Raw genomic sequence first — 71441 nt, 5'->3', positions numbered from 1 at the left:
CCCAATCTAACAGGGCTACAGTTACTTTACCATTTTCTTCGATTCCATCTGTAATGATTCCTCTTTTCCATTTTTGTCCTTCTCGTGTAACTACTGGTTCTCCGCTTATTGCGTAATCAATTATAGGTTGTAACAACTGTGCCTTTCGGCTCGTCTTTTTATTTAAGTCTCTTTGCATTTTTTTAAAATCCTTCCGCATGTCCTTCAGATATATCCAGAATCGAGTGGGTGAGTCTACCTTTACCACTTCGACCGCTTGTGGGTTCTCAGTCAGCAGTCTTGGGTTAGTGCGTTCGATTTGCATATCTATAAGAGAATGGTAGCAGACCTTTTAGCCTTAAGAATGCACATATTAATTGCAAGATATGTATATACGTGTATATATTTTTATTATGTGAGTAAATATTGGTGAGTATTTTATAAGATAGTTACTTGATTATTATTAGATTATTGGTTTTCTACCTAACCAACTTTATTATTATTACATCTATGCTTTAGATCGAGGGGTATACTTTTTCCAAAATATTCTCGGTGTCCCGAGCATGCCCTAATTTCAAAAGAATGTCTTTGACGTCGAGCATTTCGCTCCCGCAGTCGTTTCTTGTTTCTAGTTTTACAAGCGCTGCTTCTTCTTCCACATCGCCCATGATGCTGATCCAACCTTCTCTTTGTTCAACTAGGAACTTTAAGAGCTCTCTGGCTCGTCGGGGCCATATCCTTTTTATTGGACAGGGCCCTACGTGAGCTATTGCGCAAGGAATTGCCCGCCATTCAAAGTCGCGAAATCTGTCCTCAAGCTGGTAAATGTCGCAGAAGAGCCGTTCGACGACGCGAGCCCAATCCCTGAGAAGAATAGTGGCTGTCCCATCTTCGTGGGTGTCAAGAATAATTCCGCGCTGCAATCTGTGCCTATCGTGGACAGCAACAATTTCGTCTGGTTTAATGTCTTCGGGTGGGTAGTGCAAAAATCGACTTCGCCGTGCCATTCTGCGGAGTTCCTCTAGTAGCTCTTCGAAGTCGTCAGCAGAGTTTTGCAGATGTACCCAGATTAGAGTGGGCGCGTCTGCTTTTATTATTTTCACTCTCAATGGGCTCCTTGTCAGAAGTCTTATGTTCGTGTGGCCAATATCCATAGTCATCTATAACAATAGAATGGGAACTGGGAAGTAAAGGATTGGTTTAGTTTTTTAATTCAAGGGTGTAGGTAGTGGCTTCCCGCGGGGGAAGCAAGGGATAGGTATGTCTTTCTTGCGTAGGATCGTCTTGTAGTTCAGAAAGTCTTACTTCTTGTAGTTCGGACTCAGCAGGAGCTGAGGGTGATGATTTTTTTAATTTGTATTTTTCCTTTCCTAAATGTAGCAGGAGTTGGGTGATAGAATCCCATATTGCTCCCACTAAATATACTGACCATCCGTACACGGTATGTAAGGCGTACCCGTGTACAAAGGTATCTATTATTAGTTTAACGACTCTTGCCGACATATAGATTCCAATTATGCCGGCGCTGACATTTCCAAAAATTAAGAACCGATTCCAAAAATTTTCCCATGCTGTCGCGGCTATTTTTTGTATGGAGGCTTCGTCCAAGAGGTTAGAAATAGATCCCCCATTTATAGAGCTTGATTGGCCCATCATTCCTCGAGCCACCGTATTGAGTAACGCGGGTCGTTCAGCAGGAAACATTATGTGATCTCGAAGTGTTTCGAGGTCATTATCTGTATATATTCCGCTCGTGGCGAGTGAGCCGGGACTAATATACTTCCATGTCGATTTTGTCATGGGTTTCATAATTATTGGAGGAAGTGATTCGACTGGTCTAGGTGTAAACTTATACCATGAATCTTCGAGAAGGTACATGGCAGGTGCAAGTGAGTTGCACGTAACTTCTGTTCCTTGGCGTAACAAAATGTGAGTTTTCGGAGTTAAAAACAGACTTTCATTATTTCGTAATACCGGCAGTTGATCGTAACATTTCTCAGTACGAGCGATCTTTACTTCAACGGGTACGCATTTCACTATGTGTATCACTTCTCCAGCTAGCAGGGCCATATATCCTGGCCCTTGCATTATGTGATAAGCGAAAGCGTCTGGGGCGTGAGTGGCGAGAGCCAATGCATTTTTTAATACTTTCTGTTCGAGAATACATTGTTGCTGGAGAACATCTCGATATAACTGGTTTACTTGGGTGCGCACATGTTTTTCTACGTACAAAAATTTAGAGTTTATATAGGTAAAAATATCGAGGTTTTGTGGGCGGTATTGTTTACCAAATATCGAATTTCCGAAGGTTGTTTCGTAAATCAATAGTTTCGGAAGTTCGGTTCTTATGAGTGTATACCCACAATGTGTATACTTTCCCCTCATTGTTAATGCGAAAATTGTTTCGTGAGATTTTACAGTGTAGACTATCTGGGATTCCTTCCCGGTATCATCTATTAACACGTCTGCGAATCCGTCATAGAGGGATGCGTAATTGGAGAGTGCACATTGATCCGCAGGAAGCGGGTCCCAGAATGTGTTTCCTCCTTCTAAATCTATACAATGAGTAGCCTTGAAATCGCAAGTCACTCCTGAGCGGAGCATTAAGCGATTAGAGTTTAGTTGGACTGTTGCTTCGTAATCTTGAAGTGTGATTTTAACAGTGGCGAGCACGATCACGTTAGGCCAACTCCCGAAAGTATCGGAATAACTACCTCCGTGACACCCTCCTTCATCTATGTGTCCTGCTAAAATCAACGGCCGGGAGATTGATTGATTAGCCTTTAATTCGGATATAACAGTGTTTCCATGTCGATAGACTCCGATCCATTGCATTCGCATACAGGATTCACGAGATGTTTCCTCTATGTACGAATATTTGCCATTAAGTACATCGCTGGTGTGGGAAAACATTCCGCATGTTTTCACTATTCTATCGATCTCGACCTTGCATTGCCTGACTCTTACGGTTTTAAATTCATTAATCTGTATGAGTTGTATGTAGGTTTTGGTTTGGTTCACGCGTTGAGGGGGTATATCGCATTCTTCGGTATTGAGTAGAGACATTGTAGTTATATTAGCCATTGGTGATCCACAATCGTAGCCTATTATTCCATTTGTTTTGCGCGTCCATGCTATTATCAACATTATAGCAATAAGCCGGGAATCCATCTGAAATTTGGATTATTGTTGTTACTATTTATTTAAATTGTTAGAGGCAGGTTTTATATAGGAAATTCTCAATCGGTTTGGATGCACAATTCGGCTATTTTTCTTTATTTTGATTTTTACATTATTTTTGTTCAGTATTTCTAAGACTTCGTGTGGCCCAGTGTAATGATCCCCAAATTTACCGGGTTTAGGCCCTTTTAATAAGAACACTTGATCCCCAGGCCTAAATGTTTGCGGATTGATTTTTTTATCATAATGTTTTTTGGATTTAATTTTTGCCTCAACTACATTTTCTCGGGCATTAGTTTGGATAGCATGGAGCTGAGTGGCTAAGTTTATTAAGTAATCGTCGTAGCTTGTTAGTTTATCCTCAGGCCCGAATAATTCGCCTGAGGGAATTCTTGTTATTTTACCAAAAACTAACTCATAAGGTGTATGCTTGGTGGCTTCATGGACACCAGTATTATAATTGAACATTGCCAATCCGATCCATCGATCCCATTCTTTTTGATTATTTGCGTACTGTTTCAAATATTCACCTAACGCGTGATGTGATCTTTCTAGAGATCCGTTGGATTGCGGGTGAAAGGCAGTTGTCCGAAACTTACGAATTCTGAACAGCTTTGCGATCTTTTTCATTAGTTCGCTAATAAAATTTCGTCCTTGATCTGTTAGTATCGCCTTAGGCGCTCCCAACACACAAATAAATCTATCAACAAAGGCTTCTGCGATTGTCTCAGATGTTTGATCTGGAAGGGGTATTCCCATGCAAAATTTAGTTAATTGATCTTGCAATGTTAAAATATATTCACTTCCTCTTTTAGTTCTTGGCAAAGGTCCTACAATATCCATAGCTACTTTATCGAAAGATGAACCAGGCGTGTCAGTAATTATCATGGGTTGTTTTGTTTTGACTCGCACCAACTTTTTTAATTGACATTGTAAGCATTGTTGTATGTATTGTTGGATATCGGACTTCAAATTTTCCCAATAATAATGGTGTTTTATTCTACTATACGTTTTCGTAACTCCACGGTGTCCGCCTGTGGGTGAGCAATGTATCTCCCCGATTATAATTGGCCGAAGATCCTTGGGGGGGTATTTAATTAACCCATTACATATTATTAATTTTGAAGTTGAGTTTATAAAGATTGATTGTAGTAAAGGCTTAATGCTACTCCATGGGACGTTGTTCACAAAGTCTGATTTTGCAATGCTTACTGTTTCCAGTTTTAAATTTTCAGTAATATTGCGTAGGTCTCTGATGACTGTTGTGATTTGAATTAAAGTCATAGTTGGTCCTTCGCGCTGTCTTTCGCTAATAGGCAAAGCTATATGATAATGTTTCTTATATTTTACTGCCTTAGCTTCACCCAGGGTTAGAGCTCCTAAATTTGGTATTTCATTTCGCTCGAATAATTTTTGCGAGCCCGTATCTAGTGGACTTCCATCAGTGTTGACAAAATATGCAATATTATCTTTTCGTAAAAATAATAATTCGCGAGAATCGATTGTGTTAGCCTTAATTATTCGATGTTCGATAATAATGGATTTTGATTTATGTTTCTTTCTCCTTACTTCCTTTTCTCTTTCTTCTTCTTGGCTCTCCTCTTCGTCATCCCTGTCGTTGTTACCTTTGTCCGGCGGATCGTTTCTTTCTTCTATTTGCTCTATTTCATCTATATGTTCATGCGAATCTTGAAGTGATATTTTCTGTTGGATATCTTTATTTTTGGTCTGGCTTCGAGTTTGCATTCCAGTAGAGCGAGGTGGTTCATGATTTAATACCTCCTCTGTGGTTTGTAATTGTTGCGATTCATTTTGTTCCTTGCACATGGAAGGTGTCAGATCGGAGTTTTCTTCAGGTAAATTCTCGTCGGGTATTAGATCTTCAATTTCCTCATTGTCCGAAAGGTAAAGTTTGAAATCGTCATCTTCTTCTCCTTCTTCATCTTCGTACTCTTCTAATATTTTAGAAATGATTTTCGCGTCTTCTGGGTCATCGGGGTTAAGAATTTTATTCCGAGTGATAACGTTGCAATCATCTTCTTCCATACTTACAGGGTTTCGAGACAAGGCATCCGCGTTTACATTGGTTTTTCCTGCTTTATATACAACGTCGTATTCGTATTCCGATAATTTTAATCTCCAGCGAAGTATCCTCATATTTGCATCTTGGGCGTTTTTAAACCAAAGCAGAGGTTTATGATCGGTTACCAATGTAAATTTTCGTCCGTATAAATAAGGTCGAAAATGTTTTACACAATATACGATAGCTAAAGCTTCTTTTTCGTAAGTGTCATATTTAACTTCGTTATCCGTTAGAGTTCTCGAAGCGTATGCTATTGGTCTATCTTTATTCACTTCACCCTGTGATAAGATACCTCCTACTGCTATACCAGATGCATCGGTGGTTAAAATGAATGGTTTGGAGAAGTCGGGATATTGAAGCACCGGTTCTTTGCATAAATTCTCTTTTAATGTTTCGAAGGAGTTTTCTTGATCCGATGTCCATTCAAAACGAACATCATTCTTTAATAGATTTGTTAATGGCTTGGCCAATTTTGAAAAATTTGATATGAATCGCCTATAATACCCTGCCAATCCTAGAAATTGTTTAATATTCTTCGGTGTCTTGGGTCTGGGGAACTGTCGGACGGCTTCCAGTTTCTTGGGATCAGGTTTAATGCCATTTCGGCTTATTATGTGCCCCAGATAGGTTACCTGTGTTTTTAAAAATTCGCATTTATCGGGTTGTAGTTTTAAGTTGGCTTTTCGGAGTCGATCTATTAACAGCTTGTATTTTCTTTCGTGTTCTTCCAATGAGGTAGCGTAAATAACAATGTCGTCCATATAAACAAACAATTCCTTGCCTTGTAATCCAGATAACACTAAATCCATGAGGCGTTGAAAGGTGGCTGGAGCGTTTTTTAAACCGAAGGGCATTCGTTCAAATTGTGGCCAAAGGGTGTCGTGAATGCAGTCTTGTGGCTATCAACAGGATCCATTTTAATCTGGTGAAATCCTGAGGCTAAATCACACACTGAAAAATATTGCGCTCCACCTAACTGATCAATGATATCAACAATATTGGGTAATGGGTAAGCGTCGCCAATGGTTTTTTCATTCAAAGCTCGGAAATCTAAAACCATTCTCCAACGTTTATTTCCCTTTGAGTCTTCCTCCTTGGGTACTATCCATATGGGTGTGTTGTAAGGTGACTGAGATAATTTTACTATGCCTCCTTCTAACAATTCCTGGACCTGTTTGTTTATTTCTTCTTTATGGATTTGTGGGAACCGATACTGCCTAGTATTAATGGGTCGATCATCTGTTGTCGGTATCTGATGTTGCAACACATGAGTTGCCGTTAAATTTTCTCCGGGAATGTAAAATCTATCTTGACTATAAGATATAAGATTCGTTACGCTCTTTCTTTCTTGCGTATTTAAGTGCTCTAATCGCAATAATTCTATAATTTCTGCGAGTCTGGTTTGTTCATTTGTTTTGGAGATTTTTAAGCATTCGTGAGATATTTCTTTTTGCATTCTTTGTTTCTCTGTGCTTGTCGGAGTTTGGTTATCCTCGGGTTTTCCAATTATTTGTTGAAATGAGGCCATATTTTCCGAGGATGATTCGCTTTCTTTAGAACAGCATAAACTATTTAATTCTTTTGCTGGTTTCTTGATGATAGAACGAGAGAGGTCATCACTTCTTTTAAGTGTTTCCCTTTTTGGAACATTTATTTTTTCAGGGAGAGTAAAAGAGCTCTTTTCTTCTGGCTCTCTTGGAATAGAAACCGCATCGCTCGAGGTTTGGTAACTTCCCTTTTCACGATCGGCAGGAGTGGGGAGCATTGGGGGAGGGGTTTGGAAATTTTCCCCTCTAATAAATTTGAGATCCTTGGACAAATCAAGGGAGGTTTGGTAACTTCCCTCCTCATGAATTTTTGGATCGAAAGGTATTTTGGAAGAGGTTTGGAAACTTCCCTCTCCATAATTTCGAGAATTAGAATTCTCACTTAATGTTTTGTTCTCCCTTTGAATCTTATGTTCGTTTTTCCTTTTAGTTTTTGTTGATCGTTTTTAGATTGATTATCTCTATTTTTTATTTCTTTATTTTTATTTTTACCATGCTCTCTCGTTTTTATTTTTGAGATTTCACTTTTATCATCAATCAATTTTATATCTCCGTAATGCGTATTATTTCTTCTTCCGTCATTAGTTTTCTCTTCTGCTTCTCCTTTATTAATTTCATCCTTTAAGTCGACAGTTTTTTCTGGTTTGTTCTCATCTTCTAACTTATAATCGTCGAATATATCATTCAAGGGTTTAAGATGCAATGTAGGTACTGAACGTCTACCTCTTCGTCCAAGGTACTTATAATGCTAAGGTATGCTTTGCCGTCGATATTTTCTGCTATGGTCTCTCTCGAATAAATCCCGTGAGCGATTTTTTGTTTAGGGATATACCCGATTTTTACTTCAGGGTTTTCTATTCTTACATAAAACAGTGACTCAGACCGGGGAGCTGCGGTAATAATTTCTGGAGAAAAGAAAGGAACATTAGTGCCTGATACATTTAAATAGCCTTTAGCATAGTCTATTTTCGAAAAGGTTTGTTTAAAGAAATCGTTGCCTAAAATACCGGACTGTGATATCGGAAAATTGCTTGACACAATGTGGAAGGTTATGTCCTTCTCAAAAAGGGGCAGAATAATTTCTCCGATAGTATAAACAGGGTACTCATTTATTCCGCTTAATTTCAAAATATTGTTATAATTGATAATTTTATTTTCGGGTACAAAGCGTTCTTTAATTATATTGGGTCCACTGCCTGTGTCTAATAAAAAGGTAGTCTGCGGAATTGACTCACAAAGTTTTACCTGGATGGTAGGTACACGACTATGCTTGTCGAGATTTATGGTTACCTGACGGGCGGTCAATGCATGGTTACTCGCCTGGTCTCTTGGGCTTCCGGCGGGTGTGAGATCCTTCCGGACCCCTGCTGCACACCCGACGTCGAGGGCCCGTTCGCATTTCCCGAACCGTTAGCTTTCCTTCGATTATTACTTGCAATTCGCAGTTCGCAATTCTCAAGGAGATGCCCCTGCTCTTTGCAATAACGGCACGTTACTGTATCCTTAGGCGCCACATTTGCCCTCGAGTTAGATCGACAATCTCTCGCGATATGCCCAAAATTATTGCAATTTTGACAGGTTGGTCTGGGTTTATTTTCTGTGTTACGCTGTTCATTCTGTTTTTTCCAGCAGTTATCAGCCGTATGCCCTAATCTATCGCACCATTGACAAATTACCGAAGGCTTATTTTGACTACCGGTTCTATTAGTTCGACAAGATTTGGCGTTATGACCGGGTTTGGTACACAATTGGCAAATAATATTAGTTTGTTGTATTAATTTGATGGATTGTCGATTCTGAGGATCGCGGAATCGACATTTGTCAGCAGAATGTCCGCGTTTTTTACAAATTTGGCAGATTAGAATTTCAGTTCCTAGATTAATTTTATCGAGATTCTGAACAGTTTGAGTCAACTTCCTACACTTAGAGGCAGAGTGTCCCTCTTTGTAGCAGATTTGACAGGTTTCGCGCGATTGATTGATAACTGATAGTTGCCCTGAGGTGTTGTTTTTACCCTGTCGTAAATCGGTTATTGAACGTAATTCTCTTTCTATTCGTAACGCGTCGGATACTGTCTCCTGAACACTTAAATTTCTCGCGATTCTTTGTTCGATTTCGGGTTTTAATCCTCTAATAAAGCATTTGCTCATATCCCTCTCTAATGACGCTTTAATATTTTGATCGGGGGGAGCATTTCCCCAAGACTTATACGCTTCCAATATCTGTTTGCCCAATAATTTCACTCTATTCGCGTAAGTAACTACATCTTCTTCATTTTTTTGATATATGCAACCTAATTCTCCTTGCAACTGGTATAAAGTTTTAGATGGGCCGTAAACTTGTTTCAAAAACGCGGTTAATTGAGCAATGCTATCAAAATTTTGGTCTTGAATCGTCCGACGAGCTTCGCCTACAATTCGCGTATAATACGCGCGAATTGAGATTCGGCCTCGCCGGGTAACATAGATTTTGCTTCTTCGCATCCTTCAATAAAATATGATAGCGGGATGTTTTGCCCATCGAAAAACGGGACGGCTTCTACAGCGTATTTTAAAGTATTTAAAGTTAGAGGATGTGTCATTTTTTTACGCTTTAGTTTACGCTTAAGGGTAAGTTCGGCGTCGCGCTCTTTCACGGTATTGTCTCCGGAATCGCCGGAACCGTCGGAATCGCCAGAATCGTCGGAATCACCGGAACCAGGTACAAGAGTCCTGTCGTTATCTTTTAATGAAGCTTCTGAATCGTAATAAGTAAAATTAATTGATTTAGGAATGATTCGAGGGGGTAGGGCAGGGGTTGATGTGTGTATTATCGTGTTCTTTGAACGTCCAGGAATACCCTGATTCTCGATAGCACCTTTGTAAGTACTTTCAACTTCTTCTTTATTCGATCCGGACCTCGTATTCATCCCTGCTTTTTAAGATTGCACTTGTCATCCCGGACGAGCCCCCAAAAATTCCTCATATGTTACGTCCAGGGTTAAAGAAGGGTAGATGAGATATAGAGGGAGAAGGGAGGGACGTAACAATTCGAGAATGTGCACGTGCGGCACGGGAGAGCGCGTCGACAACCCGGGATATAGGTCAGTGGGGCCCGCAGCGGGGGGCCCCAATGGCAAGATATCCGGGATGCTCCGCGTCCCTTGGTCCTATTTTGAGGCAACAAACTTAATTGCTTTACCTCGGGATTGGACCTAGTGCTTATCTTGTAAGAGCAAGGGATGGTGGTCGTGGTTATGAAATTAGCACCAATTAATTATTGTACCTGGTTTATTTTAATCAGTAGTAAATGAGAATACAAATTTGTTTATTTTGAAAAATGATTTATATTCATAAAAAAACAACGGTTTAAACTAAAGGCTCTATAATTTTTAAGTTAACAATTACAATGTCGAATACAACTGGACTTGTGATATAATTATAATGTTAAACTAAGAGAAGGCTAAAATCAAATATGCTTCACGGCTGCTCGGGACTTGTACTTGTGGATTTTAGGGGTTTTATTGTTATTCACTAAAAAAAAGCAAAACTCCGTTTCTCTCTGTGTTTATTGAAAGGTTAGATTTTAAACCCTCCTTCGGGTTAACTCGAACAGCGTTCGAGTGAAACTAGAGAAAGAGATTGAAGTTTAAAAAGGTTCGAGTGAGTCTAGGAAGAAAGAAATTCTTACGAGTGAAACAGAAGTAATAAGGAGATTCTTCCGGATCTCCTCTTGTGAGTAAATCCCAAGAGGAAGGAAAAGTTAGTAATAAAAAGATTCTTCCGGATCTCCTCTTGTGAGTAAATCCCAAGAAGAAGGAAAATTAGTAAAAAAAGATTCTTCCGGATCTCCTCTTGTGAGTAAATCCCAAGAAGAAGGAAAAATTAGTAATAAAAAGATTCTTCCGGATCTCCTCTTGTGAGTAAATCCCAAGAAGAAGGAAAAATTAGTAATAAAAAGATTCTTCCGGATCTCCTCTTGTGAGTAAATCCCAAGAGGAAGGAAAAATTAGTAATAAAAAGATTCTTCCGGATCTCCTCTTGTGAGTAAATCCCAAGAGGAAGGAAAAGTTAGTAATAAAAAGATTCTTCCGGATCTCCTCTTGTGAGTAAATCCCAAGAAGAAGGAAAATTAGTAAAAAAAGATTCTTCCGGATCTCCTCTTGTGAGTAAATCCCAAGAAGAAGGAAAAATTAGTAATAAAAAGATTCTTCCGGATCTCCTCTTGTGAGTAAATCCCAAGAAGGAGGAAAATTAGTAATAAAAGATTCTTCCGGATCTCCTCTTGTGAGTAAATCCCAAGAAGAAGGAAAAAATTAGTAATAAAAAGATTCTTCCGGATCTCCTCTTGTGAGTAAATCCCAAGAAGAAGGAAAAATTAGTAATAAAAAGATTCTTCCGGATCTCCTCTTGTGAGTAAATCCCAAGAAGAAGGAAAAATTAGTAATAAAAAGATTCTTCCGGATCTCCTCTTGTGAGTAAATCCCAAGAAGAAGGAAAAATTAGTAATAAAAAGATTCTTCCGGATCTCCTCTTGTGAGTAAATCCCAAGAAGAAGGAAAATTAGTAAAAAAAAAAGATTCTTCCGGATCTCCTCTTGTGAGTAAATCCCAAGAAGAAGGAAAATTAGTAAAAAAAAAAGATTCTTCCGGATCTCCTCTTGTGAGTAAATCCCAAGAAGAAGGAAAATGTTGCAAAGAGAAAAGAAGAGAGAGAGAGAGAGAGAGAGAGAGAGAGAGAGAGAGAGAGAGAGAGAGAGAGAGAGAGAGAGAGAGAGAGAGAGAGAGAGAGAGAGAGAGAGAGAGAGAGAGAGAGTATGAGAGGGGAGAGTAATAAGTTTAATGAATATATTATATTTATTACAAAAATCCTTCGCAAAGAGAGAAAAGGTGTTCAAAAAAAAAAAATCAAGAGCGGAAATAAACTAGGTGATTAATTCTGGAATTACTACTTGCTGAATGTGTGAGTGTCGGTGATAGTGAATGGAATACTCTCGGAGCCGCAGGCCTCCAAACTGGGCCGCACTCAGCGGGAGATGACAGGTCCGGTCGGAGGGATTGCGCGTGCGATGGACAGTGGTCTGCAGGTCCCAACCAGGGACGTTTCGAATGGCACTTTTTTCTTTCGACCGAGACTTGCACTCCGTACGTGTTTAAAGGCCGCGATCCGAGAGTCAGAGAACTCGAGCATACAAGATGCCACGGAACTGCGACTCGGAATGATCAAGACTAGACTGCGCGCTTCGCTGGAAAACGCGCCTATTTATACAAATTTTCGTCTATGATTCCCTTTGTCCCATCGAGGGCCGTGTGCACCACTTTATTCATTAATACACCCACGTGCAATATTTACTTTTACGACTTTTTAATATTCCTCGGTAATTGTTATCCGAGGAAGCGGCAGGTTTGACAATTGAACTCTCAGAAGCATTAAATGTCAAAAAATTCTTTGATTTGTTGCTATGCGGGTGTCGGGCATCAGAACTCAAAGGGATGCACACGTGCGTCTTCCAGATCCCTGATTTTACTATCTTGAGTGTTTCCGGTATCGAGCAACGGTGTCACCTCAGATCTCCTCAATTGATGAATTTATAACTACTTAATTTCCGACATCCGGTTATTGCCGTGAGAGTCACCGAATTCTTAGAATCGGGGTGAGATCACCGTCGCTCGCCCGTTAATTAGAATATCCGGTGGTTGCGAAGGAAAGAATCGTTACTCCGCAGGACGTAACACTTACTAAAGATAATCAACTTGGAGGTCAAAAACGTATGTCAAATGTATAATTGAACTTTGTTTATGTAAATTGACGTGTATTTGTATAATTAATATCAGCACAATTTTTTTATAAAAATTTACGTATTTAATCCGTATACAAAATCTAAGATTTAAGTTTAGATTTTACGTGTTAATTATGTCTATGTCAAAAGAAGTGAGAAATTACAAAGATTTTTTTATCAAAATAATAGCACTATTATGTTTATTGAGTATTAATAATTATTTAAATTATACTTACAGGGCCGTCCATTACAAACTCGAAATATTTTACACGTGCACATCGGCACACACCAGTGTGATTCCGTTGGATTCCACTTTTCCACTTAAACACGCGGAAAGAAACGACGAAACGCGGAATCTAGTTATTTCCGTGTTTCCGCGTTTCCGCGCTTCATGTAAAATTACCTTTATATTTAAGATCATCTTAAGCATCATCTTAAGATGCCATCAACCAATCAGAGAGTCTTATTAGCATCTTAAGACGTTACTTAAGACAATCTTGAAATAAGAATCGATTATGTATACCGGCCTAAGGATCTTGCACATGAAATGCATAACATAAGCACAACACAAGACCGATGCACCAATAAGCATCTAACATAAAGTCGCCATATTGATTTTTATAAGATTCCCATTGGTCCAGAAGCCTTATGCTACGTTTATGCTCTGTTATGCATTTTATGTGCAAGACTCTTTATAGGTTTTTTACAATAAGCTATTAAAGTTGGTTTATAATAGCCGTAGCTGTAAGAAATTGGCCAATTATAGTTGATTTATAGAAGAATATAATAGTCAACTATGATTGGTAAATTTCTTAGGGTTGGTTTATAATAGCCGTTACTGTAAGAAATTCACCAATCACAGTCGACTATTCTTCTATAAATCGACTATAATTACCCAATTTCTTACGGTTACGGCTATTATAAACCAACTTTAAGTTGGTATCATAAGTTATAAGCCATAAAAATTGACTAATCATAGTCAAATGTGAAGAGAATATTCGATTCTGATTGATCAATTTTTATGGCTTATGACTTATGATATGGACAAATAGCTTATTGTAGAAAGCCTATAGCCTGTTCTACAATAGCAGTAAACACAAGACCGTAAGGTTGTAACGTAAGAAATGAAAATTTTTCATTCGCTTACGAGCTCTTAAAACCATGCCTTACAACCTTACGGTCTTGTGTTTATGCTATTGTAGAACAGGCTTAAGTTGGTTTATGCAGGCAATAACTGCTAACTTAAGCTGGAACCGGTAAGAAATTAGCCAATCATAATCGATTTATAAAAGAGTATTCAACTATGATTGGTCAATTTCTTACTGAATCCGGCATAAGTTAGCGGTTATTGTCTACATAAACTAATCTTTATAGTTTTTCTACATTAAGCTATTAGTCGGTATCATAAGTCATAAGCTATAAAAATTGACCAATCACAGTCTAATATGAAGATAATATGCGACTGTGATTGATCAATTTTTATGGCTTATGACTTATGATACCAACTAATAATAGCTTAATGTAGAAAGCCTATTAGGCCTGTTGCACATGAAATGCATAATAGAGTATAAGCGTAGCATAAGATCTCTGGACCAATGGGAATCTTATGTAAATCAATATGGCGACTTTATGCTGGATACTCAAGGGCCTCGCACATGAAATGCATAACAGAGCATAAGCGTAACATAAGACCTCTGGACCAATGGGAATCTTATATCAATATGGCAACTTTATGTTGGATGCTCATTGGTGCATCGGTCTTATGTTGTGCTTGTGTTATGTTATGCATTTTATGTGCGAGGTTCTTCATTGGTCCATCGGTTTTATGTTGTATGTACAATCGTGAGCTAAAAGGTTGCAACACATTTTCTTCGATGGTTTTTGAAATGTAAACTTGTTCATTGAACGGCGAACGTAATTGAGTCTTACCTATGGATCCAACCAATTACGTTCGCCAATCGATAAGCAAGTCTACATTCCAAAAATCATCGAAGAAAATGTGTTGCAACCTTTTAGCTCATGACTGTACTTATGTTTTGCATTTCATGTGCGAGGCCCTATAACACACCTTCCATAACCGTAACCATAAGACGTATCGTAAGAATTAGCCAATTACAGTCGAGAATTCAGAAATAAGAATTTGAATTCTCGACTGTAATTGGCTAATTCTTACGGTACATCTTATGATTACGGTTATGGAAGGTGTGCGTTATAGACTTAAGGGTCTCGCACATGAAATGCATAACATAAAATAAACACAACATAAGACCGATGTACCAATGAACATCCAACATAAAGTCGCCATATTGATTTACATAAGATTCCCATTGGTCCAGAGGCCTTATGCTACGCTTATACTCTGTTATGCATTTCATGTGCGAGGCCCTTTAAGGGTGGTTTATGCAGACCATAACCGTTAACTTATGCCGGAATCTATAAGAAATTGACCAATCATAATCGATTATTCTTTTATAAGTCGATTATAATTGGTCAATTTTTTACAGATTCCGGCATAAGTTACCGGTTACGGCCTGTATAAACTAACCTTTAAGGTTGGTTTATGCAGAACATAACCACTAACTTATGCCGTAATCTGTAACAAATTGACCAATCATAGTCGATTATTCTTCTATAAACTAATTATGATTGGTCAATTTTTTATAGATTCCGGCATAAAGGTGCAATTTCACGCAGCGAGTAAAAGCTGGCGTTTTACCCCCACTCAATCGCAACGCAAAGCAACGTTAAAAAGCTAAACGCTATCCCTTTCATGTAGCGAATAAAAGCTGGCGTTTTACCCTTACTCCACCCAACGACCCAACTCCACCGCAACGCAAAGCAGCGTTAAAAGCGGCAATTGCTAAGTACATAATCTGACATAACCGCGAAAATGGAGTTGGAATATTATAATCAATATATCGAGTATGTAAAATATTATAAACGCACAGTAGCGGTTATAGTTGAAATTAGAAGACGTATAATTGCTGCAATTACTGCAATGTATTTGTTAAAAAAAGAAAAAGAAATAGATATAAAAAAAAAGTTTTGGGTAGCTCCGATTTTTGTAAATCGTAATGAGCACAGTTTTTTTTGCATCGAGCCGAAATTGTTACTAATGTATTTGCCGCTTTTAGTATAAAAATAATATGAATTTTTATCTATGTAACATTCATCCCTCCATACAAGAATGCCGATATATTTCTTCACTTTCTTGTATGGTACAAACAATTGTTTTGCACACACCACAAGTATATATGCTTGTTTTCTATTCCTGCACTAGACTGTACTGGAACGTTCCTTCTTGCTTTCGCTAACTTTGAAACATCTATCTATTTCATTTTAAGTGTACACTTATTTAGAGAGTTCAGGAACAGAAAACAAACGGTATGAGGGTATAACAGAAGTATAACAGAATTTCCTACAATATAAAAAATACAGTTATTAACACAATATAACAAATAAAGCTAACATAAATAAAAAACAAAAAGCAACCTAGCCTGAAAGTATGCTTACTATATGTATATAATATATATTAACTTCGTTTGTATTTTTAGATGATGTCGATTGATTTAACCTTTCAGTCATAATTTTTTTCTTATATATTCACTTTTGGAAAGTAATTAATTTGGAATGTAATATTTAAATTTCAGTCGTTTTGCTAAAAGTTGGACTGTGTCGAACTTTGAGCGTTTATCCTCTGAATTTGCCAAATTGATGAAAATTGGTGGAGAAGGGGTAAACGTCAGCGTTTAGTCGCTAAAAGTTGAACTGTGTCTAACTTTAAGCGTTTATTCGCTGGATTCGCCAAATTGATGGAGAGGGGGTAAAACGCCAGCTTTTATTCGCTGCGTGAACTTGCGCCTTTAAGTTAGCGGTTATAGCCTGCATAAACCAACCTTTAAGGGCCTCGCACATAAAATGCATAACATAACATAGGCTGTGTTCCGTTTTTACTGGCAGTACTGAAAATTTATAGTTCACGTCACATATACTATACATTTTCAGTACTGGCAGTTAATATCGGAACACAGCCATAAGCACAACATAAGACCGATGGGCCAATGAGCATTCAGCATAAAGTCGCCATATTAATTTACATAACATTTTCATTGGTCCGTCGGTTTTATGTTGTGCTTATGTTATGTTATGCATTTCATGTGCGAGGCTCTTTACTGAGGAAGTCGTGCGTCTGTTTTGTTTAGTCTATTTATTGTCCATTCGTGGAATGCAATGACCGGTGTGTATAAGTTTATACATACTATGAATTTATGAAGCTGTAAAACAGACCAGCAAGGCCAGATTTCGTTAAAAGTGATCGTAAGAGCAAATGAGACAAGCAAGGAAGTTAAAAATATTGTAAGAAGTGTTAAGTACTGCACTGAACTCTTAAGAGCAAAGAGAAATCGAAAGAAGAGACGAAGAATCTCGTGATTTTAGAATCTGGACGACGAAATGATGACAGGTATGGGCCGACGAATAGGCAATGTTGATTGCGAGTTTGTGCCTTTGACTCTACGCATAACAGAAGAATATTAAATATAATGCATAGGAATTAAAATTTTAGAATCAGTTTTTTCCTAGTTTACATCCAGCTGTCCAATCCTGATTCATTCGAGAGTGAAATAAAATTTGGATGTAAACAGGTTAATTATAATTTACTTTAATCCTTTTTTTTTAGCAGATTAGAGTGAACTATGATTGTACACATGAAAAAGTGTAGTAAATGCTTTGGATCGAAACATAATGAGTATTATCAACATATGGTCAACTAACAGTAACAAGATCAAAGTATAATATATAAGTTAATATATTTTTAGTAAACTATAAAAACAACCAAAATAAATAATATAACAGACAAGTTTGTTTATGTTAACAACAAATTGATGTAGAATAATAGGCTAAAATAATGAGCAATATTACAATTATAAAGAATCGTAAGTTTAATTTTAAATCAATGTTAACAAATATCAATCTCGAAACTTGTTTTGATTAAACTTGATCTTCCCCAACCAACACATACAAACGAGATAAATATTGAGGTACACATAAATCATTAACAGTGATCACATTTATTTGGAACATCTACCAGAATAAGTAGACTATAATTACACAGATACAAAGTTAATGGTATTATCCAGCTTGTCGTTGTTTTGGGTTAGAAACAACTGAGCTGAATAATATCATTAACTTTGTACCTGTGTAATTATTTAGTGTACTTATTTAGAATAACTAATAGCCATTTTAAATCAATGCGATTATTGCTAATGATTCTTGCATCTAATATGTGTATCTCAATATTTATCTTGTTAGTAGGCATTGATTGGGGAAGATTGAATTAGATCAGAACATGTTCTGAGATTGATATTTGTTAACAATGATTTAAAGTTAAATTTACGATTGTTTAAAATTGTAATATTGCTTGTTCTTTTGGCCTATTTTATATTAAAATAAATGATAATTATTATTTTTGAATAAAAGTAATACTATTTATTGTATAAATTTTTAAATCATGTTTATGATTTACTAGTTTAGCAACTTTGACATTTTGTTTTACTCTTGTTAAGATCAATCTAGTGTAAACATTTCTATAATTTAAATCACTTTAGATTGAATTGGGACTGAATGGCCAATGAACACTAAATAAATAATTATGTTGTATCTTATATGATTATTTTATATAACATTTATGTTTATAGCCATTTAATCCTGATTTATTTGTATTCATTGTACTTTTTATTTAAAAAAACTGATTCTAAAAGTTTAATTTCTATTTTTAATATAATACTCCTCTATTATTGTGCGAACAAGTTAATGTGCACACTTCTACATTCTACATTCACTTTTTTTATTTCTTTAACACATGAATTAACACTAGAGAGTCCAAGATAATCAATTTGGTTCTTCATAAAATTCAAACTGCTATTGAATTTTATGTCAAATGTCAAACTTTTCAAATTTGCTTTTATATGATATCCTTTTGTAACTTTTTATTATTTCTTATGTTTTTGATTGGTAACAAAATTTTTTAATTATATATTATAGTTTAATTTTTATTTAATTGTTTACTTAGAAGTCTTAGAAGAACCATTAGAGCTAATTTGGGTTTCTTATATTTGATGTTATATTCGCATATATTTTACTTTTCTATTTATAAGTTTTATGAATTTAAATGAATATCTTAATATGTATCTATCTATTTGTTTGCTTGAAAAACAATTTTGTATTCAGAGTATTTCATGTAGTACGTAACGTTGTATTTTATATTTTTTTTATTGCAAACTAAAAAAATTTTCGTAAATATACAGCAGAAAAGATTGTCACTTTTACCTTTATTTTTTGTATCTTAGCATATCTAAAGGACAATAAAATTGGTGAAATGTGATCTAAAATGCATATTTAATACTATCCATCACATATAAGGTATTATAAAAATAATGAAATTTCAAAAATGACGTTTGTTTAAACAGATTTTGAAAACTATACGAGACCCCCAATTATTTTATAAGAAAAAGTTGATCAGTGCCCCCACTTCTATAACATGTATCAAGATTAATGAAATCAATAAGGTGTAACATTTTCTCCATATTTATCAAATATTTAATCTAATGTAACAATAACAGTTTTTTTATTTAATAAATTAATTGCGTTATTAATATTAAAACATTAATTGTATTATTAATATTATACATTAATATCTGTTTAATTTTTTTCTATTTATCATTTATGAAAAAAATGTATTTGCAGCTAAATTGGCTCTTACAGTCCTTCTAGGTAAGATTAAATCTGATTCTTTTAATGTTAAGAAATATGTCTAATATGGCAAGTACAAAAAATATTGTATAGAAGATTAATGCATCATTTTCTAGAAGTCTGAACTAGGAAGACTTCTTAACTGTTAATTGCTAATTCCGACAAGTAATATATTATTGGAAAGCACGCACCGGGAGATAATCACAGATATATAAGTCTCCCGTTATCTCTCGATCGAACGTTGGTACAGTATTTACAAAGTGTAACAAAAAAGTTGGAACAGGATTATCTCGGAAAATATAAGTTTTATGAAAAAAATGTTTTAAATAACAGTTATAGAGTTTAAAAAGTTATATTTATTTATCTTATAAGTTTGACCTTGGATGGCAAATTAAAAAGTCAAAGTCAGATTACTTTTCTTTTTTAATGGAACACCTTATTTTTAATTCAACAATCTAATAGCTGTTGTCCAAAGCTTTTCAAAACACTATTGATGTTTATTTTTATTAGATTTTTTGAGGCGTGAAAGTTATATTATTGTCACTGGGGAGTTTCGTAAATATTATACCGAGGTGTTAACGACCTATATATCTGTGATCCTCTCCATGCGTGTTTTTGAATGATGTATTACTTGTCGGGATTGGCGACTAGCAGTTGGAAAGTTTTTCTAATAGCCGAAAATTACATTGCTTATCTCTTTTCTTTTTTATTAAAGCTTATGCAATATACTTTCTTACGTTTTTATTTTTCTTTTTAAAATTTGTATACATTTATTTCCATAGAATTATAAAAAAAAATAGTAAAGTATTTTGATGATGATATTTTTATCGGCGAAATTGTAGGCGGAAATTTACGTATATATTTAAAATTAAATAATAACTAATAATTAAATACTTTTTTGCAATAAATTTGTTACAGATTTTTTAGGGGGGTGGGGGGTTTAATATAGGTTCTAGTGAGCATCGAGTATTATTAAATTAACTTTAATTTAATAAAAGTGATATTACTAACTCTTCTTTGATTATAACTGTGTTATATGATCGAAAGTAACGGCGCGCAGTTTGGCTGAGTCTGAGAAAGTATATAAAATCATACGAATACATAAAAGCACTAAGGGAACCTCTCGAAGTGTCACACCTCGATTTTAATGAAACTTTACACACTTTTAGGTAACATAATTAGATGATTGTAGAAACTATCAGTTGCGGCGCATATTCGGTTTCAAGGGGCGAAATCATCCCTTATGTGTATAGCGGTTTTCAGCTTTTTTTGTTATCTCTCGGAAACTATTCGAGATATCAAAAAATGTTTTACACAAAAGATTTATAATAAAATTACCTCTTTATTCACGTTAATAATATTTTTTTAAAAATAATTATTTAAACAATTTTTTTAAAATAATTGTTTAAAGAATTATTCTAAAAAAATATTATTGACAAGAATAAATGGAGGTAATTTTATTGTGAAACTTTTGTATGAAACATTTTTTTATATTTTGAATGGTTTTCGAGATATAGCGGGAAAAGCTAAATCGCTTTACACATGAGGACTGATTTCACCCCTTAAAACCTATATTGGCAGCAACTCATATTTTCTAAAATCATCTAATTATGTATGTAAAGTTTTATTAAAATCAAGGTGTGACACTTCGTTTCTTGGCAATAAAGTTTTTAGAACTTTTTAAGAAAAGTATTAATTATTAAGAAAATGATAAAGTGCTATCATTTCCACACCATCTGCCATGAGGTAGATAAGCATGGCGCGCTTTTTTTATAGTGGTTTCCCCCGTAGGCCTAATCCACTCTGTATTCTATTCTCTATTTTTTAATGCACAAATTCTAAATACCATCCTCATTCTCTTGAAAGATATATTATTATTACATAAAAATTCACCCAACTTTTATATGACAAAATATCTTTTATGTTATAATGCTACAAAATAATAAATTTTTATTTTAAATATGCACGAATTTTGATATTTTCATGATATCAAGATGACTTATCGTGCCATATATTTCCTGCAATGTATGAGAACATTTTTTATTATAAACAGCGATGAATGCATTTATTATATTGATTATTTTATAACTAATTGTAAATCTCCATGCACAGTTATATAATTATGCCCATAATTTCTGCAATCGGACAATTGAAATTGCCTCTCTACATGCCCGTGGTATTGAAAGAAGCGAATGGAAGTTTCTGATCACATGTAGAAGAAACTTTGTTTAGACATGCAAATGTTTTTGTTGCAGCATCAAAATCTGGCAAATTAACTACACTACACTTTCAGTCTTGGTTTACAAATGTGTTTATATCCGTTACTGGAAGTTTTAGTGTGCTGTTGTTAGATTCTTGGAGCAGACATTGTCTTACCAATCTGCAAGAATTTATGCTAAAAAAAAGATAAAGATATACGGATTTTAACTATACCAAAGAAAACTACGGGAATGATTCAACCTCTTGATGTTTATGGATTTAGAATATGGAAAAACTTTGTGAGAACGTTCAGTGATCGCATTATGTTATTAATTTATGATATTAATTTACATTTGAGAAATAATATTATTAAATTGCAATCTTTAACGCATATACGAGGTGTGATCAAAAAGTAAGGTGACTTTTCATTTTTATAAAAAAATATTCATTTATTCATCCAAAATTATGTTATCCCCTTCAAAATAATCCCCCTCTAATACAATGCATTTGTGCCAGCGCTTTTTCCAGTTGTCAAAACATTTCTGAAATGCACTTTTGGGTATTGCTCCTTGAGCTCCTCCAGCGATGCAGCCTTAATCTCCTTAATCGTCGCAAATCTTCGTCCTTTCATAGGCCTTTTCAATTTTGGGAAGAGGAAAAAGTTGCAGAGGGCCAAGTCTGGTGAATACGGTGGTTGAGGCATGATGATAGTAATGTTTTTGGCCACAAAAGTACTCACTAGTAACGACGTGTGCGCAGGTGCATTATCATGGTGCAGAATCCATGAATTTTCTTTCCACACTTCCGGACGTTTTTTTCTTATTGATTCACGCAAACGCCGCATAACCTCAAGGTAATACTCCTTGTTTATCGTACGACCTTGTGGTAGGAATTCTTGATGCACAACGCCATGGTAATCAAAGAAAACTGTGAGCAAAACCTTCACATTCGAACGAACTTGGCGTGCTTTTTTCGGTCTTGGCTCTCCTGGGCTCTTCCACTGGGATGATTGGGCTTTGGTTTCAACGTCATAACCATATACCCATGTTTCGTCACCAGTTATAACCCTTTGCAGATCAGGATCATCATTGACGTCGTTCAACATGTCTTGGGCGATATTCATGCGACGCTGCTTCTGATCAAAATTAAGCAGTTTTGGAATGAATTTCGCTGACACGTGTCATACCCAAAACATCCGTTAAAATTGATTGGCATGAGCCGAACGATATGTTAAGATCATCAGCTATTTCTCTAATCGTGATTCGATGATTTTTCAACAAAATTTCTTTTACTTTCTGAACATTTTCGTCGGTTTTTGACGTGCTGGGGCGTCCAGAGCGAGGTTCATCGTTAACATTTTCTCGGCCCTCTTGGAATAACTTATACCATTTATAAACATTTTTTTTGCTTAAAGTTGACTCACCGTACGCCACTGTCAACATTTCAAGAGTTTTTGAACACTTAATACCATTTTTTACACAAAAATTAATACAAACTCTCTGCTCCATTATTTTCAACAGCAAAAAATCGCCGAGCACGCAAACACGAGTCTAACCTTTATGCCTCTTACATAAAAACAACACATACTATATAGTCAAAACTGTGAACATATGATCGTGACGAGTGTACCAACACAAAAAAAAAATTTTGAAATTAGAGTGTACAGAGCGCGCAAAATTCAAAAAGTCACCTTACTTTTTGATTACACCTCGTACAGCTATCTTCTCTGCGATTTTATAATCTTTGTAAATATGCTTGGTTTAAAAGTGGATACATCGAGGAACGGTTGTTACATTTCGAAAATCTAGTCGATTTTTGTTTCTTTGGAAAGGATATTCAAGAAATACCACTGTGCTCTATATGGGGTGCACCTGCTATAATACGACGTTTCTGATGCAAGAAATATTTTGTATGGAGCATTTTTTTGAAGAATATAATTGCCAACACTTTGTCATATAATCATCACGTTAGTATTAATAGCAAGATTTACAATTCGTTATAAAATAATATAACAAATGCATTCATCGCTGTTTATAATAAAAATGTTTTCATACATTACAAGAAATATATGGCATGATAAGTCATCTTGATAAAAATATCAAAATTCGTGCATATTTAAAATAAAAATTTATTATTTTGTAGCATTATAACATAAAAGATATTTTGTCATATAAAAGTTGAGTGAATTTTTGTAATAATAATATATCTTTCAAGAGTGTGAGGACGGCATTTGGAATTTATACATGAAAAAATGGAGTGCATTAAGCTTATGAGGGAAATCACTATAAAAAACGCTCTATGCTAATCTACCTCATGATAGATGATGTGAAAATAATAACACTTCATCATTTCTTTTATAATTGTTTTTTTAAAAACTTCTAAAAATTTTATTGCCAAGAAACGGTTTTAAGAGGTGAAATCAGTTCTCATGTGTAGAACGAGTTTTAGCTTTTTCGGCTATATCTCGAAAACCATTTAAAATCCAAAAGAATATTTTATATAAAAGATTCACAATAAAACTACTTTTATTTATTCAAGTCAATGATATTTTTTTTAAATAATTCTTTAAACAATTATTTTTTTAGGGGTACAATTATAGGCATGGTGGGCAGGGCAATCTTATTATCATATCCCACATTCCAATGGGATAATCTAAAAATGATCATTCAGATATTTCTGAATAATGATTACTGCATCGATTTTATTTTTAACGCCATAAATTCTAGATTTGACTACCTATTCAGGAAACAAAAGCGAGATAAAAGAATTTTCAACAACGAAAATTTGAGTAAATGTACTGACAGAAAGAAATGGTTTACAATCCCGTACATTTATTCAATTTCTAATAAATTTAAAAATATCACTGAGGATTTTGATACTAAAATTTTGTATTTTAGTCTAAATAAATTGGGGTCAATCATTAGAGGATACAAAGATAGTCTTCTTAAAAAGTCTCAAAACAACGTGGTCTATACGATTCTATGCAAAAATTTTGACGCTTTATATGTGGGGCAAACATGCATACAATTAAAAACTAGAATATCAGAGCATAAGAATCATATAAGATGGAAAACTAATACACAATCAGTCATCACAGAACACAGAATTAATAGTGAACACGATTTTGACTAGAAGAATGTTTAATCCTAGACGAAGAGCGCTTCTTGGGGAAACGTTAGATTTTAGAAATGTTATATATAAAGTGCCAATGGCAAACGGACACAGAGTACCTACATCATGCCTATACTTGTACCCTTGAAAGATTTTAATTTTTGACCCATTATTTGTAAACTTTTTTATCCCCGCTCAATTTTGTTTTCTGAGTTACTGTTGAGTAACTAACGCCAGAGAACAGTACAGCTCTGACCGTGATGTTGACAAGTAACACTGTTACAACGCTCTAATATATAATATGTAAATATTTTAAACAACTGTACTATTGTTAATTTAATTTATATCACTGTCAACGTTTTTAATCTACACTATTGAGTAAGTTTGTGTAGTTTTGTGAACCCTTTGCCTTGTTTCACATGGTGAGTGAGTAAAAATACTGCGTAATGCGAATTTACATCGAAAGCATATTGACCTGTTCATTACATCTTAGAAACCCAAGATATTTTTATACGGACTATCACTTGTTAGTGACGGACAGAAACAGAACACCTGATTACGCCATGTGACAGAGAAAAGTTTCACTTATTGTATTATCGCTGAGGATGACCTAAACTCACTTGAAACGTACGAAATCGAAAGTTAGTGGAAACTTAATAAATATTGGATTTTTTATACGCACTAATAACAACGTCTGACTTGTATTAGCCTTTTTTCTTTAATTTTTATACCTCGTGAGTTGTTTGTAATTTCTTTTTTTCAATTATTTTTTTATTTTAAAAAATAATTTTTTTTAAATGTTATTAACGAATGAATAGAGGTAATTGTAAATCTTTTGTATGAAACATTTATTGATATCTTGAATAGTTTTCAAGATATAACGGAAAAAGCTGAAAACCGCTATACACATGAAGGATGATTTTACTCCTTGAAACCATACATTGGCCGCAACTGATATTTTCTAAAATCATTTAATTACCTGAATGTATGTAAAGTTTTATCAAAATCAGGGTAACACTTTGAAAAGTTCTTTTGTTAGTGACATAGCATCAATAAGATATAATTGAAACGTTTGATATTATCTTGCTATTTAGAATGTTATATTGCAACTGTAATGTTTCAATATTATTTATTAACTTGTAATATATCAGTAATATTTCTGTAATATTTTACAGTAATATGTAATATTATTTCTAGTATATTGCAATATCATTGCAATATTGCAATAATATTTTGTGCTATGTGGATTATTAAATGACTCTTACATATCTTTAATATTTTTAGAAAATAGTTATAATATTTTTATTTATTTAAAAATATTATATAAATGTTATAACTAATTACAATCGAGATATTTTAAAGAAGAGAATCGCACAAGATATGGATCTTGTAAGATGTGCGTTAAATTACTAAAAGGTATAGATAAAAAATTTGTAATGCATTTTATTAAAATGAACTTATTACAGAATTTGTCTCGCCTAAATCATTTCAAGGAAGAAACTTAACGGGAACAGTACGTCTCGTACGTGATTTAGCTGCAGATATTTATGCAAATATACAACAGTGGAACAATCTTCATATTGAAGGACTTACTTACTTAAAAGATATAACACGGGAAAGCCATAATCAAAATTATTATGAAAATCTGCAAACTTTCTGTGATAAATTGGAAAATATTTGTGATAATCTGGTAATTTTTTCTTTTACTATACTATATTTAAATATTGTTCTTTCATTATTTCATATTTTTACAGCGTAACAGATGTAAGTTAACATTATTTTTGTTAGCTTTTTATACTGAGTACAGAAAATCAGCGCCTTTCTAGCACTTTTAAAATCCACTAGTGGAAACGTTTTATAAATGTATAAAACCAACGCAAGAAAAATGAAGTTTTATAGCGCGCAAAACTTATTAAAGCGCCTTTTACACATTAAAGCAAGTATTTTTAATTGTTTTTTAAAGCTAATTAAGTGTTTAAGCAATTTTCTAGTCTTAGAAATTGTTTTTAAAATACTGTGAATTGAAATCCATCAAAATATTTACATGTCAAAGAAGTGCCTAATTGACAGCGGTTTTAGGAGGTGTTCAACAGAGCTCTCAAAGCGCTTTGCACGTGCTAATGTACTAGGTGGGTTAACAGAACATTTAACACGTTGTAACTCATCAGTAAATAGTTGTTTATCCGCTAAGTTCTGCGGAAATTTTATTTACGTAATATTCTTGTATTGTTTTATAGAAACTCAACACGCCACGAGCTAACTTAAAAAATTTTTGCTTGTAGGTTAACATATTGTAATGGAAAATTTGCCTAATTTTAATTTAAGTCTAATTTAAAAATTTACTATATGTGATAAATTTTAGAAACATTTCTATTGTAACATTTAATATGTATCACAAAATTCTAGAAATATTTTTGTTACAATATTTTATATAACATTTTGCAGAATCCTTTCAGAAGTGTTGCGCTTAAAATATGAAAAGTTGAAAGCTTTTTAAAAGTTTTTTGTAACAATCCATGCTTCAAGTACTTATTAATATAAATAACTGGAAGTAACTTTATTTACAGGATGGCATAGTTAGAAATTTTGATCAAATTAAGCATCAGCTAATAGCTATATCGATCTTACAAAAAACTACAGATAAATTGTTTGTAACATGGCCGACAATAAAGTTTGGTAAGGAATAATCTAAATAGCCTTTGTCGAAAATATATTTTGTAAGTGTTTTTATAATAAATTTTGTATAAAAATATTTTCTAATAAAATATAATAATAGATTAACTACAGAAACCGAACAGAGAATCTGCTATTTGTGACTATTTTGTCCTCTAAAAAGTTTCGATGAAATTTCTATGAATTTGATGTTTCAGTAAAAAATCCCGCACATTTTATTTGAGAAAAAAAAACGCACGCACTTGTATCACGATTTTGTCACGAAAGGATCTTTACGCCGCCAATTATTCTCGGTGACCAGGAGTCACCTCGAATATGTTTTATATTAAAATTAAACTGATTGCCAAACTAAACAGTCTCTTTGTTTCCACACGAAGTATATAATCCGTTATCGAGCAGAATTCCTCTTTTTCGTAGTCTTACTTGTGCGTGAAATTACCAATCGGTGCTAAAAGAAACTAATATAAATTTAACTGTGATAATTAAGAGAAATAAAAATTAGTTGTAATTGTAAGAGAAATTAAAAGACTCAATCCTTTTTATTTTCCGCGTGAATTTCACTCTCCGAACACTCTTTGACAAATATAAAAGTATTAAAATTAAAAAGTAGTAGTTCTTTTTTTGCTGCACGCGATGGTGTTTTGTTTGCTACGCTAGACCGCTACCGGCGTAGTCGGTCTTGCTTTTTACGATGCGCGACACTCAGAGTGGAGGAAAACGTCACCGAGATTTGGACTCTAATAATCGAGCGACTATTGATTTACGTATCGATCGTCTACAGTATTTATACGATCTTTGCGGGGGGTTGATACCTCTCCACGTCTCTGTCCGCTAATCAGTTTGAGTAATACATGACGGTATTGGTGTATTTGGACACTGTATAATTAGACACCGTGCAAATAGATACAGTGCAAATAGGCACGAGTGCAATTAGACATCGTTCAGTTGCGCACCGCTCACTTGCACACCGCTCACTTGCGCATCGCTCAGTTAGACACAGAAAGATGCGCATCGTTCACTTGCACACTGTTCAATTACGCACCGAACAGTTAGACACAGAAAGATGTCTCCACATGGTACTGTACACATGGATTTTTCAACTTCCACGCAAAACAATTTTTTATTTAAAACTTACAAGGAGATGCTTTTAATTGCGAAATACGAAATCAGATGAGCCTTAGTTCATTTGAAAGGGGGAGGGGGGTCAAAGTTATGTGTCAGAGCGTTTGAGTTCATGGGCCTTTGTTTCAGAGAAATTTGCATGTGAAGTTTGGCATTTACCGCGCGGTCCGTTAAGTACTATTGTGCGCTAGGTTAAAGCGTGAAGCGCTGAGAAGACTAAAGTGCTTTAACCTAGCACGCAATAGTACTTAATGAACCGCACAGCGAATGCCAAACTTCACATGCAAATTTCTCTGAAACGAAGACCCATGAACTCAAACGCTCTAACATTTTTGATACTCTCAACTATGTAAGAGTCTAGGGTAATGACCGTTCCGTAACAGCGTATTTAGAGGGCGTTGTAGAGGGATTATAATTAGAGCAGAGTCTACCATCTTTTCGATTGATTGATTATGTATCCTTGTGTGAACTACCACGTTCCTTTATGTATTCTTGTGCTATTAACTTTAACCAAATATAAGTGTGGCTTTTATATGCATATCCTGTCTCTCACTTTCGACACATACCATCCTCACATGACGACGTTTCCCGTCAGATACAGCGGATAGCGGATAAGTACTTTATATATACTTTATGCCCAATAAACTATGCTTATCTGATTTCGTATTTTGCAATTGAAAACATCTTGTTAGATTCGGGTTGGGTTGAGTTAGGAAAGGAGAGGGGGGGAGGGGAAAAGCCTTTCCACCTTTCAAGCATTTACTTTTGGCACGATAATTTAATAAATATATTCATTTATCACTGAAATCACAAATATTGCTTGATATGTGTTTTAAATTTGTACAATTTTTGTATATATATGTGGCCACGGCGCATTTTTACGTTGCTACATCTCTATATGATAGGTATCCTAACCTCAATTGTCAACTTTAACGCTCGATATCTCGGTTTGCGGGGCAATCCAACACTTTTTTGCCAAATTTGTTTATTTTATGCAAAAACGCGTTGAATGAGCTTAATTTCGGGCACATTTTTTATGCGCAAATGAACAGTGTGTAAATGAACGGTGCACAACTGAACGGAGCGCAAGTGAGCGCTGCGCAACTAAACGGCGTGCAAGTGTACGGTGCGCAACTGAACGGTGTTTAATGGAATTGTGTCCAAAATATCGTGTCTATTTGCACCGTGTCTAATTGTACGGTGTCCAAGTATAATTCTCATACATAACACATGTTTCAATTAAGAACTTTTTAAAGCATTGTAAGGAAGTTATTTTTTATCAAGTACTTTCTAAGTTATGAGATGTGAAAGTTACAGTATAATGTAGATTAGATTAGATGAATCAGATTTGGGTCAGGTCGAGGCTCTTGAACAACCTAACGACCCGCCGGGGTTTTATTTCCCTGATTTGATCTGAGGTGATAATCACTTTTCTTAAGAATTTTTGTGTGAGATGGCCGATGGCCGGTTGCACGACAGTTGCACAAAATGTGCTCAGCTGTTTCGGATATCTTTATACAGAATCAACAGCCATTATCCTCAGCCTTGCCAATTATTGGTTGAGGTGATATCTAAATTGGCAGTAACCTTAGTTCCAGTATTTATGTTTCGTTATATTATATCCGCCATCTTGATTTTTTTAAATTAAGATTTCTAAAATCTGATATCAGATTTGTAATCAGCAATTTAAAGATCCCAGATACTGATTTTTAAAAAGATTCTACGAAAATTTGTGTTATAAAGCGGTTAATGTCATACTTTTTTAGTTGGTAGGTTGTTAATGTTACTTTCTTAGTTGCTAAGTGATTACTTGGATCTTCTATATCTCTGAAACCTGAAACTAATTGTATGCTCAACGTAAAATTTCTTTGTGATTAATGTCTCATAAGTTATTTAACATTAAATTAAATTTAAAAATTGAGAACTAAAAATGGGTATTTGTGCGGATTTTTTTTTTAATCAACATCCTAAAAGCAACCACATATAAAAAATTTAGCCAAATTGACAAAAACCGGTTTTTTTTTCCATACAAAATGTGCGAGGTTCTTTGATAAAATTTTAATGAATATTTAAAAAAATTTTAATTATATTTTGCTGAAAAGTTTTCTGTCTGTAATGAAAAAAAATCGTAATATTTTAATGAGAATTTATTTAAAATAAAAATTTTGTTGAAATGTCATTAAATAATTTCAAAGAAAAATTATTAACTATTTAATGAAAAAGTAAAGAAATTTTAGAGAAGCACAAATATTTATTATTAGGCACTAAGAGCTCTAACCTCCATCGTAATTGGCGCTTTTCTATTTATTCGTGTGACTTGTTTAATCTATAACAGTTTAGTAATTTAAAAAATTATTATTTAAGGAAATTTTATTGAAATTACAATAAATTTTTAATGAAATTTAGAATTATTTGGTTAATTAAAATTAAAATGTTTTAAAATAAACATAAAATTTAACATAATGTTACTGAAATTTTATCAAAACTTTATGAAAAAGTTTTCACCAAAAAAAGACTAAATTTGGCCTATTTCTTGGATCTCGAATTTCAAACTTTTTTTATGCCAAATAGTACGATATAATGGAACATTAATTCCAGAGAAATTTTAAGATGAGCATAAGCGCGGTTCCAGAAGTATAAAGGATTGAAAGTGATGGTTTCTCATAACACAGAGCGCCGTTTTTAGACTTCTTTTCTGTTGCTTGAATAAAAGTTATCATTTCTCATGTATTTTTGCGCTCTGAACATGAATCTGGTAAGCAAATTGCTTTATCACGTCAGATTTCTTAGAAAAGTATCAAAAATGATCATTTTTACCTCACCATGGCGTTGAAAAAGTCTATTTCTAATCTATCTAAAAATTTATCACTCACATTAAAAAAACACCCCAATCTGTGAGAGGCAAGGGGATACTTTCTAAGTATGAAAGCATCTTGATCCGTGAAAGGCGGTGTCACGTGTCACTTCAACTCCATCTGTCTCGGTGAATTCTCATACTAGACGAAAATTAAGATCATATTTCAATCAGGGATAAAAATCAATAAGAAACAATGATTTACTTTGTTATACACACACACGAACACACCCGCGCGCGCACGCACACACACACACACACACACACACACACACACACACACACACACACACACACACACAATACACGCGCGCGCGCGTGCGTGCGTGCGTGCGTGCGTGCGTATATTAGATAGATTTTTAGATAGAAAGAAAGATTTTTTTTTAACACCACGGTGAAGTAAAAACGATCATTTTTGAGACTTCTAAGAAATCTGACGTGGAGCAATAAGCTTACCGGAGCAATTTGCTTATCAGATTCGTGTTTAGCGCGCAAAAATACATAGGTAATGGTAACTTTTATTCAAGCAACAGAAAACAAGTCTAAATACAACGCTCTGTGTTATGAGAAACCATCATTTTTAACCTTTTATATCTCCAAAATTGCGCGTATGCTTATCTTAAAATTTTTCTGGGATTATATTTTATTATATAGTACTATTTGGCATAAAAAATAGTTTAAAATTTAAAGTCCAAGAAATGGGCCAAAAAACAGGTCTTTTTGATGTTACTTTTTAAGTAATATATTTTGTTATATTTAAATCATTAGCAAATGATGGATTTTGCTTTGATATTGGTAATTTGCTGTCAATTTATGTTTACTAATGTAATAAAACAATAACAGTATCGAGATAATGTCAATCTTTTGTAACATTCGGTTCGAATCTGTTGACGAACTATTATATTAGAACATTGATGACATTTTGATAACATTTAGTTATTAAAACTTATTTATATATAAAGTATCTTTTGCAACAAATGGGAGAAAATTTAAGAAGTAATAATAGATAATAAACCAAGATATAAAATCAGGTATATTAAAATTGCGATTAAGACTTTATTTTTAATCCTGAAATAAATTTTAGTTTTGGGAAGGTTCGGACCAAGACATAAAAAAAGTTTGAAATCTCCTCTTTCGATTGATATGGTTGATCAATTTTTTTGGTCAACTAGAATTTGGACGGCACGGTAGTAAAGTTTTATTAGGGTTAATGGGACCTATATAGTGTGTGAGTGAAACTTTTTTGTGAATAATCTTATGTAAAAAAAAAACTGAACAAAACACGTTCAAACAGATCCGTACGCATATGTTACTTTGTTTAAAGTTAAAATACTATAGTGTCGAAAAAGAGGATTTTGCGTAGAGTTTGAAATATATTATGAAACACATCAATTTTCAACTTTAGACACTTTGAGTTAATCAAAAATACCTCATATTCCCCTTGTTACGGAAGTATATCTTTCAATAGAAATGGCAGTGACATAATTTTTTTTTTTTTTTTTTTGAAAGTGTGATTCTTTAGCTTAAAAACGCTGCATTGTAAAGTTTTTAACAATTTTTTGTCGTAAAGATATAATTTTTTTAAAAAAAGTTTTTAGACACTCAAAAATACCTCATATTCTCCTTGTTTTATAATTATACTTTTTAAAAGGAATGACAATACCATAATTTTTTTTTTTAAGTATAACTCTTTAGCTTTAAAATGCTATATTTCAAAGTTCTTAAAAGTTTTTTTGTTGCGGAGATATGATTTTTTGAAGGAAAAGTGGATTTTTGACCAATTTCTCATTTTTGCTTAATGGTTTTTCTTTTACAACTTAACAACAAATCATTTTTTGGTAAAGCCGATTATGCAGTTATATTTATGAGATTTTAAATTTTTATATAAAAAAAAGTTTGTGGAAAAATGCTAATTAGAACAAAAGTTATAACTTCTTAAAGTTGAAAAAGTCTCCCAGACTCAAAAATGTGTTTACATATTTTACAGGATTGGTGTGTTTAAAGGTTAAAATAAAAGATTTATCATAAGGTAAAATTTTTTATTTTATTGGGATGCATTACTTTTGAAGAATGGTGTTCTATTTAAGAAATGGGAAGTCCTTAATTTGAATTCGGAAATTTTTTAAATTGTTTTTTTCCGTACTCGCATTAAATCGATTTTAGAAGATGTTCACGACTCTCCTTTTGGTGGGCATTTTGGAATTAATAAAACTTTAGATAAAATTTGTAAATGATTTTACTGGGCAACTTGTAAACAAGATGTAGAAAATTGGCATCGTTCTTGTAAAGTTTGTAATGAAAGGAGTAGGTCTTCTGGTAAAGGGAAATCATCTTTACAAGTTTATAATGTTGATTATCTCTTCGAGAGGATTTAAATGGACGTGCATAGTTCTTTTCTTACTTCTTTTGTTGGAAATCGATATCTGTTAGTTATTGTTGATTGTTTTACAAAATGGGTAAAAGCTTTTCTTTTAAAAAATTCTAGGGCTAAAACTGTAGGTGAAGTTTTGTCAACCAGATAATTTCTTGTCATAGAGTTTCTGTTGAATTGCATACCGATCAAGGAAGAAATTTTGATTCAAGAATTTTTTAGTTGACACATTTGTTAGGAATTAGGAAGACTAGGACTACTGCTTTGTACTCGCAGTCTGATGGGCAGGTTGAACGTCAGCAATAATTCTTAATTATTTGGCAAAATTTATTTTTGCGAATCAAAAAGATTGGGATAATTGGATTCCTATGTATTTGTTAGCTTATTATTCGGCAAGACATGAAGTGTTTCACTGGTGTTTCTCCTGTGGAATTGTATTTTCCTCGAGATCTTTGCCTACTTATCGATCTATTACGAGGGAGTCCTCCAAGGGAAAGTAACGGAAATTTTAATGAGGGATACGTACAGAAATTGAAAGAAAAATTACACGAAATTCATTGTGATGTAGACGGCGTATGAATTTGCAGTCTTCACGAATTAAATATTGTTGTGATCAAAAAGCTAGGCTGATTAATTTTGACATGGCCAGGATGTCTGATTCTTTAATCCTCGGAGAGAGAGGAAAAACTCCAAAATTGCAAAATAATTTGGAAGGTCTATTTAGAATAGTGAAGAAATTAAGTAAAATTTTTTTTTAAATTCGTACATTAGATAGGCATAGATGTAAAGTGATACATGCGGATAGGTTAACTTCTTTCGTAGAGAAAAATATAACTTAAATTATTAGGAAAAGAATACGGAGCATTTGTTCTGTTTGTAGAGGAAAGAGAAAGAAGCAGATTATCAGCAGAATTTTTGGGAGAGAAGGCCGCGAATGTAGAAATATTTTAAGGATTTTGTTTAGAAGACCGCTTTGCCTCGGTTTTTGTGATTCGAGGTTTTCCCGTGGGCCTTAGGGCAAATACCAAGACACTTGAGGTTCTTTTTAGGCGTTGGTCCTCCAAAGTTATTTCCCCACCCTTGTCCGAATATTCCAAATAAGAATCAACAGAGCATTCTTCGGGAAGAAAGAAGCCGTTTTTCACTAGATTGTCGGAACGACAATCGACAATCAACGATAATCTGAAGAAGCAGGGGGTTAATGTTACGCTCGATGTAGTCAGTCCGGCGCGTGAATGGCTGGAAGAATTGATGTGGGACGATTGATGATTGTTTTTTGTTGATATGTAGATATGTTCACGTCTTAATTCTGATTTTTTACTTTCATGTTCTGATGAATAAAGCCGTTACTTTTTATTCAACGAGTTGTTTAATTTCTCGCGCGTGAATGCTTCTAGATGTACGCGCACGCGCGCGTGCGTGTGCGTGTGTGTGTGTCAACTCGGTCTCGCACGCGCGCGAGAGACCGAGTTGACCTTTTCGGACATTACATTTTGAAGTTCAATCTTGCAGGAAGTTGTATTGTCGAGGTTGCTGAGCGAAATGATTACGGTATGTATACAGGGTGTTCAAAAAGTTCTGGGACGGCCAAATATTTCGAAAACTGAGGATTTTAGGAAAAAGTGTTTCAGATAAAAGTTGTAGGGTTTCAAAAGATCTATTTACTGATATTAGTTTGACCTTGGATGACGTCGCCAAGGTCAGATCATACAGTACACTGTAGCTTTCAAACCTCACAACTCGGAAAGTACTTAATGAAAAATAACTTCTTTACAGTGTTTTGAAAAGTTCTCAAAATTGACTACAAGAAAATGCAATAAAAGATATAGAATATTTGGGAAATACCGATACCCCTTAATTAGGGAACTACTGATACTCTAACATTCTATATCTTTTATTGCATTTCTTTGTAGTCGATTTTGAAAACTTTTTAAGACATTATAAAGCAATTATTTTTAATTAAGTACTTTTCAAATTACGCGGCTTGAATGTGTACTGTAACTTTCAAACCTCCTAACTGGGAAAGTACTTAACGAAAATGAACTTATTTATAGCGTTTTGGAAAGCTCTTGAAACCAGCTATTAGATTCTGTAATCAAAAATAAGATGTTTCATTTAAAAAAGTGATGTACGGATAGCGTACGAAATACAGCCTAGGTCCGATGGATGCCGGGAAGGGATGAGGACCCACGAAATTGTTGGCCAAAGGCCAAATAAATGTTCGGTATCGATATAGAGAAGTTTGATTCCGTTCGCGCGGTCACTTTTGCAAAAAGGAATTTGAATCGATCGCGTTTCTCTCGCTTCTGAGGCGTCGGGCTCTCGAACGATAGCACGAACCCCGGAAAAACGGTGCTCCGCGAAAGAGAGTCGGGAGGAGCGAATTGTTCCCGAATTGAAGATTATTGGCCAAGCGGCCCTCCTGATGGGAGTTACCGAGTTGAACGAACGAGCGCGTACCGTTCAAATCGATGTTTGGAAAATATCGATGTTCGTTGACTCTCCTTCGCGCGTGCCTTGGCGCGAAATTTGTTTGCTTCGGAGATGAGTAAATTAACGGGCAGAGATGCTCGTGAAAAGAATAACAGAATCCTCGGATTTGACCGTGACGATGACGGGAGACAAATAGAGATGAAAGACAACTTCAAAGATATTTACAAGTATCAGTGTCAATATTGCCTTAATAATTATTGCGAGGAACAGAAATATAATTTTCAATCAAACAGTTATCACTTTTGAAAATTTATGCGATACATGCTAAAATACAATATATATAATAAAATCTACGATTGAATACATTTGGTTCTGAACAGGTACAAACGTTTTATATAAGCGTATATTAACAAACGTTGATAATGCTTACGAGCGGCGCACAGTGGTGCATTATATATACAAATGCGGAGAAAACCACAAATCCTCAAAATTTTTTCTTATGCTCATTTTCTTCGTTTTTCTTTTATTTTAAATTTATATTGAATCTATATTAAGACATCTGGAATTTTCAAAAATTAATTTTTTTTTATTTATATCATAAATGCATGTTCGTATTAAAAAAATTAAGAATATATTTATTACATAAATGTGTTAAATATATTTTTAAATATACAATATATAAACGTAAATTATACATAACTTAAGAAATGTATTTTACTACTGTTACTACTTACTACTTTCCAATAATGTTTTTGCTTTTTTACTAACAAGCAGATGACATGAATTGCGAAACACGGAATTAGATAAGCCATAGTTTATTTGAAAGGGGGGAAGGGGATTGAAGGTATAAAAAGTATCAGAGCGTTTGAGTGCATGGACTTTTGTTTCAGAGAAATTTGCATATGAAGTTTGGCATTTGTCGCGCGATGCGTTAAGTATTATTGAGCGGTAGGTAGATTAAAACATGAAGCGTTGTGGTTGAGGAGATTAACAAGGAAGATTTGCGAACCTGGAAATTCAAAAAATTCTGAAATTTTGTGTACATATAGAGGAGTTTATCTATAACACAAAAATATTTTTTGTTCATGCCCAATCTCAGTTTAAAGGGGTGAAACATTCTTTTGAGGAAAATCGGGTTTTTTTTTCGAAGCATGTATTGTCGAAACTATAAGAGATAGAGAAAAATGTTCTAAACAAAAGTTGAATGGTTCGAAGAGTACTTTATAACAACGAAAAAAAATTTTTTTTTAATTTTTATATATTTTTCCCCATTATTTATTTATTTTTAAAAAATTTTTATTTTTTTTATAAGCAAAATAAATCCTATTTTATTACGAATTCAACGGTATATGATAAAGTTATAATGCGACATTTCTATTTTTCAAAAATAATTAAAAACCACCCTATATGCATGGTACGCGCACCCGTCCGTGTACCATGGAAGTGTGGTGTACTATGGAAGATTTCTTTTGATTTTGAGGAGTGTTTAATACGTTGTAGTTCAGATCAAAATAAGGGACACATATTTTTTTATACATGCTCAATCTCACTTTTAGGGAATAAAACACTCTTTTGAAAAGTCAGTTTTTTTTCTTTTGAAGCGTGTATTGTTCAAACTATAACAGATAATAAAAATGTTTTGAATAAAAGTTGAATGGATCGAAGAGTACTTTACAACAATAATTACAAAAAAATTGTTTTTAAATTATTTTTTATATTTCTCCCACCACTTCACAATTGTTTTTAAAAATTTTTAAATGTTTTAATGACAGAATTAAAGCTTATTTTTATACGAATCCATATATAACAAAGTGTTCTCCGATTCTTGAAAAATAATAAGAAACTCCTTATGTATGCACGCTATCTGTACCTGTTTGGGCGCTCGATTTTTCCGCGCTGAAACGGATTTGTCTTATACGTATCGCTAATATTTAATTTTTCCCGGGTAATCAATATTTTTACTTTCTATTTATTTATTTGTATTATACCCTTCTAGAGTTGTCTAGTATAAAATTAATTAAATATCTCTTTGAATGGTTTGAAACCATTTGAATAATGAAGCTGCTAAATGGACTTTAAATATTCGATGAATTATGATTTATTTTTTATTTATAAAAGATATCACAAAACATGAGTATGGAAAGAGACGTGGAGATTTTCATATAAATTGACGAAGAATAAAAATTTAATTTTAAAGATTGGTAACAAGGGTAACTTGAACAACATGAATATTTTCAAGCTTATCTATACGCAGTTGCGTAGAGCAAAAAAACACGAGATGCAACTTACGTTTAAATATTTTTTTATACGTGTCACCATTCTTGGTAGTTATTTCGCCGAAAAGAAAATGTACATTTTCTTTAAGGAGTGATTTTATCTCGTAAAGCTATAATTTGGTACAAGCAAGAAATAATTTTGTGAACTATTCTACTTGCACATACTTTTAAATTTACTGAATTTTCGGGTTGCCCAACATTCGTTAATAAAATATATTGACCATTGCAATTAACTGTTCTACAATCAAAATGACATAAACGATTTTGCAAAAATAATGATTTATTTATTCATAACTCGTTTTTAATTTTACAAAGTATTAGGTACATACTTTGACATTGCCAACATATTTGACTGATTTTAGTAATCAAGTTCAATAAACTCATTATTTTATTATTTTAATTATTACTATTATTATTATTATTAAAAAGCTCTTATTTTAATATTTACTATATTATACTGATTTGTCTTTAACGCTTTTTTGCATAATACGTGATTAGCAATACATGAGACGAATCCGTTCCAGCGCGGAAAAATCAAGTATTCAAACAGGTACTGATAGCGTGCATACATAAGGAGTTTATTTTTCAAGAATAGTATATTGGAAAGACACTTTGTTATATATGAATTTGTATAAAAATAAGCTTTAATTCTGTCATTAAAATATTTGAAAATTTTTAAAAACAAATGTAAAGTGGTGAGAAAAATATAAAAAATAATTTAAAAAAAATTTTTTTTAAATTGTTGTAAAGTACTCTTTGAACCATTCAACTTTTATTCAGAACATTTTTCTTTATCTGTTACAGTTTTAACAATACACGTTTCAAAAGAAAAAAAACCGACTTTTTTCAAAAGTGTTTTATTCTCTAAAAGTGAGATTGAGCACGTATAAAAAAATACGTGTCTCTTATTTTGATGTGTACTATAACGTATTAAATGCTCAAAATCGAAAGGGGACACTTCCATAGTACACGGACGGATGCGCATACAATGCGTGGTTTTTAATTATTTTTGAAAAATGGAAATGTTGCATCATAACTTTATCATATACCGTTGAATTCGTAATAAAATAGGATTTATTTTACTTATAAGAAGAAATAAAAATTTTAAAAATAATAGGTAAGTAGTGGGGGAAAGTATAAAAAAAATTTAAAAAAAACTTTTGCTGTTACAAAGTACTTCTCGAAGAATTCAACTTTTGTTTAGAACATTTTTCTTTATCTCTTATAGTTTCGACGATATACGCTTCAAAGAAAAAAAACCGATTTTCTTTAAAGAGGTGTTTTACCCCCTGAAATTAGGCACGAACAAAAAATATTTTTGTGTTATGGATGAACTCCTCTATGTGTACATAAAATTTCAGAATTTTTTGAATTTTCTGGTTTGCAAACTTTCTTTGTAAAGCACGCGTTTTCTATTTTGTCTTCGACGGCCGCGTGAAGGGTGGTATTTGAAACCTCGCAGTGCCAATTTTTTGTGTTAATAATAGCTACATTTATTAATTTATTCTTAGCAAGATATTAATCGTTATATATTATTTGTTATATTTAAAATATAGAGGAGAGGGTAAATCGGACCGTGTTCCAAATCGGACCTTTTTAATTTAAATGAATACGCTTAAGTCGATTTGCTTGCCATTTATAATGTAAAGTCCTTATAAGACACCGAACATGTGACAGCAGTTTGATAGTTCTCTGTTATATCATTCACAGAATAGACGCGAATATGTATTTTCAGCCATCGTGCGAAAATTTTTTTAAAAAAGAAAATCCTTGTAAATCATTATTTAAAAGGTGTTAAAAATTTGAAAGATAATTGATTTAAGATAATTAAAGAGTGTAGAATTAAAAAATATAAATTATTTTGTGATCTCTTTTGCAGTTTATTGTAAAGATTGTTCCAAAATTTGAAAAGACCTTTGTTTAAATCGGATTTTGACGTCGGATTGCAACCTGATCGTAGCACTGGTAATCGGCCGACCAAATCTGGTCTTAGAAATGTTAAATTAGTAAAATATCATGAGTCATCAGACTCAGAATAATTGTATTTTATTGATTTCAACTTTAATTATATAATAACAATATCATAACATGACCGAGAAAAGTCTAACTATATAAACTGTCACTAATTTGTTTTTTTGTAAATAAAATTTTTATTTTTTACTGTCAAATTGTTCGTTTTTATTAAATAGTAAAAAAATACATTATAATCTTTTAAAATTTTATTTAAAAGCTGATAAAAATGGAAGTGTCCGATTTGGACCAGGTGGTGGTCCGATTTGAAACCAATAGTTCCAAATCGGACCGGAGAAAGCGTTTTTACATTTTCCGTTATAATTCAACACAGATGAGAGATACGTCAAAATGGTCTGAAGCAAAAATGAAGGAAATTAAATTATCTTTTTATTGGCACCTTCAGTTTTACAATCGGATTTTATTTGCGTCTTATAGAGAGCAAAAACTGCAGCTAGGTCCGATTTACCCCACTCTCCCCTAATAATCTGAAAGTTTATATATTTATTCAAGTTTATTTTTATTCATTATATAATTCTGACATTGCTGTACAATGTTGTGGGTGAAACTTTACGTAAAAGCATTGAAAATATTTGTGTATATATATCGTTTCGAGGCATGAAACCCAAATAAAATGAATCTTTTGTATCTGCATTAGAAAAGATTTTGGATCAGGTATCTGTTCTCATGTCAGCACATGTGCAAAGATTACAACTTGAAATATCTGCTAGAACTACATAGCGTTCTCTTTGTGAGTATGCTCACGTGTATCGGTCAGGAAAGAAGTCTCTATTTATTCTCTTTATTATTCTTTACAGTGATTTTATACATTGTAAAAGAATAAAACATGTAATATATATATACATACCAGTCTTGAGGCTTTCGTGGCCATTGCTATTGTTAACCGAGAGGGTTTCCGGATAGATGCTACGTGCGTGTTGGGCACTTTGCCATATATATATATATATATATATATATATATATATATATATATATATATATATATATATATATCAATCAGAATTGAATTGTTACCCTACTATTTATCATCTGCTTCGAAATTTAAAAATATACTACAATTTTTCTGGTGCGCGTCAAAGTTAGCACATAAACGCGAAATTTTCAGTAATGTGAATCAATTATGTTTTCTTGTAAACTTACATAATATTAAATGATCTTATAAAACACGTTATTTTTTTATGGTATACAGTCAATTTGTGTTTCTAATGTTTTTACGTAAATGTTCACCTTCAACATTGTACAGCAATTATATAATGAATAAAAATAAGTAAATAAATTTGAATAAATATGCAAATTTTTTGATTATTACATTTTGTTACATGTAACGAATAATATATAATGATTAATATTTTGCTAAGAATAATAAAAATTATTTACAATTGATAAATGTAATTATTTAAAAAAAAAATGGCATTGCGAGGTTTCGAACACCTCTCTTCACGCGGCCGTCGAGGACAAAATAGAAAGCGTGCACCTTAGTCTTCTCAGGCACCGCACTTCATGCTTCAACCTACCGCGCAATAGTACTTAACGCACCGCGCGGCAAATGCCAAACTTCACATGCAAATTTCTTCGAAACAAAGGCTTATGCTATCAAACGCTCTGACACTTTTTATACCTTTGATCCCCCCTTTTGAATAAACTAAGGCTCATCTGATTTCGTGTTTTACAATTCGAAGCATCTCCTTGTGAGTCTTCTTGTGTAGCTCTTTTGTAGGTGTATATGACGTCTTAACGGAAGAAGTGCTTCGTATTGTTTAAGTATTTTGCCGCTTGAACGGCAGTTTATATAGATTGCAATTGCGATGTTCTGTATTTCTGCATGTGTCAGCATTGTCGCAACTTATTCGGGCAATCACCGTTGGATTTTAGGGTTCCCGAGTTTGCCCGCGTTGCGACAGCGCTTTAGACAATAAGTTTAATTTCTTTCCGGTGCATGATAACCCGAGATCAGTTGCTATGCGTCGAGTCGTTATCGCTTGGCTATAACAAAAGTTAATATGATTTTGATCTGACTTTGGCAACGCCATCCAAAGTCAAACTGATAAGATCAGTAAATTGATCTTTTGAAACCTTACAACTTTTATCTGAAACGCTTTTTTTCCTAAAATGCTCAGCTTTTGAGATAATTCGTCGTTCCGACTTTTTGAACACCCTGAATATCGTGCGTGTGTGAGAGAGAAAGAGAAAGAGAATGTGTGCGTGTGTATGTGTCAAGACCGCATAGCAAAAATATATAAAATATGCTTTTTCAACATAAATTAATAAAATATATCATGAAACACATCAATTTTTAATTTTAGACGTCTTGAGTCAATCAAAAGTACCTTTATTCTCCTTGTTACATAATTTATATTTTTTTAAATAGACCGACAATGCCATATATTTTTGGAAGTATGACCTTTAGCTTTAAAACGCTGTAATGTAAAATTTTTAAAACTGTTTTGTTGTAAAGATATTAAAGAAAACGAATTTTTGAATTTGTAAAACTATTTTTTATTTTCTTTTAATGGTTGTCCCTTTACAACTTTATATTAAATTATTTTTTAGCAATACCAATTGTGCAGTTACATTCCTAAAAATTTAAACTTTTATTTGGAAAAAATTGTAAAATATTTATATCAAATTATAACTTTTAATGTTTAGTGAGTCTCCTAAACCGGGGAAACAATGTATTAACGTAATTTTCCGGATTTGGTGTATTTAAGAGTTAATTATAAATCTTCATAAATAACATTCTTTATAAATATATATGTAAAAAATGCTTGAAGTACGTAAATATTTATTATTTATTATAATTAAAATAAACATAAAAATGCCTAAAACTTGTAAATATTTAAACATTTATAATGAAAAAACAAAGCATTAATTGTAATTTTGTTATTTTTGATTTTTGTTTTATTTTATCATCTAGAATTATTTTTTAAATTTTCTGTCATTTATTACAAAGAACAACACCTTGTATATGTTAATAATTATAATATTTTGATTATAATTAAATTATTTAATAAAATTTTTTACTTGTAGTATAATTATATGCTTCAAAAATGTTTAGGTGAGGTAGCAGAAACAATATACAAAGCGTATTATATGGAAGCTAAATCGAAACGCAAATTACTGGAAAACGTTGCACATAATTATACGGAGCCTTGGAAGATGCTTCATCTTGCGGCATGGGTGTGCGAGCCTTTATTAACTGAAGATTTAACGATTTTATTAGATTCGTTGCTTATTGAAACTGGTTATAGGTAATAAAAACTTTTAATGCAACATTTTATATAAATTTTATTTTTACTTTAATTAAATAAAATAACTTGAGGTTTTTTTACATAATGCAGTCAGATTGATTTTGAATATGATGTCATTCCTTTACAAGTAACAGATTGCATAGTTTTATTTATTTATATCAACTTCAAATTGAAACTTTAGTTAGTTTCGTTAGTTATACTGTATTAAGTTTTGATGGGAAAACAAATAGTAGTTTTAAATCGTAATTAGCGATTCTTTTAGAACGTATAACGAAGAAACTATTGTTATTTGTCAGTTTCCCGACGAGATCTTTCTAGAAGAATTTCTGCTTTTATAAGACGCGAGAGTGCGCTTTGCAGTTACACTGTCGCTCACTCGTTACTCGTCCTCTCGCGAACAAAATCAAATCTACGTAATTGTTAATCAGCAAACTATTTTTGTTATACTTTTATACTTTATAAATAAAAAGCAAGAATAAATAACTATTGTATTCAGTACAACTACGCTAATAACGCACATAGCAACAGGAAATTAAGATTTCTATTGCTATGCATATGCGCAACGGATTCAAATGCCGCATATGCAAAAGAATCGAAAAACGCTCCGGGCTTCCGCCCAAAAGACTATCGTGCTACGCCAGCTATTGCTGAGTCGCTTTCCGGTACTCGTATTTTGGCTAACCGCGAGAGCTGCATTTTGCAGGAACACGATTGGTCGAACCAAGTGACAAATTTGTATATAAATAGAGCGACCAAATTGGAAAGCGACGGAGAGTCAAACGAACAGCTGTCCGGTATGTTACTCGCCGTGCGTGACTTACACGTCGAGTCGGTAATATAATCTGGAGATAACACGCTGACTTTTATATACCGGGCCGTTCGGGAAAGCAAGTGTACGTATGACACATAGTCAAACAACAAATGTAACGAGGGAAAAACTGAAGAAATATACATTTATATTAATATTGGGAGTCCTGGGCGTGTGTGTGCGTGTGACGAGCGTTCTAGGTTTAAGGTAGTTTTAAGGTAGTCGTTAAGTATAGGTTAAGTGTTATTTTGTATTTGAAAGATTGTAGCCCTAAGGGGAACAATAAATATATATTAATTAATTAATATTGGGAATTCAAGAGTGTCTAATTTCTAATCTGTCAACGCGGCCTTCCTTGAATCCTAATTTTTTGGGCGCTATAATGATCCCGAATTACCTATCGACGTGCCTGGACCGGGCACAACAGAAAATTTGGTGGTAGCGGTGGGATCACACTCAAGAAGACGGTACGTCCGTAAATCGTGATGACAACAGTGCTGAAGCGCCAGGAAGCGACACGCCTTGCAACAGAGACGACACCTGCGTGGCCACAACGAGAATTAAGCTGAGCCAGCTGGAAAGAAGCAGATAAGTAGCGCAACTCGACAAAATGCGAGCGATCACTGTGATTCTACTGTAATTTAGAAAATTTTATGTAAATGCCTAGAAGGAGACGCACTCCTAAAGGTGCACATAGCGACAGACATACAAATGACGTTAGGTCAGACTCCTTATTGTTCTTAATAGAAATCGCGGCAACCGCATTAGAAGCTATTTGCGACGCAGTAAATAGAGTATTAAGTGAAACGGCGAGCGAGACGAATGACACAGACTTTGTCATAACAAATAGAGAATTCCCGATAGACTTGCACGATTTTAGTCCATTAAACATGGACGGACAAGCCGGTACCTCAACGCAACAGACCGACGCCCCAACGGCACATTCTCCCGTCGGAATGTCGATGAATATAACTGCCAACGCAGCAAAAAGTGGAACGCAAAACCTACAAAATACAACTCAGCCACTGAACCTGAAGTAAATCAAAGAACAAATTACAATTTGCCCTTAACGGAAAATTAATAATAATAATAATAATAATAAATGATTAGGGCCATAGCGGGCAAACGCCAGTACGTCACTGCGACCTGAAGGGATCTGTTGTGACCAAATCTTAGCTTAGGTTAGCTCCAGGTCGAGGTTCTTGAAGAACCCAACGACCTGTCGGGGATCTGTCTCCCTAATCTGATTGGGGGTGATAAACACCCCCAAGGAATTTCTGTCTAAGGTAGCCGACAGCCGGACAAGCACACATAATGTGCTCAGCTGTTTCGGCTGTTTTCATGCAGAAGCGGCAGCCGTCATCCTCAGTCTTGCCAATTAAGCTGAGATGGTATCTAAATTGGCAGTGTCCAGAGAGAAGACCTATCAGGGTGGTTAGGTTCCCTTTGTCCAGGGATAATACAGCTCTTATTCTTTGCGGCGAGTATGTGATGAACTTCTTGGCCTGGACCAGTCCCGTCATGCCGCTCCAGTATGAGGATTTAATACCATCTTCCCAGTGTCTTATGAGTCCTTTGATGTGGTTGGCAGTGACTCCGCACCTGGGCACCGGTCCCGTCGGGGGTGCACGCACCTCTTTCTTTGTGAACTCATCTGCCACCTCATTACCTCGGATGCCCTTGTGTCCCGGGACCCACCAAAGAGTAACATGGTTGTCCCTGGCCAAAAGCTGGAGGTTGGAGATGCATTCTCAGACCAGCGCAGAGTTGCATATATAGGCTGTAAGAGCAGCGGTAAGCCCTTACCGCTGCTCGGCTGTCTGTTAGAATGTCAATGGTTGCGCCCTTTATACCTTTTTTTCGGTTGATTAAGCTATCGGCGCATAGGTTTATCGCAAACACTTCTGTTTGAAGTATGGAGGGCGCTACGTCCATGGGGATCGATATGTGGCAGTTAGGACCATAGATGCCAGCTTCCGCGACGCCTATTGTCATTTTGGAGCCGTCGATATACCACTGTAGGGCGCCCCTGCTAAAGCCCCCTCCCCCCCGTGCCCACGTCTCTCTGTCTATGTAGACAGCCTTGTAATTGTGTGCAAAGACATATTCTGTTTTCATCGCATTCATGGGAAGGTGAGCTACATTGCTTAGGCCGTCCGTTGAGAGGATTTTCATGTTTCCAGTCCGACCGATCGATATAGCTTTGTAAAAGTTTAATATTTGGAATGCCGAACTGAAAGCTGTTTTACGAACCTGCAGGTAGAGGGGCAGCAGGTCAAGAAGGGCCTCCATAGCTGCTGTGAGGCAGGTTTTCATTGCTGAGGCATGCAAGCCTTTGAATCCTTTGCAGCTGTTGTTGCGCCGCTCTGTTCAGTTTTTAGTCATCATATAGCGGCTGCATAGGTGACCATGGGTCTAATTATAGCCGTATGACCAGTAGATCATTTTTAACTTGAGACCCTAGTTCCTGCTTAGGAGTCTACGGCAGGTATTGAGTGCCAAGGCAGCTTTTGACTGAACTTTCTTTAGGTTGGAGTTCCATGTCAGTTTCTAATCTAGGATAACTCCGAGGTATTTAACCTCTGTCTTGAAACTGACCACAGTGTCGTCCAGTGGGTGCTGTGAGGTGTAGCTTCCTTCTTGGTGAATGGCATAATGGTGGTCTTTTTAGGGTTGATGCGCAGACCCCTCCGTCTACACTGTTGCGTGCTGTTCAGGGTTTTTTTGCATTCCGTGTGATACGATGGCATCTAGCTGCCCCTGATAATGATAACTATATCGTCATCAAATCCATGTACTTTGTATCCATTGGTTGTTAGTGTGTTCAGGAGATCATTCATAAGCACCGACCAAAGAAGCGGTGACAATACCCCTCCTTGGGGCACCCCTTTGCTGTGGTGATGGTTGCGGATTCTCCCGCTACGGTGGCTTTGATCCTTTGTTCACTCAACATGGCCTTGATCCAGATAGTGATAGCTGGGTGAAATCTTTTTCCGTTGGCCGCTTCCTCAATGGAGTCGTACGATGTATTATCAAAGCCGCTCTCTATGTCCATGAAGGCACAAAGGGCTATCTCCTTAGCCTTATGGGTCCTTTTTATACTGCTCACCAGACAATGTAAAGCGGTAGTGGTGGATTTTGCTTTTTGGTAAGCGTGCTGATTCTTGTGGAGTGGAGCATGAATCAGTACCTCATTTCTGAGGTACTGATCCAGCACGTTTTCCATACCTTTTAGCATAAAGGAGGTGAGGCTGATCGGTCTGTACGATTTGGGCACTAGAACGCTCTCTGGTATCCACCCTTTGTTATCAAGACCACGTTAGCCTGCCTCCACAGCTTGGGAATATATTCTAGCATAAAGCTGTGATTGTGCAAATTTGTTATGTGTGGCAGCAGGTATTCCATGTCCTTTTGAAGCAGGGACGGAATAATGCCATTGCCCCCAGGCGATTTGTACGGTTTAAAGGATGAGATAGCTCATCTTACTTTGCTTGGTGCAAAGATGTGCCAAGCTAGACTTTTGACTCTGCAGTAGTGAAGGTAGTAGGGCATCAAGGTCTCTTCCTCACTTCTAGTCTTGTTGTCAATGGTGACGATGTAACCACCGGGGAAGTGGGTGTTTAAAAGGAGCTTTAACACCTCCCCAGCGTCGTCCGTGTATTTGCCATTTGCTTTAAGCAGATGGCCAATTTGGTTGGAGTGGTTCCCTATTTCCCTAACTTCCCTATTTCGGCTCGCCATTACTTTTTGTAGGCGAGCCGAAATAGGGAAGTTGCTAATGTTTTTGCAGAAGCTCCTCCAAGATTTTCTTTTGGACCTTCTCAATTCTTTATTGTAGCCGGTGAGGGCTTCTCTATAGCGATCCCAATGTGCTTGACATTTGGTCCTCTTGGCCTTATTAAAGAATCTCCTGGCCAAGGAACGCATCTCCTCCAGACCCTGGTTCCACCATGATGTTGTGGACTTTTTATGCTTTGTCGGGCAGCTGTTTTTGTAGGCTTCGTGAATGATGTTATGCAGGTTAGTTGAGGTCCTATTCAGTTCCTCTATACCTGTTATAACTTCTTTGGAACCCTCTAGTTCACCCCTCAGTTGTTTTTGATAAGACGACCAGTCCGTGAGCTTAGGGATTCTAATAATTTTCTCCTCTGGACTCTCCACTTCCAGACTGAAGATTATGTGTCTGTGATCCTAGAGCGAGGCTTTGCGGGAAACATGCCAGTTGGCAATCTTGAAGCTGAGCAGGGGGGTTGTCAGTGTTAAATCCAGCACCTCTTGCCTAGTTCTGCTAACAAAAGTAGGTTCTCTCCCTCTATTTGCTATATCGAGATTTGGCACAGATATTCAAAAAGGCACTCACCTCTGTTATTGATGTCCGTGCTACCCCAAACCGTGTGATGTGCGTTTGCGTCGCAGCCGAGAATAAGCCCTCTGTTCTTCTCTTGGCAGAATTGGATAAGGTTTTTGATCTTGTCTGGTGGTGGATTCTCGACTGAGTCCCCTGGGAAGTAGATCGAGGCTATTATTACCTCTTGCCAACCTCCGATCGTTGGCAGCATAACCTGTACTGCCACTAGGTCCCCGCAAGTAAAGGCCCTGAGGTAGTAGCAGGAATTTGACATGATTTTTGAGGATTGCAGTCCTGGGCCTCTTAGCCTTCTTTCCATATACCAGCTTACCTGCAGTAGTTGTTAGTCTGCGGACTAGGCCTCCATAGACATAGGGCTTTTGAATTAGAGCTATGTCCGTCCGTTTGTTGAAAGCCCTTGTAACAAAACGCCCCTCCACCTCGCGCACTCTGCCACTCCGTTCCGAGCATCGCGACAGCGAGACCTTCGTGCGCGCATCCGGCTAACCTCTCGGCACGATTACGCGGCAGCACGCGCGCCGTCCGTGGCGTTCCGCAACGTTCCCACTCTAAGCCAAACCGACCGAGCGCGCGGATTAGTGCGTCCAGCCGCGCGCTCGGATACATAAGCCAGCAGTGTGAACACTGAAGTCAGATCTTCCCGGTCTACCGAACCGTACGGGTCGAGAATTCTCGACCGCGCTTCCAATTTTCTTGAGGACGAGAATACTCGCCTCGTTCGGTACCCTCGACGAGAATCTTTGTTGTCCTGACCGGCCGAGAATCCTCGGCTTTCCGCAAGCTTTCGTACCGAACACCTTTATCTCAGCCAATCACGGCGAGCATCCTCGCCGAGTTCCATAGCCGAGCATCCTCAGCGAATTACATCACCATCCGCGACGAGCATTCTTGTCGGGTCTGTAGGCTAGGTATCCCTGGTCAATCAGCTCCATCCTACGCCCCAGGGAAGACTCGCTCATCGTAAACCAGAACAATTGCCAGAGTATCCACGCCCTGACGATTTCTTTGCCTTTTTTTGCACGAAGCGGCTTGGGCGAAGCGCGGACACGCTACTGTCACACCGACCAATCCGCGTCCGGCGCATCGACAATTGCGTTCCGCGCCTCTCCGATCACTCCGGACACCGTGTTCGTGTAAAACCGCGAATACTTTGTATCTCCGCAGAGGAGCCATGTAGAGACAATTGTTATTGTTTTGCCATTATCTCGATGATCTCGTTTATTGCACCTATTTAGAGTACCGTTTCTGTTATTTTGAGTAGCGTTGTATCTTTCCGTTCACTGTTTGAGTTTGATTACTGTAAGCGCATTTTGACTATCTAGCTGTCACGTTTTCCGTTCACGGTGCTTATTATTTCGTTCGTTACCCTGCGCCGCATTATTATTATTGTTGCGTACATCCTTTAAGCCCCCGTTACCATTGATTACGTTACGTTTCGACCGCTTAGGGACGTTTTGTTTTCTTAATTAGCGCAGGTTGTAACGAAACGCCTCTCCACCTCGCGCGCACTGCCACCCGCTCCGTCCACCCGAGCAAAGCACCGGCAAACACCACGTGCGCGCACTGAGTTAACCTACCATCGCGATCACGCGGCAGCACGCACGCCGTCCGTGGCGTTCGGCAACGTTCCCACTCCGGGCCAGCCGACCGAACGCGCGGATTGGTCCGCCCAACCGTGCGTTCGGATATATAAGCCGGCAGTGGGAACGCCGAGTTAAATCTTCTCGGTCCACCGAACCCGACAGGTCGAGAATCCTCGACTGCAACTCCGACTCCCAAGAGAACGAGAATACTCGCCTCATCCAGACCCCTCGACGAAAACCCTCGTCGTCCCGACTAGTTGAGGATTCTCGGTTAACACCGATATCCCGAACACCGCTCCGCAACCAATCACGGCGAGCATCCTCGCCGTGCTCCGTAGCCGAGTATCCTCGGCGAATCACCGTCCACGACGAGCATCCTCGTCGAGTCCGCAGGCTAGGTGCCCCTGGCCAATCACCTCCGTCCTCTCCCTCAGGGAAGACTCACCAGTAACCTAAAGCATCGTTAGGGCATCCGCGCTTTGACGATATCTTCGCCTCACTTTGCACGAGGCGGCTCGGGCGAGGTGCGGAATCGCCACCGTTGCTCCGATCCCGCATTCCGCGTCTCCCCAATCACCCCGGACACCGTGTCCGTTTAAAACCACGCGATTAGTTTAAGTTAGATTATTATTAGCTTTATCATTCCGTCAGTATTATCGCGGTTATAATGATTGATTCTTATTCTGTCTTCTTTTTGGTTCTCACTTAACATTTTTGTTACTCCGAGCGGCGCCGTATATTTTCCGTTACCAGAGCTAGCGTTTCGGACTGCTCAGAGGGGATTCGTCGTCGCGACCACCGAGAGCCAATCGCGTTCCCGCTTAGGCTAAGTCCACTTGTCGCGAGGCGTTCAAGTCAACAGACTATCTGTTTACAAGTAGCTATCAAGTTTTGAATAAAGATCTAGTGTTTTTGTCATCTAATTCCGAGTGCAATTACTCTACCGAACCCGGCCAATCCGACGAGCTTATCTGCAACCGTATCCTGACTCTTACCACACCGCACGAAAACCACCAGCATTACAAGGTTAATCACCGTTTCTGTCTTGTTAAATCCACCCGTTTCGAAGCCTATTTGCTACAAAACCATCTTATGTAATTATTAAGTTTTTTTAAATAAATATTTAGTCTTTTGTTTTTATCTAACTTCGAGTGCGATTATTTATCCGAACCCGGCAACCTGACGAGTTTATCCGCAATCGTATCCTCGCTTTCCCGACACCGTCAGAAAACCACCAACACAGCATATCGGAAGCCGACTTGTTGTGCTACAGGTTGATTTGCAAGACTTTGAAGGTGCCTTATTTGGAGCCCTGTCTGGGTGTGGAGGGGTCGCGGGGAGGTGTTTTTGCACTCTTAGCCCTGGTTGCCGGCCTCCCACTAACCGGTTTCCGATGGCTCCTTTGGTGGACCCGAGGCTTTGGCGCCTCTCTTCTTGTCCACTCCTACTCCTGACGCGGGGGTGGTAATTCCCTTTGGTACCTCTTAGTGGCGGACGGTGGGTTTGCGGGAGGCTTTGCAGCACTCTTCGGTCTGATATCTACCTGTTCAAATTTAAAATTGACCCTAAAGCCAATTTTTTTGAAGTTTACGTGGGAGGGACCGTCTATCGACATTGTGAGATGTACGGTAGAACCCTCCTGCGTTCTTCTCAGGATTCTCCAGTCAGCTGTTTTGAGGCCATCATTCCGGCCTCTAATAAGCTTGAGGATCCTCTTGTGCTCTGCGCTATCCGGGAAGCTGTTGATAATAAGGGCCTTGGGTAGGTCTTTCTTTTTGACAACCTTAAATTTAACACTCTCTCATGGCGAGAGGATGCCCACGTTGTCCAGAAGCCACTTTGCAGTGGCCTTGTCCGCGCATTTAAGGACCATCCATCCGGCCCTGTATGTGGAACCCAGGAACTTAGGCTTCACCGAGCCTTCTAAGTCCACAATTTTGGTAGGATTGCCTCCTGAATGGCCCTCATTAGGTTATTTGAGAGGCAGTCCTCCGGATAACCATGGTGGTGAATCTCCACTTTTTTGCCTTCTACAACTTGCTTGAAGCTAGCAGAGGCTGTGGCCTCCGATAGCGTTGAGATGACTTGGGGCTTCACCGCGCTTGTGGGTTTCGACCTTTTGGATGCCACCTTTGGCGTGAAACCGTTAGATCGGGTCCGCTTAGAACCTCTACTCTCTGGGTCAATAGGCTTGGCGGCTTGATTCCTAGTTTGGGATCTTTTGCTTTAGGAGCCACCTGAGTCTTTTCCGTGAGGCATCACTGAGGCGTTTGTTGCGCAGCTTGAGTTGCTCGATTGACTCATGAAGCTGAGCGGCGTGTTGGTGCTGTCCTGGGTGGTTGCGGGGGCAGTTTCTGTTCTTTCCACTTTCATGTCCTCACTCAGAGTGGCATTCCCCTCGTATAGTTTGTTCTCTGTTTCCATTTGTAGTCCCACGAGAAACTAGAGAAAGGATGGTCCGCCACGGTAGAGCCCCGCATGCCACAGTAAGGAATTTTTAAAACTGGAAGTCCCCTTGTCTCCAGAGTTTGCATGCTAGACCGAACACCTCCCCGGCCACGCAACCATAAGCACACGCCGTTCCACCACTGGTTTGGGGTTTTCTAGAGAGGTAGTCTTCTCTAGGTCCGAGCGTTGAAGCTAAGAAAGAACCCCTCTTTACTGCCTGCGAAACATGTCCACGTGGGTAGATAGCAGTGGGTGGTATGACGGGTGTGGTGCTACAGGAGGAAATCACAGGATCCGGCGCCGTTTTCCCCGGTGCAGTATTCATTAGCCACGACACAACAGCTCGGAGCGGGGGATAGTTTTTCGACCTTCTTTGATCTAGATCCGTGATGTTCTGCTAGACAGGGGCACCTCAAGGTAGGTTGGGATTCATCACCCCGCACCACGATTCTCGACAAGGAGAGGCTAGGACCCTGAAGTGCTATGTTGCGCAGCAGCTGCCGCTGGTTAAAATTAACTTTATCCCCAACGGAAAATTATTTAATGCATCAATTGCGCGAAATAACAGATTCGGTTAGCTTTTATAATCAGGTACTTGATTTTTCTTACGAACGATCGATGCATGATATCAGAAATCAGCAAAGATCAATTGTTAGTTTTCTCAAGATACTGAAAGATGCTCGGAATATAATCCCCGATATAGATGGGACACCTCGAGACCGTGTGAAAGAATTTATAAACGAAAGTTTTTTTGTCATGAAGAACGTACATTTTGCGGAAGAACGTGCTCTACTCAAGACCGTATTTTGTACAAAATTTAAAGGAAAGGCCACGACGGACTTCCAAACACGAGACATCCGAAATTACAAACAATTAAGAAAAGAATTAGAAAGAGAATACCTAGGCAAACGGAATACTAGATATTTGCAATTAGAGTTTAACTTTTTAAAACAGAAATATAACGAAAGTGCGAAAGACTTTGGTTGCCGAGTAGAAATCTTGGCAAACGACCTATATGAATCGATAGAAGAGGGCAAAAAGCATACCCAGGCGCAACAGCAAGCCATCCTAGAAAGCATTAAGGAGCAGGCGTTGCACAACTATCAAACGGGATTGCGTGAGAACATTAAACTTTTCGTACGCGATCAGCGTTACTCAACGCTAGCTGAAGCGATAACCGGCGTCACCGCCGAAGAGAAAATAAAAGGGCCAAGTAACCACAATCCGAATTTCTATCAAAAGAATAAATTTGAGTTCCAACGGATCTTCTCATATGAAACACAGCAATGCGGAAAAACAGGACACTACGGGGAAGATTGCCGTAGTAGCAAATCGCTTCTCATTACCAAAGCCGGAAAATCATTCTTATTTAAACACATTTGAAAAATTTTGCAATTATTGCAAGAAGAAGGGCACATCCGTAAAGAATGTTGGTGGTTAAAGAATCAAAGAGACACCCCAACGAAAGAAATAAAAACCTACCGAAACGGTAATAAGGCAGAAAAAAGACGAGCAATAAAGAGCTTGGACGAACAGAGTAGCGAAGAAGAAGAAGAGAGAGATGCAGGAACTAAGAAAATATCGTGCACTGCCGCCGAGCATTGAGTGTCACATATGCGACAAGCGCCGAAGGAAGATACTGGGGTGGATATGATATCTCTGCCAGTAAAAGAGGCCAAAAGAAATCGCATCACTTTCTTGCTTGATACAGGAGCAACCATCTCTATTGTAAAATTAAAAACATTGAGAGATGAAACCATAATAGAAGGTGACAAAAATTAAACTAACTGAGATAACAGGCCATTCAATTACAACACTTGGAAAAACGCACACATATGTGTACGTACAAGATGTAAAAAGAAGCCACCCAGTATATGTAATAAAAGATGACGAGCGTTTAGAGTATGATAGAATACTCAGAGTCGACTTTGTCAAAAAAAATATGATGTGCTATTATAGATCGAGAAAAGTAACCATAAAGAAAACAAGCTTTAAATTATTTCTATATTGAAAAGTAATGCTAGAACCACGAAGAGAAACTATGATGCAAATATCGACTAATCGAAATAAAACCAGAATAACAAAAACAGAAAAAATAAAACCGGGAGTTTATATGGGATGTTACCCCCTTTTTTTTTTTTAGTTGGGAAACGCCTTTATGGGTCCCGGTCCTGTGGGGACAGGAACGCGGGGTATGTGAGACTCGTCGACCTGACTAGCCGACATACTCACTAAAATCCAACTTTTTCCGGTGCCTGGGCTCGGGACGGATCACGGGATCGAACTAAGTATGCACCGCGATCCGTCCTAGCCCAAACGGGTCCCCGCCCGAGAGCAGGAACTCCCCTCCGGAGTTAGCGGCCAGAACTCGGCCGAGCCCCAGCCGCCCGAACCGGGATGCCGGGAGTGCGTCGGACCTCCCTGGAAGAGGGCCCTAAGTACGCACTCCCGCATCCCAAGCCCCGAAACGTGTCAGCCGGGCAACTACCCCGCCGCTGATTTCGCCCGAGGGGTACCTCCTCAACAGTGGAGAGGGTAGGGCTCTCTGTCCGGTCTAGCCGGCGTTGTGAGAGTCCCCCTTCCTCACTGTTCCTTCTCGGCTCGTCTCAAACCTTCAGATGAGGGGAGCGATGAGCCGCGCCGGCGAATTCTCCCGGCGAACTCTAGTGGGCAGGGAGAATGCGGCGGAGCCCACCCTCTTCCTGCCCCGTTCTACCCACTGAGAAGGGCGGGATGGTGAGGGAGGGGGGGGGGACCTGCTATTGTTGCTGCAGGTATACTCTCCTCCGTCTCCCCCCCCTTCGACTCCTCTCCGGCGGAGCCAGAGGGTCGTTCTCCCTCTGTCTCTCTGCCTCCTCCTTCCGCCTCATGACAGCGAGGCAGAAGGCGTTCACCGCGTCCCAGCCCTCGGGCCCGCCCAACATCTTCCTCACTAGCAGGAAGGGAGAGGTCCACCCCTACCCTGTCGGTGAGGGCACGGCGTTCTTCGGCCCACGCGGGGCACTCCGCTAACGTGTGCTGCGCCGTGTCCCTCTCCTCCGGGCGGTGGTGGCATTTGGTGGAAGCCTCCCGCCCAACCTTCTCGTGCAGGTACTCTCCGAAGCAACCGTGCCTGGAGAGCACCTGCGTTGTGTAGAACGAGAGGCCCCCCCCCCCCCCTCCCAACCCATTCCTCAAGGACGGGCCCGAAGGCCTCGGTCACCCTGTGTCCGGCCCTGGCATGGGGAAGTCTTTCCCGCCAGTGCCGGATCTCTTCTAGACGGGCCGCCTCCCGCCTCGCTGCCACCAAGTTATGTGTGACCGGCTCGCCCCTCCGAGTGAGCTCTTCTTTCCATTCATAGATTTCCGTTAGGGAAATCGAACTATGTACATCCAGGGGGTCGAGCCAGCCAACACGCACGCCGCCTTCCATGGAATGGTGCCATACGCCCGCGCAACCCTGATGGCCATTCTCCGCTGTCCTCTGTGCAGGAGTCTGCAGTTCTCTGCAGAGGCCATTAGGGCGTCGCACCATACGGGTGCACCATATAGTGCAATAGAGCGCACCATTCCCATGTAGAGGCGACCTAACCTAACCTAACCTTCTCGCAAGGGCCCCCAGGTTGGACATAATGCGATTAAAATTAGAGACCGCATTGCCGAGCCTGGAGGCCAGTCTTTTGAAGTGGGGTTGGAAACCCCATTTCGAGTCGAGGATCAGTCCCAGATATTTTATCTGGGACTTCACCTCGACTCGGGTTCCCTCCACCAACAGCGATTTGTATCGCGGCCCTTTCTCGCAACGCCCCCCGAACCAGATGGCCTCGATTTTTTCGAGAGCCACCTTTAGGCCCAGGAGGCGTATGGGTCTCAGTACAAGACTGAGGCCTTCCCTGGCCGTGCGTCTCGCCTCGCCCCAGGTATCTCCGGAGATGACGACCAGGGTGTCGTCGGCGTAACACACCAACGACACCCCCGCAGGGAGGTGATGACCGAGTACACGATCGTATCCAACATCCCATAGGATCGGTCCTAGAACCGATCCCTGTGGCACCCCCCTGCTGACCATACATCGCATGATGTCGCCATCCCGGTCCCGGCACATGACCACCCGGTCGCTGAGGTAAGTCCCAACCAGCTCCTCCAGATAGGGAGGGACGTTGAATCTCCTGAGTCCCTCCCTAATCTTACCCCAGGGCAGGGTGTTGAAGGCATTGGCTATGTCCAGGCTGACAGCCAGCACCACCCTGCCCCGGGACACCGCCCTCTCGACCCGGGATCTCAACCGCCGAATAGCTCCGACGGTTGATCTCCCAGGCCGGAACCCAAACTGGTTAGGCGACAGGTTGGGGCCCCCCGACTCCAGATGGCGCGTGAGGCGAGACGCCACCACCCTCTCAAGAAGTTTGCCCACATCTGTCAATAGGCAGATGGGGCGATAGGCCGAGGGGTTACCCACGGGACGATCCGCTTTGGGTATGAGGACCAACCTGGCCTCCTTCCAAGGAGTGGGAAACCGCCCAGACTGTAGACACCTGTCAAACAGTTGCTTCAGGCGGTCCCCCAGAGCCCGCAGGGCGATGGCACAGACCCTCCCGGGAATACCGTCCGGGCCCGGGGCAGTATTTTTCCTCTTCATTCTCTCTATCGCCCTGTCGAGCTCCTCCCTGGAGATCCTGAGGCCCTCATCCCAGGCTATCCTGGCCTCGATGGCAGCGAGGTCGTCCCGTGCGCGATTCACCTCCTCATCGTCCCCCGGGAAGAGTGCGGACGTAACGTCGCGCAGGAGACCCGAATCGAGAGTTTCTGTCGTGGGAGGCGCCGCTGGCCGGAGTTTGTTCCTGACCAGCCGGTAGAGGCGCCCCCACGGATCTCCGTCCAATGTTCTAAGAAACTCCCCCCAGGCATTGGCCTTTGCTTCCGCAATAGCTGCCTGGAGGGATTTCCTGGCCGCCTTGTATGTTTCGTACAGAGCGGCCGCCGTCTTTCGATCCGGGTTCCGTCTTCGGCGGCGGTGCCTGGCGTAGCAGCGGCGCGCTGAGTTGCAGCTCTCGCGAAGGGCCGCTATCTCCGGCGTCCACCAGTGCACCGCCTTTTTCCCCTCCCGAGGGGACGACCGGCGGCGAGGCATGGCCGCGTCGCATATCTGCGACAGGGCCTCTCCAAACCAAGTCGCCTCGGCCTCCACGTCGCCCTGCCCCTCTGCCGGGGGCTCCTCCCACGACTTGGCGATGGCAGCCGCGTGTGCCGATTCGGCGCTCAACAGCTTAAGGGTCCATCTGGGAGAAGCCCCCTCATCTCTCGCGGGATGGTCTGGTCCAGGCCTTCCTGATCCCAGAGAGGAGACCTCCATCACCACATATCGGTGGTCCGAGAGAGTCTCCTTGTCCGAGACCGTCCATCCGCTTATCTCCCGGAAGGCCTCTGCCGAACCGAGGGTCACGTCCACTATCGAGCTCCCGCGCGCTGATACGCAGGTGGGCTTCGACCCGCGGTTGACAATGTGGAGGTCCAACGCGACAAGCCAGTTCCCCAGCATCTCGTCCCTCGTGTCCGAGACTGGGGAACCCCAGTCTGCGGACTTTGCATTGAGGTCGCCCGCGACCACGACCCAGTTTACAGCTGGGCGCAGCCGACGGACGACCCCCCCGATCTCGTCCAGCTTGAACTCGTAGTCCTCGAGCGAGATGTTGGGGGACACGTAGACCCCCACAAAGGCCCGACCACCCCAGAGGCAGGCGACGTAGCCTTCGCCTCTCTCGCCGGGGACCAGAGAGGCCCCGGCATTGTTGCCCCCCGACACGATAGCGACCAGCCCCGCCGGGTCCCCCCTCCACCTGGCATCTGTGGGGGGGACGGCGCAAGGCTCGGCCACTATCGCCAGCTCTATGTTCCACTCCGCCATGGTCTGGACCAGGAGGTCCTGTGCCCTGGCGGAGTGGTTTATGTTGGCCTGAAGGAAACGATGATTATCCATTAACGGGCCGTGTCCATCGCCTCCTCTAGGCTACTTTCCACCGCAGTTATTGGGCACGTTTCAGGCCATGTCTCCGTCTCTGTCTCCATTGGAGCCTGATTGTTTACAGGGCTCGGAGGAGAAACCCCACTCTTGTTCTTAGTGGGGTTTGGGTCTTTGGGGAGTGGTGCCCCCTTCTGGCCCTTCGCCCCATCCCTCCTAGCAGGAGGTGGGGAGCACGCCGGCCCACCAAAACGGTGATCCGCCGGCCTGCCTAACTCCTTACAGAGTGGGCAGTACGCTGCCTCCTCGCAGCCGCCGGTAAGGTGACCGGCCTTTTTTTTTTTTTGATAACGGAGAGGAAATGCATTACCGCATACCCCAGGCCCCGGAGGAGGCCTGGTGGTTATGTGGGGCTCTTCCCCGCCGACGACGTGTCGACGGGGACATACCTACTAAAACCTCTCCGGGTGTCCTGCCCTGGTCCATGGCTAGGGGACTCCGGGAACGCGTGCAGCATACTTCCGGAGCCCCCCGGACCCGGTCGGCCTTGGCCGATTCATCACGCCGGGTGCGCCCTAACGTGGGCGCACCCGGCAGGGCTCGTGGGCCTGATCTGCCCTAGGTCGGGGGAGGGGGACACCAGCCCACCCCCGCCTCTTCCCCTGGTGGTTTGGGAACGTCCCAGTTGCGCACAGAATAAATCGGACACAGCAAGTTGAACGAAACGGACACAGTGACAATTGGACACAGTAGGAAACGGACACACGGTGGTTGCAGTGGGACACAGTGACAATCGGACACAGTAAGAAACGGACGCAGTGACAATCGGACACAGTAAGAAACGGACACAGTGACAATCGGACACAGTAAGAAACGGACACAGTGACAATCGGACACAGTAAGAAACGGACACAGTGACAATCGGACACAGTAAGAAACGGACACAGTGTCAATCGGACACAGTAAGAAACGGACACAGTGTCAATCGGACACAGTGTCAATCGGACACAGTGTCAATCGGACACAGTAGGAAACGGACACACGGTAGTTGCAATCGGACACATATGTTCCGTGACAGTTTTCCTAACCCTAAAAATGTTACTTTAATAACTTTAATTTGTTGATTTTTCGCTTTCTTTCTAATATGTAAATAAATAATTCTGTATATAAAGCCTTCTCTGTTTTATGAATCTATTAAAATGAAATAAAAATAGTTGAATATAATCGAATCGTGTATTTGATTCATAAACATCATTCATAAACCTTTGATATGTTTGATAAAATTTCTTGGATAAGTTTATCGTAAAGCTATTTCAATCGGAACGATTGTTAAAGTGATTGATAGAAAAATTGCTTACCTTTCAATCTTTAATCACATTTTATGATTATTTATATATAAATCTTTAGAGATATGAGAAAATTATTTAGACAACTTTTCCATATCAATTCAGAGAAAAGCATGCGTTTGTGATGGAAAAAACGATGAAATTTATGTACATTTATGAAATTTGTGTTGTGTGTATAAATTTTTATGTATACAATTTATATTTGTGTTGTGAATGTACATTTGATTTTTTAAAGTATGATTATTTTATATTGTATTAGAGTTTCTGTACTTACATATTTTAAATGCTAAGAAGACAACATGTTCCACGGATAAGCCACAGTTTACGAAAGCAATCGTTTAGTTATCAATAGAATGAACAAATCCGTTTGCAAAACATGAGATTCTTTTAAGCGAATATTTATTTTTATTGTCTTCGCTATTAGAATTTTGTGTAATGTTATGGAGTTTCTTCAGATTTATTACAGCATAAATTTTTGCTTACCGTTTATGCATGCTCTAAGAGTGACAAATATTAAATATATTTAAAATTTAATAATATATTACACAAAGTAAAACACAGCGCAAACATTATATGAAGATCATGATATTAATGATGAAATAGTTTTTCCTCTTTATATCTTTTTTCTGCCTCTCTACCTTATTAGACTCATTACTTTCACATATACGTATAATATATTAGAAATGTAGAATGTAATAATAAATTTTTTGTTTTTTGTTTTCTTATTTTAATATTATTTTGCAGACCTTTTTTATGTCCACATTAAACTTATTTATAATTTCTTTATGTTTGTGTGTAAAAAATATATTTAATTTCATATTACTCTACATAGGTAAATGTATTTATTTATTACAGCTTGCTCGGTTTACTGTATTATTTATAAAATTTTACATACATATCTTCACACATCTGCCGTTTTATTGATATATACTGTATAATATAATTAATGATAAATAAAATTAGATTATCAAACTTACATTTTTATTCAATACTAGAATTATACAAGGAAAGCCAAAATCTCAGTAATTTATTCATCAACAAAATAATTAAAGCTCTTATTGCACAATCACAATTAGCAACAGAGTTAACCTTAATTCTACATATATCTATAATACGAGAATGAAATAAAATAAAACTTATTTTCTAATCAGTCTTCACATCTGAAAAGCAGAACTCTATTCCCTTCTTTGTTTAAAATGAAACATAAAATATAACTCTGTCAACAGTTAATAACGTTTATATATATTTAAAAGAAGAAAATAAACTTTTTGTGTAGTTAGACTAGTGTATATATATATATATATATATATATATATATATATATATATATATATATATAAGTATATATACTATTAATTTTCAATAGAATAATGTTTTATGTATCTTAAGTATTGCGCACTATATGCGTAAAGATTAAAATATGCAAGGTAGTCTAGCCATATATATTTCAAAGCGTATAATTGACAAGTATCTCAGATTACGCGTATTAAGAAAGTTGCAAACATTCTTAGATGTTCTTATATTTAGAAGAAAATACAAACTCATTTATGCTGTATATACTTTGTAGATAGATGAAATTTCTGCTTTGCAGATTGGACATTTCTTAACATTATTGTTCTCTCTCATAATATAATTAGCACAATCTTCACAACAACAAATGTGACTGCACGGTATAAAAACTTGATTCGATACAGCATCAATGCATCTATGTTATGATTTGCATAATGCATCTATACCAGACTTTATTATTCTTTCATTTTCTTCGCCTCTTTCCGGAAAATCTCACCTCATGAAACAAGTCATATTTTATGTAATTCTGTAGATTGATTCCAATGAGATCTCATATAAAATTAATATCCAAAATAATGAAATCTAAAATGATTATCAATTAATACTTTAATTAAATATTATTTAAAAAAATGTCAGTCTCCATTAGAATCAATGTACAGAATTGATGCTAAAATACTGAGATCTTATGATATTGATATTTTTTCAACAACATTTGTGCACTTTTCTTCTGCATCTTTTTCGTGTAATCTGGAACATAGTTTGAAATTTGCAATATATAAAAATGAATTGTACTTGTAGATAATGATAAATTCTTAATTCGTACTTACATTTGACGAAATAGTATTTTCAATAAAATTTAATGGTTGCCGATCATTTTCAATATATTTTTCATAATCTTTACGTTTGAGTCTTGTTAGTACAACTTGAGGTTGAATGTCCGGTTCACATGTAATTGTTGGAATATCTTGATTTGTAGTAATTTGTGTTTCCTTTTCATAATTCTCTTCGTTTTCATTTTCCAAAGATAAGATGTTTGCTACATTTTCTTTCTCTAAAGCATGATGAAGTAGGTTTACTTTATGAGAATGAAAATTACAAAAAATGCTGTTGATACTAACCTTGCATATTTATATGTTCTTGATAATAAGAAGTTTTATATATTCCGGTAAACATTCGTAAAAATTGTTCAAGGGGCAACCTATAAATGTTAATACAATATCATAATATATATTTTAACACATTATATGCATTATTGCATTATTTTATTAATAAATTATATTTTGTATTACCTTCCTGTAATTAGATCTGTTTGCGCTTGAAAAATATTTAAATTACGCTCTTTATTTTTGCGTTGCTGCACAATCATTAAATTCTCATTATTTTGTAGACGTCTAAAATGAATTTCTTGATCCATAATTAACTTTGTTAATTTATCTGAAATTAATTGATGTATGATAGAAATGTAAGTGTAATACGCAAGTAAAAATCAAGTTTCCTAAATTAAAATTAATTTTAAACAAAATTTTAAAAATTATGTGAGAATAAATTATGTTATATAAAGAAAATATAGTGTTACAAAAAAATAAGACTTGTATTAAAATATTGTACCTAAAAAAAGCCATAAATTTTGATGAAGACCCAATTTTCGTCTTATTGTACTATGGAAATTTTCTACTAAATTGTTTGTTCTTGCAGGACAGTTATATACGCTAACTTTTGATGCCTTAGGCAATCAAGTTTTCTCAATATATGTTAGAAATTGCAATAATTCTTCATATTTGAAATGTGTAGCGTCGCAGTAATTATGTAGTATCCTTAATGCTGGCATGAAATATTCTTGTGGCAGTAATGGAAGCGTCATTGTTATGGACAACAGGGTATTTGAAATATTTGTTAAACCCAAGTAATTCCATTTACGTAGTACTGCATAAATAAAAAAATATGATTTACATTTTCACATTTCGTAGATAAATTACTAAGGAAAAATAAAACTTACTTGATTATAATGAAACCAACACCCGTGAATATCTGCATTTGGAAAAAGTTTTTCTAAAACTTTTATAGCTGCTGCTTCGTAATCACTCATGATAAATTTAACATTATTTTTCATTCCTGGAGCTAGTTCTAATACTTTTAACCATATTGATTCATATAATGCACTAGTACGTGCTTCACATAAGCAAAACACAGTTCCAACTGCCTATAAAACATAATAGCTTTTAATATAATTTATTAATGTTTAAATAATCTTTTTATAAATCTTAAACTTACTTTATTCATATAACGAGTGTGAATAGTATATAGTTGATCCATTCGAGGATGACGGAGAGTAACCTATCAATTAATTTCGATATATAAGATAAAAAATTAAAAAAAATTATGAATCAAAATAACTTACTGAAAATGTTCCATCAACAAAAATTTCCTGAGCTTCTTGAATTATTTCAATAAGTTTTTCACTTGAAAATATAATAGCTGTATTACCATCTTGTGCAACTACACTTCCTTTATAAAAATCTTTAATCCACTCGTATTTAATTAAATCAGTAGCCAAGGCTTGAAAAGTGTGTGGTATAGGAGGTCTTTGTTTAGTTCGTTCTCGAGTCATTATACTTTTCATAGAACTATACGATATATGTATAGCTACTTCTGGATCCCTAAAACAATATAATTAAACAAAACGGATTATAAATATCAAATTAACTTTGTTTTCCGGTAAACGCACAAATACATAAAGCAAAATAGCACTTTTCCGTTCAATAAATATATTTGCACAACAAATGAAGATATGTACTACTGTGTGTAATTACATTTATAATAATATAGAACAACATATGTTCGACAAACGTTATCAAAAATTTCCTTCAGTGGCAGAAGCGATTCTCGTGATAAACGTAACATTTCATTTCGCATTTTAGATTTTTCCAACTTTTTGGTATCTGGTGGATGTTGATGTAGAGTTTGCACATGCACTTGCCCATCAATTATTTTTGCAACACCGGGACATCCTGTTGAACGACGACTTGAACAGCGATATGTGTTGTTTAGCCGCTTATCGATATTATATGTATATCCATCATAAACATAAATGAAAGTTCCCTTTTGTCTACCGCCAATTGTTTCCATGTTGTACTGAAATATAATAATGGTAAATGTTAAGATAAAGTATTACTTCATCAAAAATTTCATCTTTTTTGTACACAATACAAGTTGTAAGCCTTATTGACTTCTGTAGACAGGACGCGATAACACTTGCTGCATGGTAAGAAATGATGCGGTAGCCAATCTTTTGTTATTATGGAAAAGTTGTAAGCTGATTGATTACCACGTCGCTTTATCAAGCGTTGCCGTGTTCTGTTTAGAGGAGCCACAAGTGTATAGTTTTGGATATGTACAAAGTGACTTTTTGATGTTCCGTGTATTAAAAAATATTATGAAAAATTGCGCGTTTAAAGAGATGCCGGATTACTGACCAAACTTTATATTTTTCAAAATGATAAAATTTTTTTTGTTAGACTTCGAAGAATTTAATATCCTCTTCAAGGATTAAAATATAGATACTAACAGAGTGTGTAATTAATATAATAAAAAGAAGGTAAATAATAGCAATTAAAGAAAGAAAGGAAGTAATTGGCAATGCTACTTATTATTAAAATTATTGCATTGTAAGTTGTATATCTCTATCATATACATATCCAATGTTAATGTTGAAAACATCATAAATAGTATCATGTAATTTTTATATTATTTTAGCAGTAAATCTATATTGCAAAATTTTTCACAAATTACATATTATTACCTCTCCCATTTATTAATACTACTAAGATAATTCATGCAAATGAGTTACTTACTAGCAATGTATCTCAATAAAAGAATAAAAAAAGGGACACGATGTTGTTTATGATAAAATAATTAATAATTAATAATTTTCTTCTCAATTATCACAATTTTGCTATCTTACATATCTGAGAACAATGCTGGAAATATAAGACATAACCAACAAAATCGACACATGGCGCCAGGCTTGCCAGACCTAATACCAACATTTCCGGAATATGTCTAACAATAAAGGTTGGTTTATAATAGCCGTAACCGTAAGAAATCGGCCATTCATAGTAGATTTATAGAATACTCGACTATGATTGGCCAACTTTTACGGTTACGGCTATTATAAACCAACCTTTATTGTTAGACATATTCCGGAAATGTTGGTATTAGGTCTGGCAAGCCTGGCGCCATGTGTCGATTTTGTTGGTTATGTCTTATATTTCCAGCATTGTTCTCAGATATGTAAGATAGCAAAATTGTGATAATTGAGAAGAAAATTATTAATTATTAATTACTTTATCATAAACAACGTCGTGTCTCTTTTTTTATTCTTTTATTGAGATATATTGCTAGTAAGTAAATCATTTGCATAAATTATCTTAGTAGTATTAATAAATGGGAGAGATCTACACACACACACGCACACACACACACACACATATATATTAACACGTTAAGCGCCACGTCAGTCATCGATGACTGACACTGAACTTTCCGTTTAGGCCGCGTCAGTCACCGGTGACTGACACCACCACGCTAAGCGTGCCTGACGGGGCGTGCGTGGCCTGACCGGGATTTCCTTAAGAATTCGCGTGGCGCTTAACGTGTTAATAATATATAATTTGTGAAAAACTTTGCAATATAGTTTTACTGCTAAAATAATATAAAAATTACATGATACTATTTATGATGTTTCCAACATTAACATTGGATATGTTATGATAGAGATATATAACTTACAATGCAATAATTTTAATAATAAGTAGCATTGTCAATTACTTCCTTTCTTTCTTTAATTACTATTATTTACCTTCTTTTTATTATATTTAGTTGCACACTATTAGTATCTATATCTTAATCCTTGAAAAGGATATTAAATTCTTCGAAGTCTAACAAAACAAGTTTTATCATTTTGAAAAATATAGAATTTGGTCGGTAATCCGGCATCTCTTTAAATGTGCGCAATTTTTCATAATATTTTTTAATACACGGAACATCAAAAAGTCACTTTGTACATAGTCAAAACTGTGCACTTGTGGCTCCTGCAAACAGAACACGGCAACGCTTGATAAAGCGACGTGGTAATCAATCAGCTTACAGCTTTTCCATAATAATAAAAGATTGGCTACCGCATTTCTTATCATGCAAGTGTTATCGCGTCCTGTCTACAGAAGTCAATAAGGCTTGTATTGTGTATATTGCATTTATACTTTTCATTGATTGTTACAAAAAAGATGAAATTTTTGATGAAGTAGTACTTTATTTGAACATTTACCATTAGTATATTTCAGTACAACATGGAGACAATTGGCGGTAGACAAAAGGGAACTTTTATTTATGTATGTGATGGATATACATATAACATTGATAAGCGGATAAATAACACATATCGATGTTCAAGTCGTCGTTCAACAGGATGTCCTGGTGTTGCAAAAATAATTAATGAGCAAGTTCATGTGCAAACTCTACATCAACATCCACCAGATACCAAAAAGTTGGAAAAATCTAAAATGCAAAATGAAATGTTACGTTTATCACGAGAATCGCTTCTACCACTAAAGGAAATTTTTGATAACGTTTGTCGAACGTATTCTGTACTAATATTTATATAATTAATTTATATTTTTATAAAATTAGTTTGATATTTTAAAGTATTCCAATTTAATAACATTAATGAATTTAGAAATTTAGAAGTAGCTGCACATATATCGTACAATTCCATGAAAAGTGTAATGGCTCGAGAACGAGCTAAACAACGACCTCCTATACCACATACCTTTCAAGCCTTATCTACTGATTTAAATATATGATAAATATGATTGGATTAAAGATTTTTATAAAGGAAGTGTAACTGCACAGGATGGTAGCATGGCTGCTATATTTTCGAGTGATATACTTATTGATGCCTTAAAGGCAACTACAGAAATGTTTGTCGATGGGACATTTTCTGTAAGATGCTTTTTTTTAAAAAAATTTTTTATTTTTGAATGCATTAATATTTTATATTTTTTAATATTTTCAAAATAATAGTTTATCTAATAAAAGAAAAATTATATTTATTTTATGTTATTTATCATTTACAGATTGTTCCCCGCATTCCACGTATGATTCAATTATATACTGTTCACATACGTTATAAAAATACAGTACGTTACATATTGTATATATTCTTTATTAAGAACTATTTTATTGAATTTAAAAGGTAGAAAGTTCAGATAGGCACAAATAAAGACACATATCAAGTTCAAATAATAGAAATAATAAGAGACAAACTTAAATTTTATCCTATTTGTTATGTCTGTTTTATTTCATCCGAGTCTCACTTTTTAAAAGTATAACTCATTTAAGATTTTTAATAACAGGGTATTGCAGTTGTCTTCGTATTATGCGAGACACGAACATTTGCCCTTTATCAGGCAATATGGGAAAAAATAATTGAAATCGCTCCAGATTTGAAAAAAAATGTCAAATTTATAATGGGAGATTATGAACGCGCAACAAATAATGCCCTTCATAAATGTTTCCCCGAAGCTAGTTTGAAAGGATGCTGGTTTCATTACAACCAAGTGAGTTAATTTAAGATAGGAATTTATCATTTATATATGCTCAGTTATATTATTTATTTACATGATAAATCTTGTTTATTAAATTTTCCTTAATCCTTTTTTTTTAATTTGAAGGCTGTGTTGCGCAAATGGCGGCAACTTGATTTAACAAATGCTCCAAGAAAATTAATAATGATGGTTATGTCTGTACCGTTAATATCAGCCACTTTATTTGAGCAATGTTTTACTATATTACAAGACGTAGCTGATACTATGTCTAGTGACTATCCTACAGTATTACAATTTATGTGCTATTTACGTAAGACATGGTTGCCCGCAGCAAACAAAGTATCTGTGTATGGATGTCCTGTTCGCACAAATAATATAGTCGAAAGTTTTCACAACACGATTTCAAAGAAATTCGGGAGTAGACATCCAAATGTGTGGATATTTATTGGTTGGTATTTTATATTATTACAGTATGAAATATACATGTCTGATTTTTATTCACTTTATATTGCAGAAAATTTGAAAAAAGTAATTATAGATCAAGAAATTGATTTTCGTCGTTTACAGAATAATCTTCAGGCACGTAGACCTCAAACTCGAGCCAATAAAAAAAAAATAATATAATACTACAGAAACAAAAAGATCTTATGGAACATAGGTATGCATCAATTATAAAATAAAACTATATATACTTGTGACAGAAATTATTTTTCATCTATAATGATATATTAATGCTAACATCTAGAAATAAATATTTATTTCTTACAGATTATCACTTCATGAATTTTTAGACTCATTTAGTCGCTTCTATGAAGACTATTTATACAATATGGACATGATTGACGAAGGTTATTATTTTTTAAGAAGTTCAGGAAAATATAGCACAAAGATATAAAATATAAGCTTTTTTCGTGTTTAAAATCTCTATCCGATAAAAATATGAAAAAAGTTAAAATAATCAAATATTTTTTTATTTATAAACATCAGTTTTATTTTTTATATGCTTAAAATATTTTATATAAGTTTATTATAAGCTATTGCTATTCAGATCCATGTATATTTCAACTAACGGAGAAAAATTATTTATTTCGTTTTATATATGTTTTTATTATATGTCAGTATAAATTGTAATTAAATGATTAAATATTTACTTGAATGTATATACTTTTTTTTACATAAATTATGTAGAATATTAGTAAGGAATTTTTAGTAAACAATATAGTAAGTAAATATTAAACGAAATAAATAGACAACATTCCATGAGTAGAAATGTGTTTGAAACGATTAATTCATACAGATGAACTATAACAATGAACTTACATAAAACATTTCATAATATTTCATAAAACAGAATAAATCTGATATTAAAGATATTTTTGATTTTCAAAAAACAATTTGATTAACTTTTCAATTAATTAGATTTTTTTAAGCAAGCATTACATTTTCTTTCTATTACAGAGATAACTCATGAGAACAATCATGAAGTTTGTACCGATTTTCTATCAGAAAGTTTTAATTCTACGTCGGAGGAAAGTATGTATTTTTATTTATATCAAATCATAAGTACTTTATATTACTCTGTTATTAATTCATACTTTTCAAATATTTGTGAAGCTCTGAGAACTGCTAATAGTAACATAAATACAAATACAATAAGAAATCCACTTACATTAACGCAGAGACAAGATTCTGTGCAAGAAGAACTCTCTATTTCTGAAAATGCAATTGGTACAGATACTCTAATCGACGTCAACACTGTAGAATTCACAATTGATGTCGACACTGAACTTACTACAAATAGTCCGGTAACAAGTGACACGCACAATCAAAATACAAACAACATTCCCAATTTATCACGATTTGATAATGATGAATTTGATGACGGTATGAATTTAAATATATGTTATGTTTTAGTGAACATAAAATATTGTTTTTATAGTAAAATCAGTATCTCTATAGTAAATATTGTCTCTATAGTATTTTTGTTTAATTACTATAACACATTACAAAATTTCAGAATCCATTTATAACATCCCAGATGACGACTATGGATATTGGTACGAAGGTCAGGAAACTATTGCAGAAAGTGACGTCCCGTATCATAAAGTTGATAGACTTTCTCTGGAAATGGGCAAAGAAAATGAAGGAGTAAGGTCTGATCATAGATGCACTATTTGCCTTGATGCTGTATCGAATCAAGTTTTTATACCGTGCGGTCACATTTGTTGTTGTGAAGATTGTGCTAATTATATTATGGGAGAGAGCAATAATGTTAAGAAATGTTCAATCTGCAAAGCAGAAATTTCATCTATCTACAAAGTATATACAGCATAAATGAGTTTGTATTTTCTTCTAAATATAAGAACATCTAAGAATGTTTGCAACTTTCTTAATACGCGTAATCTGAGATACTTGTCAATTATACGCTTTGAAATATATATGGCTAGACTACCTTGCATATTTTAATCTTTACGCATATAGTGCGCAATACTTAAGATACATAAAACATTATTCTATTGAAAATTAATAGTATATATACTTATATATATATATATATATATATATATACAGGGTGCGAGAAAAGTTCCGGGACGGCGAAATATCTCGAAAACTAAGCATTTTAGGAAAAAGTATTTCAGACAAAAGTTGTAGGGTTTAAAAAGATCTATTTACTGATCTTATCAGTTTGACCTTGGATGGCGTCGCCAAGGTCAGATCGAAATTACATTAACTTTTTTAAATGGAACACCTAACTTTTTATTGCATATTCTTGTAGCTTATTTCGAGATCTTTCCAAAACATTACAAGAAAGTTTATTTTCGTTGAGTACTTTCCGAGTTGTGAGGCTTGAAAGCTACAGTGTACTGTAGTGTGGGTCCAGCCACTCTTGCCTTAACTGGCCGGACACACGCCACACTTGCCTTAACTGGCCGGACACACGCCACACTTGCCTTAACTGGCTGGACCCACACTACAGTACACTGTAGCTTTCAAGCCTCACAACTCGGAAAGTACTCAACGAAAATAAACTTTCTTGTAATGTTTTGGAAAGGTCTCGAGATAAGCTACAAGAATATGCAATAAAAAGTTAGGTGTTCCATTTAAAAAAGTTAATGTAATTTCGATCTGACCTTGGCGACGCCATCCAAGGTCAAACTGATAAGATCAGTAAATAGATCTTTTTAAACCCTACAACTTTTGTCTGAAACACTTTTTCCTAAAATGCTTAGTTTTCGAGATGTTTCGCCGTCCCGGAACTTTTCTCGCACCCTGTATATATATATATACACTAGTCTAACTACACAAAAAGTTTATTTTCTTCATTTAAATATATATAAACGTTATTAACTGTTGACAGAGTTATATTTTATGTTTCATTTTAAACAAAGAAGGGAATAGAGTTCTGCTTTTCAGATGTGAAGACTGATTAGAAAATAAGTTTT

The 71441-nt window shown here is 36.6% G+C and overlaps 5 protein-coding genes across 13 annotated transcripts; 2 read left to right on the top strand and 3 right to left on the bottom strand.

The window, feature by feature from the left end:
- Nucleotides 1–16695: 16695 nt before the first annotated feature.
- Nucleotides 16696–44736, top strand: LOC105201307 (cyclin-dependent kinase 2-interacting protein). 2 transcript variants are annotated; one of them, XM_011169274.3, is made up of 5 exons: nucleotides 16696–17008; nucleotides 19291–19317; nucleotides 26073–26296; nucleotides 27174–27282; nucleotides 43422–44736. In XM_011169274.3, exons 1-5 carry the CDS (start codon nucleotides 16999–17001, stop codon nucleotides 43616–43618), a joined length of 567 nt encoding a protein of 188 aa, XP_011167576.1. In that variant the 5' UTR covers nucleotides 16696–16998; the 3' UTR covers nucleotides 43619–44736. The 2 variants fall into 2 exon arrangements, with proteins under 2 accessions (XP_011167576.1, XP_011167577.1); XM_011169275.3 differs by lacking the exon at nucleotides 19291–19317 and having other exon boundaries at nucleotides 16699–17008.
- A 924-nt stretch (nucleotides 44737–45660) lies between these two features.
- On the bottom strand, nucleotides 45661–47172 carry LOC105201308. Its single transcript, XM_011169277.1, has 3 exons — nucleotides 47021–47172; nucleotides 46229–46772; nucleotides 45661–46152 (listed from the first exon to the last, which is right to left on the bottom strand). Exons 1-3 carry the CDS (start codon nucleotides 47170–47172, stop codon nucleotides 45661–45663), a joined length of 1188 nt encoding a protein of 395 aa, XP_011167579.1.
- Nucleotides 47173–47899: 727 nt separating this feature from the next.
- On the bottom strand, nucleotides 47900–49241 carry LOC105201309. Its single transcript, XM_011169278.1, has 4 exons — nucleotides 49102–49241; nucleotides 48783–49018; nucleotides 48642–48741; nucleotides 47900–48590 (listed from the first exon to the last, which is right to left on the bottom strand). Exons 1-4 carry the CDS (start codon nucleotides 49239–49241, stop codon nucleotides 47900–47902), a joined length of 1167 nt encoding a protein of 388 aa, XP_011167580.1.
- Nucleotides 49242–61065: 11824 nt separating this feature from the next.
- Nucleotides 61066–65698, bottom strand: LOC120359531. Of its 5 annotated transcripts, none has more exons than XR_005576303.1 (10): nucleotides 65577–65698; nucleotides 64233–64528; nucleotides 63795–64053; nucleotides 63668–63730; nucleotides 63393–63596; nucleotides 63005–63323; nucleotides 62686–62830; nucleotides 62515–62594; nucleotides 62224–62447; nucleotides 61066–62143 (listed from the first exon to the last, which is right to left on the bottom strand). XR_005576303.1 is itself a non-coding variant. In XM_039457374.1 (6 exons), the coding sequence occupies exons 2-6, from the start codon at nucleotides 64520–64522 to the stop codon at nucleotides 63290–63292; spliced, it is 846 nt and encodes a 281-aa protein (XP_039313308.1). In that variant the 5' UTR covers nucleotides 64523–64528; nucleotides 65577–65698; the 3' UTR covers nucleotides 63165–63289. The 5 variants fall into 5 exon arrangements, 1 of the variants encoding a protein (XP_039313308.1); XR_005576304.1 differs by lacking the exon at nucleotides 65577–65698 and adding an exon at nucleotides 65248–65483; XR_005576306.1 differs by lacking the exon at nucleotides 63005–63323.
- On the top strand, nucleotides 65658–70544 carry LOC113006109 (E3 ubiquitin-protein ligase cblA-like). 4 transcript variants are annotated; one of them, XR_005576307.1, is made up of 9 exons: nucleotides 65658–65796; nucleotides 66736–67031; nucleotides 67128–67393; nucleotides 67528–67590; nucleotides 67807–68010; nucleotides 68125–68446; nucleotides 68513–68656; nucleotides 69457–69531; nucleotides 69613–69769. XR_005576307.1 is itself a non-coding variant. In XM_039457375.1 (5 exons), exons 1-5 carry the CDS (start codon nucleotides 68646–68648, stop codon nucleotides 70330–70332), a joined length of 753 nt encoding a protein of 250 aa, XP_039313309.1. In that variant the 5' UTR covers nucleotides 68526–68645; the 3' UTR covers nucleotides 70333–70544. The 4 variants fall into 4 exon arrangements, 1 of the variants encoding a protein (XP_039313309.1); XR_005576308.1 differs by lacking the exon at nucleotides 65658–65796 and adding an exon at nucleotides 65819–66525; XR_005576309.1 differs by lacking the exon at nucleotides 65658–65796 and adding an exon at nucleotides 68767–68846 and having other exon boundaries at nucleotides 66565–67031; nucleotides 69613–69635.
- Nucleotides 70545–71441: the final 897 nt, after the last annotated feature.

This window comes from Solenopsis invicta, chromosome 14, assembly GCF_016802725.1.
Source record: "Solenopsis invicta isolate M01_SB chromosome 14, UNIL_Sinv_3.0, whole genome shotgun sequence".
Taxonomy (NCBI): domain Eukaryota; kingdom Metazoa; phylum Arthropoda; class Insecta; order Hymenoptera; family Formicidae; genus Solenopsis; species Solenopsis invicta.
This window is presented reverse-complemented; position numbering and strand designations above follow the sequence as displayed.

What these genes read in the sequence shown, in the direction of transcription:
- LOC105201307 (XM_011169274.3), top strand. An exon ending in GGCTCTTACAGTCCTTCTAG is followed by an intron (nt 19,318 to 26,072) that starts GTAAGATTAAAT and finishes AACTTATTACAG; the next exon opens with AATTTGTCTCGCCTAAATCA. An exon ending in AAAATATTTGTGATAATCTG is followed by an intron (nt 26,297 to 27,173) that starts GTAATTTTTTCT and finishes CTTTATTTACAG; the next exon opens with GATGGCATAGTTAGAAATTT.
- LOC120359531 (XM_039457374.1), bottom strand. Translation starts at nt 64,522, where the DNA reads ATGGAAACAATTGGCGGTAGACAAAAGGGAACTTTCATTTATGTTTAT. An exon ending in ACACTCGTTATATGAATAAA is followed by an intron (nt 63,597 to 63,667) that starts GTAAGTTTAAGA and finishes TATGTTTTATAG; the next exon opens with GCAGTTGGAACTGTGTTTTG. An exon ending in GTTGGTTTCATTATAATCAA is followed by an intron (nt 63,320 to 63,392) that starts GTAAGTTTTATT and finishes TTATTTATGCAG; the next exon opens with TACTACGTAAATGGAATTAC.
- LOC113006109 (XM_039457375.1), top strand. An exon ending in TATGGACATGATTGACGAAG is followed by an intron (nt 68,847 to 69,456) that starts GTTATTATTTTT and finishes TTTCTATTACAG; the next exon opens with AGATAACTCATGAGAACAAT. An exon ending in TAATGATGAATTTGATGACG is followed by an intron (nt 69,883 to 70,015) that starts GTATGAATTTAA and finishes ACAAAATTTCAG; the next exon opens with AATCCATTTATAACATCCCA.
- LOC105201309 (XM_011169278.1), bottom strand. Translation starts at nt 49,241, where the DNA reads ATGCTCGGAACGGAGTGGCAGAGTGCGCGAGGTGGAGGGGCGTTTTGT. An exon ending in CAGACTAACAACTACTGCAG is followed by an intron (nt 49,019 to 49,101) that starts GTAAGCTGGTAT and finishes CTACTACCTCAG; the next exon opens with GGCCTTTACTTGCGGGGACC. An exon ending in AGCTTCAAGATTGCCAACTG is followed by an intron (nt 48,591 to 48,641) that starts GCATGTTTCCCG and finishes CATAATCTTCAG; the next exon opens with TCTGGAAGTGGAGAGTCCAG.
- LOC105201308 (XM_011169277.1), bottom strand. Translation starts at nt 47,172, where the DNA reads ATGCCATCGTATCACACGGAATGCAAAAAAACCCTGAACAGCACGCAA. An exon ending in ACCCACTGGACGACACTGTG is followed by an intron (nt 46,773 to 47,020) that starts GTCAGTTTCAAG and finishes GCGCAACAACAG; the next exon opens with CTGCAAAGGATTCAAAGGCT. An exon ending in TAACAGACAGCCGAGCAGCG is followed by an intron (nt 46,153 to 46,228) that starts GTAAGGGCTTAC and finishes TCCAACCTCCAG; the next exon opens with CTTTTGGCCAGGGACAACCA.